At 40.5% G+C, this 61,129-nt stretch overlaps 2 protein-coding genes across 3 annotated transcripts; both read left to right on the forward strand.

Moving 5' to 3' along the window:
* The first annotated feature begins 8,952 nt into the window (after positions 1-8,952).
* On the forward strand, positions 8,953-17,673 carry ehf (ets homologous factor). 2 transcript variants are annotated; one of them, XM_070830615.1, is made up of 9 exons: positions 8,953-9,089; positions 11,915-12,053; positions 12,489-12,746; positions 13,930-13,974; positions 14,111-14,155; positions 14,266-14,325; positions 14,872-14,916; positions 15,012-15,207; positions 16,914-17,673. In XM_070830615.1, the coding sequence occupies exons 2-9, from the start codon at positions 11,978-11,980 to the stop codon at positions 17,011-17,013; spliced, it is 825 nt and encodes a 274-aa protein (XP_070686716.1). In that variant the 5' UTR covers positions 8,953-9,089; positions 11,915-11,977; the 3' UTR covers positions 17,014-17,673. The 2 variants fall into 2 exon arrangements, with proteins under 2 accessions (XP_070686716.1, XP_070686717.1); XM_070830616.1 differs by having other exon boundaries at positions 14,114-14,155.
* Positions 17,674-21,857: 4,184 nt separating this feature from the next.
* On the forward strand, positions 21,858-52,977 carry pdhx (pyruvate dehydrogenase complex component X). The gene is made up of 11 exons (XM_070830669.1): positions 21,858-21,997; positions 25,172-25,255; positions 27,383-27,483; positions 32,701-32,909; positions 33,704-33,802; positions 39,326-39,491; positions 40,178-40,325; positions 42,446-42,504; positions 43,541-43,699; positions 50,943-51,007; positions 52,060-52,977. Exons 1-11 carry the CDS (start codon positions 21,862-21,864, stop codon positions 52,313-52,315), a joined length of 1,482 nt encoding a protein of 493 aa, XP_070686770.1. The 5' UTR covers positions 21,858-21,861; the 3' UTR covers positions 52,316-52,977.
* Positions 52,978-61,129: the final 8,152 nt, after the last annotated feature.

The raw sequence follows: 61,129 nt of genomic DNA on the forward strand, positions 1-61,129 counted from the left end.
ATTGTATATTACTACATTGTGTTTGCTAATTGCATTTGCTGACAAATGTAATTGCTACCTGGATTATGTTCACAGACAATGTTTCATTTTGAATGGAGCGCTACATTAATGCACTGTGGAGTCACAGTGGATGGCAGGCAAACAAAGCCAGTTCTAAAAAAAAAACTTTCCATTGATAAACCTACTTACATAGAAAATTGTACACAAAAAAAAAACGGTGGTCAAAGTTATAAGCATTGAATACTCGTGATAACAAGGGTGATGAGTCTGAAATGATACAGAGAGTAGTTTAGACAGTTTAAGGAGCACTGGACCACTGGATGTTCCCTCTAACATGAGCCAGGAAAAGCTTCCATAAAGTTTGTTCATGGAAGCCCTCAAAGAAAATGATATGTTTAACAAAAGCACTTTACTTTGGGAAAGACTTTCATTTCGGTTATTTTGGCAGAAAACGATTAAAACCAAATTGTTGTGAGTAAACATTTTACTGATATATTCAGTATTAACATTTTTCCAGCTTGCCAACTATTTTAGTTCAACATTTCCTCAGTATGTTAAAAATGTTTTAATTTGGTCAACATTACGTTTCTCACAAACTATATTTGCTGTTTCAAATTATTTGTATATAAATGTAATTTCTAGGAGACATGGCTACACTGCATATGTCACCAGACTGTCTGTAATTGCTGAAAGACGAAATAAAAACAGCTCAGGTATGTTTTTACGACTGTCCATCTAACGAGAGACTCACATTCTGGTTGCATTGTTAACATGAGCAGAGTACCAATATAAACTTATACAAACAAAACCGTGTCAATTTTAAGAATATTCCATCCAACTGTCCAACTGGCCCTGTAATTATCTGCTCCTATTTGATCAGACTGGTGAAGAGATCCCTTCCCAGCATGGCTGAAGTGAGAGATGGTGAGCAAAATCTACCGTTCTATATAAAAAGAGACCGCATGTGAAAGCTCAACTGAAGCTAATAAGAGGCTGTAGCTGTGTAGCTGAGCTCAAACTCAACTGGGTATCGTCTATAGTCATTATCTTTGTGTGTGCCCAGACAGTGTTTCATTGATGAACAGTGGAGGGATAGTAACACAAAAAGACAATTTTGTACTATAAAGACTCTGGAAGATATTTGATTTGGCTAACTGTAACAACTGAAGCCACACATTAACTTTCAGCTGAACTTCACAATGCATTATTGCACAAGGATTGTGGACTTGAATAATAACTCAATAACTCAATGTAGATATAGGCATATGATTATCATATTATAGACTTGAAAAAAAATCTGACCCAAACTTGTTTAGTTTAATTTTGTGAAGGTTTCCCACTATATGATAAATACCAGTACTATTCATGCAGCAACCAAAAATAATGCTCCCCATTTTCTCTTCCTCAAATATGACAAACTACAAATATTAAACCTCATTATCATAGGAGCCTGTTGTTTTCTGATTTCTATTATTCCCCAGTATGCATATTTGCCTGTAAAGTGTGTGAATAATACTCTCCTAAAGTATGACAGGAGATTTTTTTTCAGCAGGGGAGGTTCAAAGTTGATTAATCTGCCCTCCAACATGGTGGTCTCACTGAATTATCATTCTACCAGAATCATATGCACGCAGTAAGGGGTATCTAGTAATTTCAGGAAAAGGCTGAGAGCTCTGATGGCACTACAGCTAATCCAGTAAAACCAGAATATCAGCCCCCTGCTTCCAGAGGTGGTTCAACCTTCAGAGCTGGTAGACATGTGAGATCCAGATATCCAAATTTAGCCACTCATCACATTTCAGTCAGTTCTTGATTACCAACAACCAAGTATCAAATAGGGGTGTTCCTTTATGAGGGGTGGACCAAGATGAGATGCATACAGTTGTTTCCATGGCAACTACTATGCCCAAAAGCCTTGCCAACATCCCACTAATTACACAATCAGACAGCTCGTGCACTCTGTGTCTGTTCCACTGTCACTCTCTATTCAACACTGATTTCATCTAAATGGTGGCTTGTCGTGTGCACTATAACATCACCAGTGTCCTTGCATTGCAGACACTCTTGCGGGGATACAGACATGGTAGTTGTTCGAGATACAATTACAATTTAATTAGTTTCCTTGCAGATTGTCTTTGGAGATTGAGCCCAGCCGTGTGTTCTTGAATTCGTTCGGTCTTTTACAGATTTCAAAAAGCAAATCCTGTTCAGTTTTATATTATTTTCCATAAAGTCTTTGTGAGTGTGAAAAAATGATGATCTGAAAAAAATGATTCATGTATTTCTATTACAGGGTATAGTATGACCATAAAACTGGAAGTAGATGGTGTGATGACATCACTTAATAAATCTAGTGTTCATCAAACAGGCAAACTATATTGTTAGTATAATTTTGGGGCACTTGAGATAACTGCAGGCCACATCTGTGCTTTTACTTTGGAACAGAGGTCCAGGAGACAGTGTATTGCCATGAGTATTGTTGACTGTCGCAGCTGTCGTTCACCTCACCAGCAAACGTTATTTCTGGGCGCTCATTTATGGCCTCTTGGCTCCGGCAGCCATCGGCGGACAGAATTCACCTCTCCGAGATGTCACTCACTTGTATTTCAGTGCAACCACATGCTGACAATTCTGAAGTCATTAATATGTTGATAGTCTTCTCCCTGGCAATTGTGTTCAACCAGCATTACAGCCCCTCAAGGTGAAAGCTTCAGCTCTGTGTACTGCCTCCTTTTATCCCAAGGTAAAACAAGCAAGGTAAAACACAAGGTATGAATCACAACACACATAAATGGCTAGTATACTCGTCTGGCAGCAAACTGTGCTGTTAATTTCGTCTTCCATGTTTTGAAGCAAGTAAAATGAAAACAAGCAGGTCTCAAATTGTTCTCTGCAGTTACAAAGTAAGTTAGATATATATGCAGTGGTAGTTCTCCTCTTGTTATACTTAGTCACTGGGTAACTACTGGGTATGTGTAATCTAAAGCGCTTTAGGTTCCTCCTTTTGGGAGAAATTTGGGAGAAACTATATTATTGATAGAGTATACGCAGACATTTAAAGGTGCAATGTGTAAGCTCTAGCCAGAATTCTAATGGCCAAATCAGCAGTATCACCAGAATGTGTAGAAATAACAGTGTTGACATGAAGAATTTCACACACAGGCCAGGGCTAATACCACTTTGCACCATGGGGGCGATACTGAATCACTGCAGCGTCCAATCTGCCCCCAGTCCAACAGGAGCGCTGCCCCAGCTAACAGCTACTGTTGGATCTCTAGGAACAATATAAACCATCCTGAAAAACATTCCAGACACAGCGGTCGTTGCTCCTTCACATTTCTGTTATTTTCTTTGGTTTGCATCAAGAGTGGTGGACTTCTCTGACCCCAGCATTGACCCAGACAGAACGCAGCAGCAGGTAGTGTGTCAGAAATACTCTCATAGGCACTGGAAATGAACCTTGAATGAGATGGCTATACATTTTTGAAGACACTGCAAGGTTTATCAGGAGGAGGAGTTGAAATGCTGCCCCCTATTTGTTTGGAGCAGGTGGTATGCCTTTACACATTACTCCTTTAAAGTGAACACAAAACTCTCTTCTTAAATTGTGAGAAACAAAAATCCATTATTTTGATGTTGTTACTAAGCTGCACACCATTTTGATTGTGTCAGGGTCAATTTCGACACACCATTACAATTGCCCCCAGCCAAACCACCCACAACACAAGTAAAAATAGGTACCCAGTAGTTAAATAATAGCTACAGTATAAATTCTCTCCAAGTTCTTCCCAAATATTTAGGTTATAGCTCAATATGTCATACATACCTTGTAGTAACAGAATAAGTACCCAGTAAAAATAAGATCCACGGTATGAGATCTTTGTGAGACCCAGAATTGTTACCCCCTTGTTACATAACTTCACACCCTGTTCCCCAATAGATGCATTCATGTATTGTCACATACTTTACAGTGTACTGGTACCCCCTTAGTACAAAAGATTACACCATAGCTCTGGAATAATTACGTTATACATTTAGGGCTGTTATCCGAACTGTTGGCCAGTTTTGCGCTCTGTGCTCAGACAGTAAGTTCCTATTGCAAGAAAGATTCCAGTGATGCTCTTTTCCTTAGAGAGAGGGAAGCAAGTTCAGCTATTTAAAAAGACACTTTCATTTGCTGTGTCACATTGTACCTTGTTATTCCCCTGGTGTGGGTCTCATGGCTAATGGACTGCTTTGTCTATTTTGTGTATATGTGTGTGACTACTTCTTCAGTTCTTCAGGTCTTCAGTCGTCATGTTAAAATTTCAGTTCTGCGCTGCAAAAGCATTTTTTGTTGGGTTCATTCTGAGGTTTTAATGCGCTACCAATAATAACATTTTCATTCCACATATCTAAACCGATGCATTAACCACTTCTTTGGCCACTTGAAGGCAGCGGAAACAAAGATTACAAGCACAGCACTGACATATAATCATCTTTTAAAGTTGATATAATGAACTTGCCAGCAAACATTTACTTATTTACACATCCAGCAGATCAACATTAACATTACACTGAAGTCTGGCCGCCTGACAAATAGTCCAATATTCACTCTCCTTTTTGCCCTTTTTCACTCTCTACCAACATCTGGCTCTTAAACTGCTAAATGCTCCACTGAGGTCACAAGCCACCTTTGTCTGCTGTTTGGTAGCATACAGGGAGTTTTTAAAGCATTTTTTTTTGCTGAAAACGGTCTCCTGCTGTGCCTGGATACACTGATGAGAGAGAAATAAAGTTTGGGGATGTAAAACCAAAACAACCAGTTAATGTTGAACTGCAAAGCTGAGTGATAATTATCCGTGGGTTTGCTCACTTAGTTTGATCCATTGGTAGTAAAGAAATATTGATTATAGCAGTAAACACAAAACATAAGTGCAAATATCACAAAGTTCTTCCCAAATAACAATAAGACATTTTTAGCAAATACATGATTGCAGTTATGATCAAGGTCAAATAGATAATAATAGGTACATAGTGGAGGTTACAGCATCACTGTAGGTTTCAGTGTGTTGATGTATCTTAACTGCAGTAGTCAGGACACTGAAGGGCACTGATGCCCTCAAAGGCACCCGTGTTGGTGGTCCATCTTTGATATGTGTTAATTGAAATACAAGGGGCTGCCTCTTTCTGTGGCAAAATCATAGTGCGGTCTAGCCAAGCCACAATAAACTGCACTCGTTGGAGTCTGGTCCGACCCTCCTTCTCATCTTCCATTTATCTTTCTCACTCCTGTATCCTTCTAACACCTCCCTGATGTTTCCCTCAGTAGGGAAAGTGTATGTAGGTTATTGTAACCTATGTGGGTAGCACCATCCATAGGCATCGTAGTCAGTAACTGTCACGTTTCATCGCCTACACATTCTCATATCACATCTGTGTTGTTCACTCATCACATAACCTTGCTGGCAGAGATGCCCAGCAGTATATGAGACAACAGTGTCACCTACGGGTGGAGGAGAGATCCACACTCTGCAATCAGGCCTGTGGACACCGTGCAGGTGAAAAGGTATTTCTACATTATTCATGCCAAGCTCTAGCACTCCTGCACTTGAACATATTGCTTGTGAGACGTGCAGAACATGTGTTCTACATGCAGAAGGTTTAATACAGCCAGTCAGTTGTCAAGCAAATAGACGACGGTGGTGTTCAAAAGAACAAGAAAGGAAAGGAGATTGTGAATAATTCATTTTTCTGTTGCACTTCTCATTACTGTAATTACACAGCCATTGTTCTTTGACAGGGAGGAAACGTAAAATTACAATTTAGGCAGTGAAATTGTCATTTGTAGCAGTAATTGACACTAATAAAATGATTTTTTCTTCTTCCCCCTTGGATCATATGCTAATCAAAATGTGAAGTATTAAAGAAGACACTAACAGGCGTGATAAGCAGCTAATGAAAGAGAGGAGGCAAGTGGGACAGTAATAGACATACTCCCGCTAATAAGTTCCCGTCCATTAGAGCATGCAAACTGTACTCCCCTCCTGTCTTGTCTGTTTCTTCTGACTGACAGCTTTGACAGCCTTTCCTGTCAAAGGAAAACTTTTGACCGCATCCCCAAATAAAGCATTAATATTCCACAGTACCACTAAGCAAGTTATAAGCCTCTTTATAAATGGATCAGTAGTGTACTATTATTGGAGGGTGACATAAGCCTCTACTTGACTCTCTAGTTAAAAATAGATGACACTGTCTGTAACGCCAGCATCTTGATGACATTTCCTTGTGTCTGGGAGGATGTCTTCACTGCCTCTCACGATGCTGGTAAGCTGACTCACACAGAGTGGAGTTGATATGACAGACTTTGATCTCTCCCACTCTGTCTCTCCTTTTTGCTATTCCCCCAGTGGACTTCTGCATATGTCGACCCACATCCACCCTGAAAAAGCAGAACGAAGATCCATGAAATGAGATGCCAAATACTGCTCTCCTTGTGACATGGCCAGAAAAAAAGTGCGATAGAGAAAGAACAAAAAAAAAAAAAAAAAGAAGTTGAGAAGCAGGACAAACCACTGGCCGTAATGAGAAGTGTGTGACTTCAGTTCACTGCTGATGGGCGTATTAATCTTACTGCAATAAAATCTGGTCAGGCATTCACAGTGGGACGGCACCAAGCGCGGCTTAGGTCCCAAATTACACCCTGGAGGCACTTTACCCTTTAAAAAGGGGATGGGAAAATGCTGCAAAAAGTCCAGAAAATAGCACCTGTGTTACAAACACGCAGCAGACGGGCTGCGGGGAGGGCTAGAGGTGACTTATTCATAACCTGTGCAGGTAGAATGGTGTCGTGGAGTCACGGGGAGATCAGGAGCGGTGAGTTTCACTATTAGGACTGTAGTGCTCTGGCGTGAACGGGGAGATGAGGGGAACTCTCAGAGATAATCATACTAACACTGAATTCCCTCATTACCTCTGAGGCTGAGCTGTGGGCAGGAGTCCAAGTCACACACACACACACACACACACACACACACACATAATCAGAGAGAGTGAGAGAGTGTCCAAAGTGAGCTCAGTGTGAACTGTGAAAAGCACAGAGCTAAGCCAGTATGTGTATAACCATAGGATGAGAGAGGGCCATTAATGCCAGCCCCTGGACATGATTAAATGTTGAGACCTGGGAGTGATTTTATGTGATTACATAGCTTGATGCATCCATGTTATATCAAAACAAATTAATTGGGTTTATTTGTTCAGCTTCACCTCTGGTTTCCCTTCGCACGACCCTGCTGAAGAAGCTCTGAGAGAAGCCTGACATACTTTCTGACAGACTTCTCGCTGCTTCAGCCTATTATACAGTTCAACCGTGCTCAAAGTCACTTCAATTATCAACATGATACTGTTAGTGCCTCTAGTCCCAAGAGGTATTGTAGTGGTACAAGGCTACAGATCAGATTTAGATCTCAGATCAAAGATGTTACATTTTGCCCAAACGCTAATTGGCGTCAAGCAAAAAATAGAATGCTTGAACTCCCTCTGATAGCTGTCAGTATAGGGCAACAGCGGATATAGAGGGTGACTAAGTTCAGTAAAAAACATTTTTTTTTTGTTACTTCTGCATGTGTATTGTTTGTTTAATCTATCTGGGTTTTGATTGAGGAAGACGTGCTCTGCGTTTGGATGATGCGAGCTGGAAAAGGCAACCAAACAGGACAAACATGTTTTGAGGAATTTGAAAAAAAAAAAAAATATCACTTTCATATTCACAGCCCTTCTTTAATAGTACAGGTTTGGGATGCACAATGGCTGAGTTGAGCAGAGACCTGATTTTGTCTTCTGGATAAGAATTGAATTAGCTTAATACAACATGTAAATGACAGTATAATTTGAAATCCTCTTCAAAGACGGCACATCTTGTGAATGTCACAGAGGGACTTAAATGATACCTGACAGAAAAATAATGCAGGATACATAAAACACTCACACATAATAAAGCCGCTCTTGATTCTCCACTGCTGTCATTGTTGTGTGATACTCACTGGGATTCGTGAGACGCCAGTTAATTGTCATCTGCCAGTCTCCACTCAGACACCTGTGGATCATTGAATGCCTGTAGGAGCTCATTTGAGACTTGATCAAAGTTTGATGTGATCGCGGTGAGTGTGAGGTCATCCATAGCTCTAGGTGAGACTAAAATAAGCTCGACCTAAATAGTGATCATCCCTCAAACAGACGGCAAGTGTGAATTTTATTCGCCTATTCAAAGCTAGGAGACACAAAATTAGAGACAGTTGTTGATGTGTAACCTTCATGAAAGCATTTTTTTTTCAGTCTTTTTCAAGTCTTTTCAGGCACACGGTCACTAATGTTGTTCTTACCATGTAGCTCCAGCGACTTTCAAAAGGTAAAAGGAACAAATTCTCTCGGGGCCTCTTACCTAAACTGTCAAGCACCTCATTCATCATGATGAAATAAGGAAAACAAATGTTGTGCAACATAATAACACAGGGGAAAATTTCTCTAAAGGTTAAACACTATTTTAGGCAACTATATGAACAATGACTTTTAGCAATTTAACGTTCCCTCTATGGACTTTTGAGTGTGTTTGGATCCATGCCTGTGAATGTGACTCCTCACGAGTGTGCACTTTTCTGCTTGAGTGAACGTTTGTTTGTGTATTTGAGAGAGCAAGTGAGAGGGAGCAGAGCCAATAGGGAATATAAAAGTTATGTGAGGTATGTGTGTGGTTTGGATGTGTTTTCATGTGTGTGTGTACAGGGAGGGTTGGTGGTGGTGTGTGTGTGGGTGTGCATTATGCAAATACCTGCCTAGTATGAGCCTGGACAGGTAGCCAATTGGAGCAGGATAAGGAAGTTAAGAGGATAAAACACCCATTGTGGTGGGGCAGCACCTAGTGTGTCTGCATGCTTTCATCTGTTAATTCAAAGATTTGAGGAGCAAAAGGACTCACCTCATCTAACTGTAAACACTAGTCCTCTTGAGTATCGGAATCTCCAGACACTGTATTGATCCTTATTCAGCCGTATTGAGAGTGGATCTATATGAGACATCTATCAGGACTGGTTGGACCCCATTCTGCTGCTCCGGTAGGCTGCCATAATTGTATGGGCTTGTCAAAATAACTGAATGCAGGATGATCAACCTGAAAACCGAACTAAAATAGGCTCAGCGTGTTTAAAAACCATTGCATTCTAAAATTATTATGATTTCTGAAACAGACAGCAAAGAATGTAGAATGTCACTGACCTGTTGACTCTTGAAGTGAATATTTGTTTTGCTCACATTTACTGAAAGAATATCAAATTCCTAAAAAAGTGTTTTGTGAAACGCAATGCATAATAATACATTCACTTTAACATGTTCCCTTGTACACTTTCACTCTGTCAACACTGCACTTCCTCACTCTGTTTCTGCTGTTGATGTCACAGAAAGGTTGCACAACTAATGCCATGGAATCAACCTCAGTTTTAATTATAGGTTGGTTTCAAAATACAATATTTGCAGTAGGTAGATAAGATAAAGGAACAATTGAGAGAATTACAAGGGAAAAACTACCAACCGAACCGAGTTAAGTTCAATGCCACCATAGGACCACTATGACTGAAATTAAACCAGCAGTCTTGACGAACAGACACAATGTTCACGTGAACTTGTCCAGATAAGCGTTGCTTATCTCCTCGTGTCACGTCAGAGGCATATACAGTGGAGTAATTTTTCACCATGACTCAGCTTGATCCTCTACTGTGACAATGTCTTTGTTTCGTTTCTGTAGCACTGCTGCCTGACTGCTGTATCGACAGACAGTGTTGGGTCAGATTACTTTGAAACATAGTCATTTACTTGAATATATGGCATTTTTGTAATTAGTGATATAATCCATTGGATTGCTAAAAAAAATCTATCTGAATGCTTATGGATTACTTTTAGGTTGGTTCAAAATGTTGAAAACATTGTGTTAAACACTTATGTTAAAAAATTTGCGCAGCCACAAAGATTTATGTATTCTACAAAAAAGTGGGACGCTGTTTTTGGGTAAGCTTTTGTTGCTGCTGTTTTATTAATCAAAAGCCACATGGAGCTCTTTGCTCTTGTAACTCCCATAACTCCACAGATCATCATCATAAAAAAAAGTATTTGTTAAGTCACCGATAACAAAACTGGCAACATGAGAGGAGTAAAAAAAGTTTCAAAATGTAATATTGTCATATCAATAAAGCATAATCAAGTAATCCATGACAATGTGACTATAATCTGATTGCATTTATTTCTCAAATGTAATCTGGGTTGATTATGGTTACTTATTTTTGTAATCTGCATAATATAAATTTCATGTGACCCATTACTACTCAACCCTACTGACAGAAATCACTTGAGCCTTATTGGTAAGATACCTGCTTGGCAGTAGCAGACAGTGGGGAGGGTTAACACACAGCATAAGACGTTTGAACAGATTGTCAAGTGGGGAGCTGATCTCCCTTGGAATGACGGCATGTGTCACATGTCTTCTAGGGGGAATCTCATTCAGGGCTCATGACTTTAGGTTGTTATAGGTTGACGTGCCAGATTTGGTTTCCTGTCTGTATGACACAGGCTGGGAGCACAACATTTACTGTTGAAATGTGTAACAGGGCTTGGCATAATTTGGTTTATAACCTACCATAAAGGTGCGGCCAGGATCTTCCAGGAAACAGTTGAAGTACTGTGTAAATAAATAGATCCATTGTGTAGCCATCTGTAATAGGTGCCGCTCCTCATATTAAAGATACTTTGATACTATGATTAACATATACTCTCAATAACATTATGACACCATCATACAATCACCCTTTTTTCACATTGGTGATCGTCGACGCGAGTCCAGTTCAAAGCCCATTTTAAAACTATCTGAGCCTTGAAGCTTTGTTTAAATGTTGGAAAATGTTACCACTCAAAAGCGCCATGGATCGTGCGAACAACGTGATTATATGACATATGGAAACAAACCCCACAGAATACAGAATGTAGAGCAGCCATCTAGTTTGGCAGTAAGTACTAGTAAGTAGTAAGTAACAGTCTGGTATGTTCCAAAAACTCTGAATCCATTTTCATGAAACTCAACAGACTAACATGAAACCAGATATTGGCAGTGAATGGTGTCAGACATGACTCAGGCTATTGTGCCTGTGCAACACTTCTTCACCCGCTGCAAACAGAAAACAGTGGAGCTGCTGAAATTCTGACAGCTTTATTTACATGGAATGCAAATATACTTTTGGATATGTCTGAAACATGCCTCTATTTAACTCTACAAGTACACAGCACTGCAAACCTTTAAATACTAACTGCAAATGTGTAGCATGAGAGGGAGAGCAGCTTATACTGAACACTGAATCATCTCACAATGAACTAAGCACTCTAACTAACAGATTAAATGGAAGTTTTGCACCATGTCACAAACAAATATGCCTCCATTAAAACATAAAACCCAACTGACCCATTCATTTGTAAATGCATATGTCCAATGAACAGCATACACAGCCCAGAAATTGCGCTGACATACAGTTCTTTTGTGTTACAATTTTTTCAGTGGCCTTAGGGGGCTTATTAAGTGTGTCTAGTTAAATACATTAGTTTTACTAAATCAATTCATTTATGTAGTTTAAAATTGTAATCCTTGAGACACCCGTCCCTGTTATGAAACAGAAAACACAGGAAACAACCGTGAATAGTATCAGAAATGTCGATTATAACATCAATGTACATAAACATACAGCTGAATCAAACAAACTGTGCAGTACATTGTTTTATGTATCATCAGAATATGTCTGTCAAAATTTGAAGTCACTATTTAACCATTAGAGTATTGCAAGAGTGTCATTAGATGCTTTACAGCCCTGAAGATTATTGTTTCATTTTCAATCTGCCCCCACAGTAAATCACTCCGCTCCTGCCTCAGCCCCTGGGCCATGGTACATCAGAGTGTACCATCTACAATATGAGCGTTACTCCATCCACCACCCTGGACAGCCAGCTGACCACTACCTGGGGCCCCACTAATTCCTACCCTGATGGTGAGGCTTATAAACAACACTAACACACTCTTAATGAAGCCTTTAGCATGTCTTCCTGGCTAAGCTAATTGAACTGTCTGCATAACAGCCTAAAATGTGATGAGAAATGCATTTATTCTGATTGCTCTCTATTCAACAATCCAGTTCTCTCACTGGAAACTTCAGTGCAAAATTAACAATTAGAACTGATGTATTGCTCACCTGGTGAGCCCAGAGCACTGAAACACAAGTCATGAATTAGGGATTCCCAACTGAGAAATGGCTCAACAGCTCTTTCAGTAAAGTGCTCTGCAGATTAATCATTGGCAAACACCTTCAGTAGAGGACTTTGTGTTTCCTTTGTCGGATTCTTGTTTTACATTCAAACAAAATTAATTCACAGGAAGACAATGTTTCAGACTGTTTTCACACACAAACATTGGTGTCTGTTCCCAGTTTCGATGGTGATGTCTGGGTATACAAGTCGCCTGTGGGCTCGTGACGCCCAGCCACAGTTCTGGACTAAATACCAGGTGTGGGAGTGGCTGCAACAGATCATGGACATGCACCAGATCGATGCCTCCAACATTCCCTTCCAAAATTTTGATATGGACGGCCATCAGCTCTGCAGCCTGAGCTACCAGGACTTCATCCGTGCTGCCGGCAGCGCTGGACCCATTCTCTTCCACAGCATCACAGAGCTCAAGTGGGGCGGTGCGTCTGACTGTCTGAAAAGGGGGGCTGAAGGGGGAAAGAGGAAGATGATTAATCCCAATAAAAGAGGAGCTGGGTGTTGAGTTGGGCCTGGAACAAAGTCTTGCTGAAGCGTTGCTGAGAGGGGATCACAGAGCCGGTCAGGGGTCGCACTGCAGGGTGCTGTAGAGGGCCAAGGACTGCTTAAAGCGAGGGAGATGATGGATTTGTTGTTTGCCCTTGCTGGAATAGGTCTTCTAACAAAGCACAGAGGGGATGTGGAGCTGTGAAACAAGCAGAGAATTGGCTCATCCACTGTTTTTTAATTAGAGTCTGAAGGCTATTGTAAAGAAACTGGAGTTCATAGGTCTGACGCTTCACCTTTGGGATCTCTATTACAGTATGTAGAATGCAGCTTTGAGGAGATTAAATCAATAAAATCATGCAAATTGTCAAAACTTGGGTTTAATTATGTGGTGAAAGACATCGGCACATCCTATTTTCTTTCCTAACATCTGAAGCTAATGGTATTTCCAAACAAAAGTTATGACAGTAGAACAGGCACAACAGCTTTAACCTCCAGGATACGCTGAAATTGAAGATAAAGCAAACTAGAGCACAATGCTGCTATTGTTCTTGTTGGCTTTAAGAGGGCAGCTCAGTGTCTTGGGATTGAGGTGTTACATTTTTATACATCTAATATTGTTGTCAAACTGTTTGTGAAACTGGGTATAATTACCAAAAAAGCTTGAGGCCTTAATATTGGGTAAGACTGTGGGAATTACCAGCGCTGCCAGTGTTTCAAAAGTGCCGTGGTTATCAAATTTTGATTTGATTTTTCATGTTGCTTCCTGTTTGATGCTACATCTCTGTTTATCTACTCGTTTTATTCTGAAAAACAGAGCATGTAGGCAGCTTTTCAATCAATTTTTCACTCCTTTTATCATCTGATATTATGAAAATTGTAAATGTTTTGGATCTGTTTGCTCTGAAAATACAGCACTATCCTATTTTGGGCTGTCAGACAGTATCTGCATATAAATCTGTTGAAAATCTCAGACTGCCTCACGGTGTAACATGCAATGTAAGGCCCTAAACCCCATCCCATAAATGCGAAAGTGAATAATCATTCAACACTGAGAAATTTAATCCACTGAATTGTGCTAACAATTAACTTCATTTTACCTTTTTTTTCACTGTGCAGGGCAGTACCACATGGAAATAGGACAACTGGATCTCAAACCAGAATGTAAGAGTCTCTCAAAAAGGTTATGATTCAAGAAAATAAGAGCAATCTCAACACAGACTTGCCCACAGTTGTTCAGATAAATGAATGATTATATCCCTACAAACTCTGCTTCTACTTACCTTTTTTCCCTTTACAGTAGACTTCTCCTGTCCATTTCCAGATGTCGGCTATCCACCTGGAGGTACTGTAAATATGTCAATCTGCTGCGTTCATGCTTTGACTAATGCTTTATGTGAAACAATTCTTGCAACAAATAACTGCCATGTTGACTTTTTTCCTCTGTTAACGTAGAAATCTACGATCCCTCGATTCATCCCGCACCTGTTGCCTCCCCCACCTCTTCTAGCCCTGGTGAGGAATTCGCAACACAAACAGACAAATAAATCATAAGATCACAAATGGATAAAAAGGATTTAACCCTCCTGTCGTGTTCGTTTCTTCCCCCTTACTTTAGTGTTCCCGATCAAATTTGACCGGTCTGTTTTAACTGCTCTTACTTTAACACAAAAACCATCACCAAATTTTATTTAACACATTTTTTCCACGAATAACTGCTGTGAATATACAAAGAATAGACAATGAAAATATTTAACATTTATTGTAAAAAATCGTGCTGGGGGGTTGTGGTTGTGGATGTGTGGGTGTCTTCATCAATCTGATGAATGGACATAATCTAGTGTTTCCCATTAATTTCCTATGGACCAGGAACACCATGGGTGTTGACTAAACCACTCAAAATTCAATGAAAGTGGTGATCAGCACTTTTATATGTGCAAATTCCTAGTGTGGAGGATATCATAAGGCCTTGAGGCAATCAGATGTAAAACACAATATTTATGATTGATTAAAGTTTTATTTGACCGGAGGGTTAAGAAACACCTGCTGTCTTTCCCTCAGATATCAAAAGGTCTTTCAGCCGTCCTCATCAGGTCAAAAAACACAGTAAGTAAATACCAACACATCTTTAGCTATTATTTAAATGTATTTTCCCACTGTGTTTTGAAATGTTTATTCTAACCTACTTTCTTTCCCCACAGGCCCAAGAGGGACCCACTTGTGGGAGTTCATCAGGGACATTCTGCTGAACCCAGAACGAAACCCTGGGCTCATCAAGTGGGAGGATCGGACAGAGGGGGTTTTCCGCTTCCTTAAGTCAGAGGCAGTGGCACAGTTATGGGGCAAGAAGAAGAATAACAGCAGCATGACCTACGAGAAACTAAGTCGGGCGATGAGGTACGTTTGTAGCTATCTTGTTTTACCTGAATCTGTCTTACCTGTAGTTACAATGCAAAACCAGTCACAAGTTATCAATCACTAGAGAAATTGCTTCAGATACCCAGTTTGCATCTTCTCTTGTTCAATGTATTCAGTAGGGACTGCGGCTGCTAATTGTTATACCATATAAGTTGTTGCTTTTTACTTTTTAGCTTCTTCTCTGGGTAACTTTTCCCTCAGAGGGAGTGAAGCTTGTCCGCAGAAATAAAGCTCCTCCACTTTCTATACAGTCATCATCCTACATGTACACAGGGGTGTTCTTTAGTCTGGCAATAGCTTGTAAAATCTGTGATGAGGAGGACATTTCACACTGCATTGTTCCTAATCCAATTTACTTAAGCAGCTTATAATGCACTTGCTACTGAAAAGAACATACCGCACTGCTACAACTAAGGAATTTACTTTGAAACAGCTTCAGTAGCTTATAGGTGACATCATTAAGAGGTAAACAACCAGTTAAGTCGACCCTTTTAAAACACATATTTGCTGATCACCTAGAAGGAGCCTGCTCCATGTTTTCACTTTCCTTCCAAATGAACTGAAATGGCCTTCTCCTCAGAATATCTTCCTGGCTCCTGCAATAGTCACAGCTTTACATTCAAATGAGCTAATCTAATGAGCTTAATTTCATTGTAGTGCAAACCACTGGGAACTCTGAAATATGCCCACAGGTATTGTCACTGTGAACACAAAGCTGATTTCCTTTTAACTGTGGTGCAGCGGGGGGATTTGCAGCGTGATGGCATCACCAAACAGATTGGTACTCTGTGTTATGAATGACAAAAGCAAAAGAATAACAATCAAACTAACTTAGTCTACTTTCTATTTGGATTCATGTGATTAAGAATTTGAAAGCGTACTCTGAAAGAAAAGACACTGAGACACTGAGGCAACTTGAAACTCTACTGAAGTTATCTTATCCATTTGATGATGACAGGGAATGAATAAAAAGCAGTAATTGATAGTTTCATCCTTATACTTTACTTCCATCACATATTGGATTACGTGGACACACAACGCTGTTAAAGTAATTTGATAAAAGCAGTACCTATAATCCAATGCGCTTGCTTTAAAAAAAGATAATAGTAGATTAATTCAGTTTATTGTACTGAATAGGGGGGGGGGGTGGGGCTACAAAATATGCATGTTGTTTTATTGGTAGTTTACATATGATGATGACAAGTGTGAAAGGTTAAGGTCAACAGCTGACCCTTAACCCCAAGTCCAGAGGACATAAACCCTTAAAAGCAGGTCACAAATATATACTTCAAATTTCCTTAAAGGCTAATAAACTGACCAAAACAGCTGGCTATTGTAGTTTTAAACAAACATTACTAAAAACGGAGGAAATACTGTATTTGTTGGGGACTAGTTTTGGTGGTGGATTTGGAGTGCTAGTTAGAGTCCATGTTGGTTGCGTAGATGGACAGTTGTCAGTTAGTGGGATCGTTTCACCAGACGAATCATTTAAAAGTGTAGTTCATCTGATTCAGAGCGCGTTTTTTCGATGTCGCGCGAGTCTTTGAATTAATCAGACTACATTACAAAATATATCACACTGAATTTTTAGATGACATTTGCAATTTGACAAGTGTTTTTGGTGATCTATAATGAAGTCCTTTTGAATTTAATTTACTAGTCAGTTCATCTGTCCTCTGTTACAGATATTACTACAAAAGAGAAATCCTAGAACGCGTAGACGGACGCAGGCTGGTTTACAAGTTTGGAAGGAATGCAAGAGGATGGAGGGAGTCAGAGAAGTGACAATTTCATTAATTTATGTTTTCTTTGATGTTGTATGCAAATGTGATGTTTTATTGTAGTTTTTGATAAGAGTATGTTTGAACTGTTTACACATTGTTGATAATTGTGTGTTTGCCTCATTATTCCTCTTTTGTATTCATCCCTTTGTTGTGACACTGCACTGAGATGTTCTTTACTGTGCCTTATTAAAAAGAAAAACTTGTTTGTTATGCCAGCATGACAGCAGTCAAGCTTCACACTCGTGTGTTTACGTAAGATCTCAGTGAAGGAGAGGATATCAAAAACTGCCAAATGCTAACATAAAACATTGTGAGCCTTGTTTTTTTCTTACGTTTTTTTCAGATACTATCTACTATCTACAAGTCCCAAATGAGCACATGTTGATGCAATCAAAACATACATGTTTTGGCACTTATACTGTGAAGTGTCCTTTGGGAAGCATGTCTGAGCACTATAGAAAAACACAATTAAACGATAAGAATAAAAAAAATTTAAAAAATCATTCCATAAGTACAACAATGCATAAACTAGTGATACATCGACATAATAGTGTGGTTTGCCTTATTTGGTTCATTTCATACTTTGCATTCACTGAACTGTAAAGAAAGTGTGTAAATGTTTGTTGATGTTTAATACAAATAAAGGTTGTATTTGTTTTTATTTCATGGAAGTCATTTTTCAGAATTTGTACAGTTTGGGTGTCGTTAAAAATATATATATGTCCTAGATGCAAATCAAAAAGAGGTCAAATTCTGGGACTTTAGATTACTATGAGACAAAGAAAAATTATTCTGATAGATCAGCCGGCATGTTGAGTTCAATCTGCCACCCAAATTACAGCTTTTCTTGCCCAGACATGATCAACATTGTCTGTCCAGAGTGTGCGAATTATTCCCTCTGAATCTGTCCCGAGCTTGACTTTGAAAAGCCATGCACTTAGAGATAGTGAGATAGTGCGGGTCATGTCTGTTTTATCATGACAGTGTGAAATGCCAAACGGTTAAACGTTTGCCAGTGCGTGCCTTAGTTGCCATGCTGCTTCCTGCAGGCAGCAGACGAATGGCCGGGGCCTCGATGGCCAACAAGATAAAAGCAGCATCAATAAAAGGCTCCTTTCTTTGGCCTGTGTTCACAAGCAAATCCATGTCTAATCTTTGCTCTGATTTATCTGCCATTTGTAACCCTTCTTTACATAGCGTTGCTCTGATTGACACAATGTTCTCTCATTATCTTTCCTGATGGCCTCAAAATTTGCCCACTGCGCTGCTGCATCCCTTTCAGTTTCTTGGCTCTCACACACATCAGTGTCACTAACCAACGCCATCATGGTGCGAGCTGAAGGAAATGACACCACATGTCATTATAAAGAAATTAAACGAGAACAATCATCTAGTATCGGACCTGATGCAGTTTCTAAAAGGATTAACAGAGCATTTCTTCCTGGTGGCAGGAAACCGTCTCTGATTAGAGGAGTTTACCATAATTTTGTTGTCCATTGATGACTCGATGAAATAAAGTAAATTGCGCACAAAGAGACGATATAACCAGTGACTGGTCCTGATTGGATTGAGATAATAGCTTCTGATTGCCATATTGTTATGTTACATGAAGCAAATACGCAATGCAATTCAAACTGAAGTGCGTATTCATCATATTCCATTGTTGAGATTCGATGTCGTTACATTATTGACATGGAGCAATCACATTTTGTAGTTTCTCAAGACAAGTAGTTGGCATGACCCTTTAAATTTGAAAAGTGTAAAAAGAAAATCAAACTGTGGTTAATGCTTCGCTAAAATAAAAAGTTATGATTCTAAGTTGTACACGTTTTTAATCCTTAAAGAATGGCAGGAAATATGATGTCTGTTGTGTGTAGCTGGTAAGCAGCCACAAATACATGAGGTAAAGTATTATGAACAGGATTTGTGTATTATTTAAGATTTACCAGTACTGCTTCATTGCACTGTACATGAACTTTGAATCACACAGAGATGAACCAGGAAATGAATGATAGTTCCCATCTGATGATTAGTAGTAGTAGTAAAAACATGAAGATCTGAAATGTGGCCTCAATTTCACTTTTAAATAATAATGTGGATGCTGCTGTGAGCTGTGATATGGAGACATGTTTGATGTAAAGATAACTGAGCAGTTAGGCAAATTGTCTTGACAGATCTAGCGTCTGACATCCCAAAGAGACAGGAGCTTGATTTTCCTACCAGACTACTGTCCTGTGAATGCAAACCCAGGCTTTACATACCCTCAGTGTGGGTGGATCCACCACCACCTGATTCAAATCAGATATCAGCTGCCTTTAATGTGCATTATGCTGTACGTGAGGAGTAGTGTGTGTGTTTTAGATTCACTATGACTTCACTGGTTCTTGAGAATCAACTGTGAGTGAGAGAAGAGTGTGTTGTTCTGAGTTATTTGGAAGCGCACCATCGAACCAGCATAACAAGTACTTGCAACACTTGGTTGTAGGACACTAATGCCAGGTGCTAGTGGCACATAAGCAAACATGTACCCAAACCGGTTGAAATAGATCTGGGAAGGAAGAAAAACACACAAATGCAGCTGCGAAGAGATATTTTATCCAGGTGTCTCACTTTAGTTGTGAGTGGTTCTGTTGCACATCAGCTGTTACGAGAAGTGTACTGCAATGTGAACTGTCTAGGAAGGTGACAACAACATGTAGGTACATATGAAATATTTTGTAAAATATTTCTGCCATCTGTGCCATGTGACACACTAGGCTGCACAGGTGCAACAATGTGCAACAATGGCTGCCTTAGTTTTGCCAAAAAAAACCGACATGCAATATCTGCCGATAGTGCCTTTATCTCTTGTTGTCTGAAAATGATTTTCACATTTGAATGAGCCACACAAGGGCTATTTTATTATTTAAAAGAGAGCACATCAATTCAATCAGATAGATACTGGGGGAAGAACAGGGAAGTGATGAAAGATAGCCTAAGCATGTGCATACAGACAGCTAGCTGGGATTTGGTGTCTGTGTCCCATGCTTGCTCAGTGGGGCTATTGTGTTGTCTCTGCAGATGCACAGCAGCAGCTTATCAGACCTCCTTATCATTTTCTCTTCACACTCAAATGGACCTGTGAGGCATTCAGCCCAAAGTGTGAGATAGACAACTGCGTCACTAATGCAGCCTTTTTTTGGGGAGGGGGGGTGTCACTTCCCAGAAATAACACACCCCTTTATAATCTTATGTAAGAAAAATTAACATATGACCCAGGCTGAAATGCACTGGTGATGACTCTGAAACAGTTAAAAATGTAAGTACTCTGAAGCCACTGTGCCCACATAAACAATTGATGATAAAACTTGATTTACAAGCAGTTTGGCAGTTTGTGTTTCATTTTTGTTGAGACAAGGAAGCATTCATTGCAATGCAATGATATCTTGCCATGCCGGTTTGTCATGAAGCCAATTTCCTGCTCAGATTTTTGGACTTTCCATTAATGTTTGTTTCCCCATGTATTTTTGACCATTAGCTCACCCAATCATTTCCTTGTTTGCACACACATGTGGTTCTCTAAATTAAAATATTCAGTATAAGTCAAATCAATCCAATTTAGAGAAATGGCATTTATTTGTAATCAGAAATAAGATAATTAGATCCGAGTGGATCAGATATAAATACACAGTATTTAACATTTACTTAACATAATATAATATTTTCTCTTGTGTTGATGATTTCCCTTTTTTTTTAAAGACATGACATTCATGTATGTATTCATGACATTCATTCAAGACATTCATGTAAAGGCATGAATAAACCTTTGTCCATGCACAAGTACTCATTACTTTTCATTGAAGTGGAATTTTACGTTAATGAAACCAGCACAAACCTTGAGTTTATGCCACAACTTTAATTAGAGTCTAGAAAATGGGGCCTGTCTTATTAATGCTGAAAAAATCAACAAAATGACATCAGTGCCTTATAGCCTACTGAAACTACAAATAAGAGCTAGAATTATATGTTATAGAGACTTCAATCTCTATATTTTCACTTCAAGTTTTGTTGTCATCTGCATCGTCAGGAGACTAAACAATAAAATCATATAATAGGATATAACTTAAGAGATGTTACTGACATCCAACAATATAAGGATTCAATTGTTTTATTGTCATATGTACAGATAAAAACAATGAAATTCTTGCTTTACCCTTTCACCTTCAATGCAAAAAATAGATCAATATAAATTGATCAATAAAAAGAACAAGAAAGGAGATAAATAAACAGTAGCTATATAGTATACACACACAATATTAAGAAAATATGTTCAAGTAGAAAAATTATACACAACTTCAAGTAATATATAGACTGCAATGCACTCCAAACAAGCTCAATAGAATATTAAGCAGAGAGAAAATAGGCTACAGTGTCTAATAGTAGTCTAAGTGTGAGGATTAGCCCCTTTTCCATAGACAATACAATGAAACTGATTTAATTCACACTTTTTAAACACAGAACTACTTTGTGAAGGATCCTGAAACACTCTCCCGGCAGAGGGCGGTAGATCACTGAGCACTGCGGATTCCGTCCATTTGAACGCAACAGAACAACAGTATAAAGGACGTCGAAGGACCCAAAGGAGTTACTTCATTTGAGCCTGCTCGTTTATCTCTAGTTAAATCAATAATACATGTTCTGTGCAACTCAAATATATGACAAGTCACCGGATGTTTGTAAATGTTTTCTGGCATCGATAAACTTCACAAGATTCATTTTAATTTCAAAACGACATCAACCCTTACCCCACCGCGCCGTTTTACCGTCAGGCATATGTGTGGACACGCCTCACCGACGGGAGGACGACAACATGGCGGCCTCCTTGCGTCTGGGTCGTCAAGGGATTTTATTTAGCCTGAGAATAACGAACTTCAATAAATGTTTATGGGCCACACAACCATGGCAGGAGCATGTCAGACACTTCTTCCACTCGCCGTGGTTACTCGGTGAGTGTTGACAGTCTAATATAAGGATAGTTTGCGTCCGTGTCTGTGCAGGCAGCCGCTGACATCTGCTGTCATTATTTTATACCTCTGGCAAATGTAATGTGGCGAAGATGTATAGAAAACAACTGAAACTGCTCACAGGCACATTTTGTTTTTTCACTAATAGAAAGCCTGATAGAAAGCTAGTACACTGCAACCAGTGTCATTTAGCAATGCATGGCTCCTCCTTTATGGCATCTGTCATATGTCCCTCACTTGCAAAGAGTGGACCCACCTCCTTTATGGTTAACACAATTTCTTTATTTATAAAAATATATTGTATGTATATATATATATATATAGCAGTAAGATATGTAGGCATGTCCAAAACTGAAAAGCTTTTTTTTACAGCAGGTATTTCAAAATCACAGGTGTTACTAATACAATTAATGTGTGTGCGAGCATCTAAGAAACTAATGCAACTAAATAGAAGTCAGCCAATATTCATTCTAGTGTTAACACCAATGGTTTTCCTACTGTGTCTCAAGTAATGTCCTCCGTGAAGACCTATTGAATCCAGTGGTGGGATTACTATAATGTAACATACATACACACATATTCTAACATAGCCAGTAATGTGTGGAACACAGTTGGGATAGATGATGTTGATGGGGCTCAAGGTGGATTTGTGTACTTACCCCAGGCTGCATTTCACTACTGTATAACAAAGTCTGTGAAGGATGTGGGTAAATGGGCAAAATCATGTTTGGGAAGTAAAAGACAGCTTCATTTAAAAAAAGAAAAGAAAAAAAAAAAAGAGGGCTGACAAAACAAAATGTTTGCGTACCAACTGGTACACAGAGAGAAATGATGGTGGAATTGCCATTTAGCAGTTTATTACTTCAGACCAGTCAGGAACAGCTTAGTGCTCAGCAGGTAGCTAGTAATAGACACGGGGAAAGCTTTCCAAGGCAGACATAAGCGGTCGCTGGGAGGAACTAAAGGATAATGTGAGGGGAATGTCGTGAATCAAGAGCTATGTGAATCTTTAATGGTTTTCTTTAAAATGTGGCATCTCAAAAAGCATATTGGACCGGTAATGTGCTGCTCATGAGTCAAGAGATCATTTTTCACTGTGTTTTTTCTGCTCCGCAGAAATAAACAGTGGTGTAATCAATCACATTAATGATGGCTCCATTCCAAACCATGTGGAAGCGAAGTAAATGAAATCAAATCACGTAGGTGCAAGGCTAGCAGTAGACAGTCATATGAAAAAGAGGTAACGCCTGCACACTCACTCCTACTAATTAATACTTGGAATTAATTCTGTTGTTAAGATATAGTCTCGTTGTTTTGAAGCATTACTTTTTTGTCTTTCTTCATGTATTTTATTTTATTTTATGAATGAATGAATGAATTGTTGTTTTGGAAGATTGACTGGGTGTTGACAATGATTAAACGCACTCATGATCATGTTGTGTTCCAGCCCATTGCAGGGCGTAATGTATAAATATGAGAGTATCGTTTCCGTTTTTAAACATGTTGACCAGATGAAGATCCAGGCAGGATCGAGACGTTGTCTTTAATAAAACCTTTTCTTATATCTTGGAGTGAGCGTGCAAGCGTTACCTCTTTTTCATATCTTTTTTAAGCATGCACAATAGCAGGTGTCTGAAACTGCACACCTGAATGGAATGCAGCCGTCATTCATGTTATTAATCGTAACTGTACGATGTGTCTGCTGGGCAAATTGTCTATTATGTTTAGATGATATACATTTTAGCTGCTGTTTGAGTCAGTATTGGTATTTTGTTCGTGGGAAAAGAGTAAGACTGATGGTCCTTTATACACACACACACACACACACACACACACACACACACACACAAATGAACAGACAAATATAGTCCATGGTATTCTTGATTTTTAGATACTCAAGAAAAACGTTAAGAGTGAAGTTCTAAACACTTGATACTACTATTGGAAAGCCGGTCTTTAGTGTCTTAGAGTGTTGTGCCAGTGCCAATCGTCCAGCAGATGGCAGCAGCACACAACATGGTCAGAGATCGCTGAGGATCTGCACAAGACAGCAAACCCTGTGTTGCCTCTAAAACACTTAATCTGAAACAAAACAGAAAAATAAGTGTTGATTTTTTTCTTCTTGACTTTAACTTTGATGCCAAAGCATTTGAGTGAATTTATTTTACTTTCTTTGATTTTAAATCATGGGGACAAACTGTTAGGTTGACATGTCAGTGTTTTGTTTGATTCATTCAACTTTGAAAAAAAATGGGAGACTATTGCTTTTGGTGTTATGTCTCTTCCTGTAATTTTATGCAGTTCCTGGGGTGAATATTTAAGAAATCTACACCCAAGTAGCATCTTATCTCAAGGACATGGTTTTATGGGGTCAGTTTGAACTGTGTTGGTCACATCTAGTAAATAAAAAGCTCAAAGATATTGACAAAGCCCTTTCACATTTCCCTTTTCTTCCGCCCTATTCATTTACTTTTTCTGTCTCTTATCTGTTGTGTCTATATCACTTTCTTTTTCTACTCATCATAAATGTCTGCAGTACGTGAACAGTTCAATGAACATATAGAAAACATTAAACAAAGGGCCGTTCCTTTCTAGTTCTGCCGTGTCTAAGCAATAAGCTTGACTGTTCTTTTATCTACAGCACTGCAGGCTAGTTTTAGTAAAGCAATGATGCCCCAGCAGCTTGGGGTTTGTGGAGACCCAGTGTCCAAAACAGTGCTGTGAGCCAGTTGAACCCTGGCCTTCTGAGTGACTGCAGCTGGTGACAACGGGGGGCTTTAATGGCAGCTCAAAGGCCTGCGTGAGTACAAGTGCCTCTACAGCCTCTGATGCGGTGTCAGCCAGGATCACAATTACATAAGTGACCTGTCAGCCCTCCTCTGTCATAGTGGCGCTGTCTCTTCCTGCAATCGGCTGCCGAGTTGAACGTGTTGCGCCCCCTGCGGCCTTGTTGCTGCCAAGCACTGCTACTGCTACTTCTGGGTGTGTTAATTGATTTATTTTGACATTCAGACAGCCTAGTTGATGTTGAAAGACCCATCTGTAGGAAGGCTGCGAATATGTCTTGTATGAAAATTATAATTTTTTTTCTTTTCCTTTAAGCCTGATTACTCCTGTCCCCAATGTGAATTATGTTATTCTCTTTCTGTCCTGTAGGTGTCAGCCCAGTAAAAGTGCAAATGCCTGCGCTCTCCCCCACCATGGAGGAGGGAAGCATAGTCAAATGGCTGAAGAAGGAAGGTAAAAGAAACATATGAAGCAAGACTCCATTTGCCAGCTCTCATTAACACTCTTTTCTGCATGGCCTCTTCCAATTAACCTGCTGAAACCACTGTTTCACTAGTTAGAGGAGTTGTAGCAGGGTAGTCCAAATGTATGTGATTCTTACAGTAACACATTCTGCATCTGTGCTCATCCGAAAATCTCAGCATTTAGTTGTTTTTTTTTTCCACAATGATGGACAAATGGCAGCACTAATCATTTACCCGATGACATCACATTGCTCTGTCAGGCAGAGGCCTGAGCACTGTAGCACCTGAGGGCCTCTGGTGGCTAATTGGCTCAAGGAAACAGTGCAGTCACTATTCATCACTGCTTAGCAACTCTGCTCAGCCAGGCGCCTCAGCCACACACTCATTTATCAGGAGGCAGCATACTGAATTCTGATTGGCTGCTCTGCTGTGTTGCCATGTGCTTCTGTGACTCGGGGTGAGATATGTACATGTGTGTGTAAGTGAGAAAGGGAAAGCGGGGCAACAGATTCTCAGTGACAAGAAAAGCACATCCAGTGTACATTACATTACACATTATAGCCCTAAATTCTTTATAGGGAGAGCGTACGAAATCACTTATTTATTATTTTGTGTCTTTGTAATGTAGAAAATCACCCATTTCCTAGCAAAAATAGAATAAATTCAAATATATTCAAAGCATCAAAACTACCAGCAGTTTGTTGTGGTGGATTCATATGTGCAGGTTATGTATGTTTACATAGATCTGACTGTATACATGGGTTTTTTTGTTGATCTGCCCATTGCCTTTCTTGTTGCTCAGAGGTGAAAAAGGCTTGGGGTCGTCTGCTTAATCTTTAATATTGCACATCACAGCTAACCCCTAGGGTCATACGATGTTAAAGCCTCATACAAATCCAATCTTGACTCCACTACTGCTTGCTCTCAGGGGATAACAATGTCAATACTCCCTCTGCTCTTTCAACCTTCCCCTCACCCATTCCTCATCTGTTCCTCCCTTGACCCACCCTCTTACTCCTTTTTCCTTCCCACGCATCTCTCCGCCTTAAATACAGCCTACAGTCTCGTATCTTTCAATGCAGGTATTAGTTTGAGGTTTTACAAGATACCTCTCTCATAGCACTGTCCTTGCACTGTCCGCTCTTTGCTACTCGGCCAAGTGACGCACCCGTCCACAGCTTTTATTTCTGCCAGAAGATAGAGATGCGACCAGGTGTCAGATCTGGATGACCCTTGACCTTTATGTCATATACCTTACTCCCTCCTTCCTGCCCTCCTGTCCATCTTAATGCATGGACATATGTTACAAAGACGATTCATCTTTCTCTCAATCTCTCAATCTCTAAATCTATGAAATATACATTTACTGATGGGAGCTGTAATGTAACCATGTCACTTTTTAACTTCAACATTAAACTGTTGACTTATAACATTTTTTGTACAAATGAGCTGTACTGCTGACAACAGTAGTCTTTATTTTACTCTTCTTTTTGTCAAAGGAGACGTTAAGGTCCATTTATCCACGCATTTTTCCACCAGAAGCCCATTTGAGTTTGAAACAGGTGTAGCTTAAAATGGATACATGAGCATGGAAGAACTGAACCAGTGGCTCTTAATTGCCATCCTCTTTCACTGTTAAGCAGATGCTAATATATTCCAGCTCTCTTATGTGGTGGACCACTGGGAATCTACTGGGATTCTAAGGATAGGCAGAGATCTCTCCTTCTATGAGACATGCTGCGTTTCCATATCTGGCATGTCTTTCCCATGAAACATTGATTAGGCTCCTATGTATATGCAGGCCAAAGTCGGAGCAGATATTTTCTTGCGCAACCTTTTTGTCTCTTCATTCATTCCTTCTTTCATTTCCACGGCAACTAATTTGTTTTCCGTGTGTGCAAAGTCCCGGTGAAAGAGCAGGTGCTATGCAGGTGCTATAATATACTGCCGATGATCATGATTCACATGATCACAACTAAAATCAATCACTTGCACATTAATGTCAGAAACACCCTTTTAATAATGGAAAAAAATGTGGTGAATTGAGTGTTTAAAATGGCAAACAATGATTTATATCATATTGAAAGTTCTTGGATGTGTTCCTTTACTTTTACAGGTGAGGAAGTGGCGGCAGGTGATGCCCTTTGTGAGATTGAGACCGACAAGGCTGTTGTTACCATGGAGTCAAATGACGACGGTGTTTTGGCAAAGATATTGGTGAGTGAGCAAAAGCACATACGCACCTGTTTTGCAGGAGATGATGAGATAAGGGAATGTACTGTAAATAACAAGTATCCTAAGCCTTAAGTATGGCTTTGGTGTGTTGCCTATGGAAGTGGTTGGTGGAGAGGTTATTAAAATGCTGTGTATTTAAGTGTGTGCCAGTGCCAGTATTTTATGTAAAGTCAGCAATTGTCAGAAATGAGTTTATATTCGCGTAGAGTATAGTTTGTTGATATTGATGTTTGCTTCAGGGTTCCTTCGTTACCTGTGCTAATTGGCTACACTTGTCAAATCTGCTCTGCCTATACAGTTGCAGCAAAGCTTTGACAAGTTGTCTTCAATGACAAATATTTCTCTCCTCCCACCCCCCTGTTGTGCTGTTTGTCGTTTGAATTTTTAATAGGCTGCCAAAGACAGAGCGATCAGTCGTCTTTCATCAGTACTCCACCACATGTTAGTCCCTCTGAACAGAAAAATGAAGATGTTTTGCCTTCTTTTGCTTTGTGACTGATGAGAAGATCAGATGAAAAGATGTGAACACAGCATGTGCATTGGGAGGGATTGTGGGTCATTGTTTCTCAGTAGTTTAAGCGAGATTCAAGTTCACTTTTTTAGCTGTCGTATTTTAAAAACTGATGCATGACAGCGAAGTGTTGCTGTGTTTGTTCCCATGCATGCACAAAAGCACAAACCTTTGCTCTGTGTCACAGAGAGCGCCTAATCTAATAATAAATGTTCCCTGGCCATGTAATTTTGGACATGCTCACATTCTGGTGAAGCCCGAGGGGAGCAGGGTTTAATTAGCCAACATGTCTATTTATGCAAGCTTAACAAAATGAATTCACGGCCAGTCTGCACCAGCAAATGCACATCACAAACAAGCTGACAGATATATTGGTCATGAACAATACAGACTCTTTTCTTTTTCTGCACGGGAACATAAAAATGGCTAAATTAATCAAATAATTATGTCATTAAGTGAGTGTCAATTATAAACCGGAGCTTTCTTTTTTTTTCCTGCCTTTCATTCCACATGCTTCCATTCTTTTCACATTCCCTTACTCCATCCTTGTCTTTGCTCACTGTGGGGATGAGGTAGTTTCCATAGCAACCGCCTAAGAATTGGGGGTAGGGGCTTTAGAGCTGAGGCTGGCAGAGAAAGATGGTCTGCATTAGATAAGTCCCCTGGCTCTCTGTCTCTCTCTGTGATAGAGTATGTGTATAGTTAATAAGAAAGCGAGCAGCTAGTGGCAATATTTCAGAGATTTGTACACTCCCCCTTCATGGCATGGCCAATGTTGCATCCACTTTGTCTGGGTCAGAGTGCGTTAGCCCGTAGTGGTGTAATAGTGGCTCCCCAAGCACCCAGTGGGTTTCTAATTTAGAGGCTCCCGTAATTACCTGCCCGTGGCCAAATGCCTGGACACGCTGCAGTAGACGCGGAACTTCCTGGGCTCCACAGGGGTTATTTATGGAGGTCAAGTACTGCTGTGGCCCTCTACCAATTTCCACCCATGGCTCTTGGGGGTGAGAGAACAGGGGATAGATCCTGCTAATGTCGGCATGTGGATGTTGGGGGTAGAAGCAGCAGCACCATGAACACAGATTACTGTATCTCATCATACTCTAACTGCGTTGCTCTACCCTGACCCGAGGGCTTCAATCTGAAAATCTGCCCTGGGTGCAATCAATCATACCCTGTAGGAAATGACACATGTGTTACATACTGTATATGCACATCTGGCCTCTGTGTTCAAATGTATGTCAAGATGAAAGCGACTAAGATAGAAACAGAGAATATTGCTCTAGAAATGGATTGATAAGTACATCAGAACGTAGTTGAATATTGATGAGCTGGTGATTGATACAATGAATTACGTGGCAGAATGGCTTGATAGATGGACAAATACATTGATAAATTGATAAAGATGTCATTCTTCAGTGCTAACCGGTCAGTTTTCCATTCATTACCCCTTTGCCCTCCTCTCTTTATCTCCAAGCACAGTCATCCAAGGGATCGATTTACAGTTGTTGGTATAAATCACTCTCTAACCTTGCAGCATTCTTGGGTCAAAATGGGTGAGAAGCATGTCTTTTTTCTAACTTTCTTTCTATAATTTCAAAATGAGCTTTGAGGTAGTAAGCAAAAATGCTGAATTGAATTATTATTTTCCTCTTAAGAAAGACCAGCAGTTCATTGGGGGGGAAAAGCAGTTGGGATTGAGGTGACACATCCTTTCCCTTAGCCATGCCATGGCTAAGGGGAAGGATGTGGCTGCAATCCTCTTTGTGCAACATCTGTCATGTGCTATTGATCAAAGACAAACCGTATCTTTCTAGGCCTCTCTCTTTCTTCTCTTTTTATATGCATTTCTTTGCAAACTCTGTCTTCCTTTCACAAATTAACCTACTCACGCACAATACAATCAGGAGTTGATCTGTGCTTAACTCAACTGGTACCTGTGTTTGACGACGATCTGACGCAACTGGCAGACAAACCTGAATAATCGAGTTTTATGGAATCCACACTGAACTACCATCATGTTAGAAGGAATGCTGATAACTGTCAAGGCTAACCCTTTTCTAACTGAGTTGTTTAGACTCTCATGGGGCTTTTATGGTGGCATGTTAATAGTTTGGCAATAAGTAGGTTAAACCGCATAAATGGTCTAGTCTGACTTGTAATATCATTAGCCTAGCTGAAGGCTCTCGAGAGGTCCCTTAAGAGCCTTATCTGTGACCTGTTAGACTTTTCACAGTGAGAAAGTTGCCATAGAAAATGAGTCTGGCGCAGGCTCGCATACTCACTTTCTTCACAGTCATAGGCCCGTTTTCATTCAACATCAGAGAAAGAATGGCTGCGATGACGCGACGTGAAAAGCAGCGATCACACATTACTAATTTTGTTTGTTGGAAAATTGTACAGAATGAACATCTACAATTTTATGGTGCCATGCCATTTTAGAAGATTTTTATAGTTTTAAGTTTATATGGCGTATCACTCCAGACATGAGTACAGAAAGGCTCTGAAGATTAAACGTTTCTTCTAATTTGACATGCTCGCAGTGAAGATGGGATTTTGCTGCTGGCTTTTTCAGCAGAACCCCTTTGAGCATAAGTAAAACCAACTTTGACGAACACAGAGGATGTTTGAAACATTGCAAAGGCTGAAGTCTGACTGTTATTTATACTTCCCATAGGTTTCAGTGTGTTCCATAACCATTTGATGGCAGTGTTGAGCCCCATACCACTGCTGTGTCCTAAGCATCTATTTATGCAACTGCACATGCACACTATATACAGTGCATGTGGTTTTTTAGATCGAGAGTCCACCCGATTGCTATGGCAGCAGTATTGTGCTGTTATGTGTAACTACCTCTCAAGTGCAGGACGCTGAAGATGACACTACTTTTGGTCATACTGTATGTTGTCATGGTTTTCAAAACTTAAAAATTTCGTGAGAAATGCACTTGCCTTGTACCCGCAAGGTGGATGGGTCCCTGGGAGGTAGGGGGTTGGGGCGGCTGCCAACAGGACCATGGACCATGGAGAGTGAGGAGGTAATATAGTGTGTCCATAAACTGGCCCTACAGAATAAATACAGTAAATTATGGATCCCATCTTTTAGTCATTTGGTCTCTTTAGGGACATGTTTTCCTCTTCAGTTACACACGGACACCTTGATGGCTGTCTAACAACATATCACATGCCATAATGTTGCTTGTGTCATGATACCACAGTCAATGTGGAAAACATATTGCATCTCTAGTGTCTACCATGTGGAGAAATCCCTTTGGGGCTACAGAGAGAGATCTCTGGAAATTTACAAAAGTCCGGATTTCCACTCACCCCCAACAATCACCTCCCATAGCAGTTCAATGTTAATCACACGTTAGACCTATTGTTCAAGGTTTATATTTTATTTAAAGGTTTTGTCATTAACATATTTGACAATCTGGGGCTTTGTCTTGTTGTGTTTGCCAGTATATTGTACCTATAGGTTAGTATAGCATTGTGCCCAGTGCCATCATGTAGTTTAAAAGGAGCTCTCCACAGGAGTTACCCTAAAGCCTAAAGTCTAATGGGGCAGAGGCCTCAAATGACTATCAAAAGTAGTCACTTATATATTTATAGAATTGATTAACTAAATATTAAACATTAGTACCTTGATACAAGAGTACTTTTGCATGGCAGTGCCACTTACCGGCTCAACCAGGAGCTGATTTACAGCTTCATCTTTGTGTCTTCATAACCTTGCTGCAGGACAACTTTGTCTACACTGAACTAAATTCGCCCAGAATTAGCATAGATGTGCAGCGCTTTCTACCAGTGAGCGCAGGTGTTCATGTATTCTGCTGTTCTTTCCAGTTAGGTGAATATGATTATTGGAGTGCTGCTTTTGATTTTGCAAGCCTGCTAGAGGGGGAGGGGGTGGGGTTTGAGTATGTTGATAACTGTTGGTTTACCAATGGTGCTTTCAATTTGCACCATTTCATTGTGAATTTATTGTTAGAAATTGCAGGTTATCATCTCTTGTCTATGTGATGTGATTGAATATATCAGCACAACCAGGTTCTGATATCTTTCTGCCATTACCGGCCATTCCTCATTTCTTCTTCTTCCTTCGTTGTATCGGGCAACACCTTTTTAAGCAAAAGAGCACTAAGTGAATACCTTTTTGCAAAGAGATAAAGTGCAGTAGCCCAGCCCTGTGAATTGTGCCTGGCCTTTCATTTAGGCTAATCAATATTGACTGAAGAACAACACCTTGCACAGCTTGGGGAGAGTGGCAAAAGGCTTGCAATGGATTTGGATTACTCCGTAACAAGATAGTGAATCAATAGCTGACAGCTATGAACAGCATGAAAACACATCCATTGCACTCCAAGAACCTGTTCCAGCACAGTCAGGTTTTGCATTTTTTTTTTTTCAAGGTAACAGTGGGAGAACATGAAATGATTATGAGATGTCATTTATCCTGAGTTCCCCTGATAATTTCAAAATGTTCCTCTGTTCAATGGCCACTGGTTAAATGATTAACTCCACTATCATTTTCCCTTCATCTTTTGTTTTATTCGTTACTTCAAAATCATGCAACAAGAGACCTTCACCTTTATTCCAACAATCTCAGTTGCACGTATGAAAGGACTGAACCACTTTTGCTAATGTTCTCCCCTTACTGTATAAGTGCCTCTCTCACCCTCTTTACAGATGGAGGAGGGCAGTCGCAACGTGCGCCTGGGAACTCTGATTGCCCTCATGGTGGAGGAAGGGCAGGACTGGAAGCAGGTTGAGATTCCGCCTCCAGACGCTCCAGCTTCATCTCCAGCTCCACCTGCTACACATGCAGGCGCTGCCCCAGTCGTACCCCCCGCCGCTCCCCCTCAACCCCCTCCACCAAACCCAGCCACATCAGGACCGTGAGTGTCGTCCGTCTTCTTTTTCAACAGTTGAATTCATATCTGTCTACTGTATAGATTAATCAAATGATGCGAATTTTCAAAAGCCTTTTAGAGTGATTACGGGTTTATACACTTTCCTCATTGCCTAATGTGGCGAAAATAGAGGGTCTGGGCAGCAGTGGTTGTAGAAATCTAAAATTACAATCTTAATTTTCTTAGTGAGGTTCAGTAGCATAAAGCTACATGAAGCATAAACTAAAGCTCATCCCCTATTGTGCAACCATGCTGGTTTCGGGTTTTACATTATCTACCGCCATCCAACATGCTGAATAAGAGGGTCTCTCTGTGTTCACATTCCAAAATGTGTGAAATCCTACCTACCCCTGTTTACATAATAACTTCTCTTGTGGAAAGCAAAAGAGCTGCCACAGAACAAACAGGGCCTATTTGTTATGCAAACATTTTTACGTTGAGCCCATCCGCACATTCAGATTTGCACATTGGCTGCATCGACTTGACGGGTGAATGACCAAAGGTGGATGTGTACTGCAGCAAGCATGATTATTAGGCGATAAGCATGGACTATTATAAGACAGACGGCTCAAGTAAAGCTGAAACTGAAAAAAAAAGATGGTATCTGAGCAAAGCAATAGGTCTTTTATCATGTATTTGAATGCTATGATATCTATATAAGCTAGACTGAAGGATTTGACATTTTCTACAATTTAAGGCATCAGGGTTAATATTAGGCCTTTTAGAAATTGAACTGTAACTACTATAGAATTGTAACTTATTCTCACTTCCTTGTTCAGGCTACGTCTGAGTCCAGCTGCAAGACATATCCTTGACACCCATGGTATTGACCCAAAATTGGCCACACCCACTGGCCCAAGAGGACTTATCACCAAGGAGTGAGTACGGTTGAATGCGTTGGCTCTAAAGCCTGTTATATACGCTATGTGAGGTATACCCTCCTTAATGCAAGCATGTATAATACTAACATCATAAACATACAGACTTTAAGCAAAACTAGTTTAAGCAGATCATTTAAACTGGTCAAGGTAAAAAAAAAAAAAAAACTGTCTCACATTTTGCCAGTTTACTTCATTTGTTTTACACAGGAAATGATGTGTCAACAGTAGGTGTTTGTTTAGCACTGTGATAGGCCTAAGGGCACAAACTGGAAGGGTCCCCTGGTGGCTGCCATAACACACCAGTGTCTCTTAAGGGAAGAGATGTCAGTCAGACCAAGGCAGGTTATGACCAAGTGTAGGCAGCATGAATGAAAATGAAGCTGGATAAGTGAAAAAATGGTGGTTAAGATATCAGCTGCTTTAATCCTGTTGTGTGGTGAATGCTCATATGGAAACCTGTGAACACACACACACTCACACACACACACACACACACACACACACACACACTTACAGTTATAATGGTCACCTGCTGTCAGTAGGGATCTGATTGAATGCTCTCGTTAGCCACCTAACACCCTGCTGGGGAATCTCATTAGGCAACTTCAGTCACCATAGCAACCCACTCTCCAGGACCCACTGGTGACCATAGAAACGCAGACCATATGTTTTCTGGGATGTGTGTGTGAGAAGAGAAATGTATATAAACAAAACACTGTGAAGAATGATAAATCAGAAAGCCTTTTCTCTTAATTCATACATCTTTGTAGCAAATGTAGCAAAAAAGGCAAATTTAAATAAATTTTTTTCCTCTCTTGCTGCCAACAGAAAATAATAAATCAAAACTCAAGACAAAAAATTTCCTAAATAGCAACAAGGGAGCACTGTTGAGAAAAGGCAGTTTCAGATTTTCTTGTCTCTTGTTCCTTTGGGATAAAGCTGTAATTATTTGCCTAGGTTGATAAACACAAGCATCCTCTGCGGTGCTAGGGTGTTAACATGCTTTCTAGACGTTGAAGTTTAGATTATTAAATTAGCAATGCAGTTTTTAATTACATCTCGATGGTTTGATTTGGCATGGTTGCTCTGTCACCTCTCTTGAAACCACGTGCTGGACTTGAGATTTGCATGAATGGCTCACCAATTCACTTACTGACACCAAGGTTAGCTAGTCAGCTCAGAGAGTCTTCAGAAAGGAAGGTTAATGCTGAAGGAAAGCAGGGGATGGTTCGGCAGGAGATGAAAGACTCTGGTCCTGAAGAGGTTTAAGAAAAACAAATGTGTATCTGTGCTAAGAGGCCTTTCTGAATTGAATGATGTGCTGTTCCAAGTTTGCTGGCCAGGCCACACACACAAAAAGAACCACACAAAAGTGTCACTTTTAAGGCTCTACCTTGCTCGGGAATGAAAGGTGTACTTTTCTCTCTTTTTTTATGCGGCCTTTCTGTTTGGAAAAACAGTGCGTTTGAGGGTGTTGAATACAGAACTTCAGGAATGGACGCAGATGAATACAAATGTTTGTTAGTTTGGAAAACCTGCTAATGAATCAGTAATCTGTAGGGTGTCCAAAACAACTTAAAAAAAAGAAATCTCAGCAAGTTATCTGTGATCTGGTGTGATGTTTTTGCCAAAGCTCTAAATGTCACAAACTGTGTAATTCACAGATGCTAAGAGCACTAATCTTTGCTAGAATAGTCTCATGGCTGCTTACTCAAAAATTCAAGTTGGTTTTGAAATTTAATGGCCAGAGTTTAGCTTTATGCTGTCTGATTGACAACTATAGTAAAGTTTTGGCAAGTGGTCTATTTAAGCATCATTTAAGGCAAAAGTGTCTATATTTGGGACACCCTGAGCAGCCAGTTGATGCCAACGTTTTAAGACTGATGTGTTTTAGCCCTGAATGTTTAGATGTTCATTCTGACGTCACAGAGTAACTGAACCTAAGCATATAGGCTATAGCTTAGGAAATTAATTGAATTCTGAGGCTGAACAGTTCTGTTCTTGTTGGAAACCAAATCTCCTTGAAGAGACTAGTTTCATATAGGCTTAGCTCCTTCAGGAGAGCAGAATACACCCGATTTCCCCTCCTTTGTCCTTTGGCACATCAGATAAGACTGAAACCAGGGAAACGTTCCCCTCCCATTCCACCTTCTGCTCCAGTGAGGCCCCTCTATAGTGGGCATGAATAACAGAGGTCACGCAACCAGGGATGAGATCACAGCCTGTCACGTAATCCATAGCAAGGTTTAAATACAGATTGGGTACAAAGACACACATTTGTATTTTTTATTTTTTTTTCCTATTAGTTTTCAGCATTGTCAAAATATATTTCAGCCTTGCCTCTTGGCAAACATTGCTGACAGGTACAAGTTTCATTTAGTTTTACTTCACCATGAGCCATTTCCACTAGTGTTGTCTTGTGTTTGTATTTTTCTACAGATAGAATGACTGTACATGACTGTATTACTGTACATGCAGAGTAAACACCATTTATGTGGAGGGGATGGCACTTAAAAAATCCTTGATGTGTATAAAGGATATCATTTCTAATTAAACGTTCAGTATATCAATTTATTCTTTGATTTGTGTATAAAGCCATTACTTTATGAACAGCACTCACCGTAACCCTTCTGATTTCACTCATTAAACATGCACTATTACATTAGTTAAAGTTGGACACACATTTTAAAAACTGAAACAAGGAAGCCCATTTAAGCTGTAACTCTGCTTTAGCCAGCTTGGAGTCAATAGTTAGTGTTGCAATTGGCTACAAGCAGACTACAAAGTCTAGCTTTAATGTAAATATTCAGTAGTTACATATCAAAGTGCTGTATGAATTGTGGCATCGCTATTTATTTCAGTTTTTATTTCCACCTGCGTAGACGTTTAATACTGTAAATGGCAGAATTCACCAAAAGGGGTTAAATAGCAATGTGGGCTGGCCCGCAAGAGTAGTTTAATGACATGTTTGACCTTGACCAACACAGGTATTCATTAATAAGAGAGGCTTTCTTGATCCCTGGCTCTCAGATATGTACTGAACCAGAGCTGCACTTCAGCTCAAGTTAAAACTTCCTTTGAATGATTCACTTAATCAGAACTTGCATACAAACTATACATACATTTATGGTGAGAGAGAACACAATGTAACATTACTAGACTTATACCTAAAGCTGTGAAAGAAAGAACTGTTAGAAAATAATGCTACTGCATTGTAGTTATGTGTCAAAGTCAGTCTGTATATTGTCTCCCTACAAAAGTGTTACTTTTGCTGCAACACTGATTGCAAAACTATACCAGTGTTTGAATTTCTTGCATTATTATTTAAGACTGTTCATACATTGCATTGGTTAATGTGGATGAAAAAGGCGCCCACTATGGTGGTTTCTCCCATCTTAGCCAGTCCTAGGTGGCAGCAGAAGACAAAGTTTATCCATGTGTGTAGTTTTGGTGCTCATTTTGTGTCCTTGCGCATGTGTGTCGATGTGCATATGTGAGAGCTGCCTCCCTTCCCTTTTTAATATTCTGCTCACCTACTCCCAGTCTTTCAGAGGCTCCTTTGCCTTGGCTGTTGGTCGAGGTGTAAATGGTCAGTGTGAATAGCACATGCCATCCATACACATAATGTATCTATGGTGTCATCGTCAAATAGTCACCACGGGCTGCTGTCTTTACTTCCTCTTGAATTTATATGGGATATCCCTAACACATTCTCACTAAAGAATAAGGCAGGTTTTGTACAACTCATCTGTATTATCCTTTTGTTAATCTGCCTGCTCTGCTCTGTTTTTACAAGCATTCAAATGATGTTTTTTTTCCTTTCCTTTTTTGAATGTGGCAGTGTGTAATCATTAAACCCTATGTGGTCCTCTCAGGTTAGCTGAGGGGGATTTCCACGTTGCCTCCACCCATCAACAAACAAACACTCTTATAGGTGAGGGAAAGGGAGGAGCTAGAGTGCTAGAGGAAGTAAAAAGATGAAGCTACCAGAGAGACATGGAGAAAATAGCTGTGGGGCCCAGACTGTTCAAGGCTACATGGTGAGGTCAGAGGCAGCTGCTGCACACAAAAGACTGGATGCGTGTGGGTAGGTGGACCCCGGTGCACTGAACTGGAACCAGAGAGCCTCACACAGCCACACCTGATACCTGCCCCCCCCCTCCCCTCCAACTCTTTTGCTGCTAAGACCAAAATTAATGGGTGAAAAAAAAATCCAGGGCAGATATGTTAGTGAAGCCTGATTCCCTTCTTCTTTACCGTTCTTTTTACACAGTATAGCAGTCTGCTGTATCCTGACCCAAATCATATCATCCTTCCCTCACTCCCTATTACCTTTCATGAAACAGCAGAAATTTGATGTATGAGAAGTATACTGAATGTGAACAAAGTAGCCGTAGAGGAGACCTTAAACAGAGAAACGTTCCTCATCATATAATTCCAATTAAAGAGTAATGACCCTGGCTTTTCTTGTCTGTAAGCTTGAGGTAGAAAGAAGAATAATAATGAAGCGTATCACCAGGTGTCTGCACCAAAAATTAAGGGATGCCCATGCCAAGTGGGAAGGATAATGAAGCCAAGGTTTTGGACAAGCTTGTCCCTTGCTGCAGCTGACACCCGATCCTGCCTGACCTTACCCTGATGTGGTTTGTTTGTGACTAGCAAATGATTCTCATGACACCCATCCTCCAGAGGATAACCAAAGGTTACCTCTCTCTACAAGCCTGACACAAATACAAACCAGATACAACAAGCAGAGTGCTCCTCATAAGCTTGTCGAGTGGGTGCATATGGGTAAATAATGCACTGTTGTACTGTCATAGCCTTCGCCAATGTTGTTTCATAGATTTATAATGGTCAAAGCTAAATGAAGAATTGACAGTGCTTTTCATGCAGAGTGAAAGATGTTTGATTTAGTTTTTCACAGTAAAAATTAGGCCACCATTGATACATTTCAGAAATGAATGATCTGTTCATCAAGGACATACAGGAGAATCAGCCAGTTTACTTTAATAGTTCGACAAAGATGAACCCGAATAAACTTGGCACAGAAGCATTATTACAGTCTGCAAAATATTTTGGAAGAAGCTGGGAAACATTTTTTCCCATGTTCTCAATGTTGAAGCATGTCTGTCCATGCAATGTTGAAGCATGTCTGTCCAAGCATGTCTGTCCATAAGTCCATAATGGTTCAGATATATTTACAGTTTGTTGCCCCTTTGATTTCACCCACATCACTCCTCCTCTTCCTTCATCTATCTCCATAATGGAAAGTATCATGTGGCCTGTTCACAAGTTTAAAACCAGTGTTGCTGCTCTTTACTTTGGGATAAAACAGCTTATACTATAAAGCATGCCAGCCTAGATGTATTAGTGAAGCAGGAAAACATCAGAAAGTGAGCATTTATATTTGGTATATATTGTGATAAATATTAAATTAGTGTGTATGTTTTATTGTTATTAAAGCTACTATAGCAAATGATGCACCCATACATAATTTTTGGTTTGTTTTTACTTTAACAGAGATGCGTTGAATCTCTTGAAGATGACTCCTGCCCCCAAAGCAACCCCAGCAATGGCTGCCCCGGCTACTCCGAGTCCAGCCCCCACACCGGCAGCTACCCCTCCACCCCCGGGCAGCCGACCCAACGTACCACCTCTCTCTGTACCAGGGAAACCAGGAGCCCCGGTAGGAACTCCTCGTACCATTTCTGTTGCTCACAAACACACTTCCACACCACAGTGTCCGCTTTAGTGCTTAGAAAGTAAAGATATCAACGGCCACAAACACTTGACCACGACCCATCTTCAAGCTTTTTGTTTATGGCAAAGCCCTAATGGGACTGATGGGATTGATGTAATCATCTTGACATATTGACTCTTGTCTGTATTAATTTGTTTGCCTGTGAGCACATAGAGTACAGTTACTGATAGTTGTCTTTGTCACCCACATATCAGATAACTGTTAATTGCTCAATTTCTTTTGGTGCAGCTGTGGGACACCACAAACACCGCAACCAACAAACAGGATTTTGTTTATTGCTGAATTCCAGACTTGTTGATAGCCCTTTTTTCCTTTAATTACATCATATTTAATTGTAGTCTCAGTCTTTGACATTAATAGGTCATATTTTCCAGCATACACACTGAGTCAATAAGTAATAATATGCACACATTTTTTATCAGTCAGTCTGTCCCAACCAATCCTTCACTCATTGTAATAAGCTTGTCAATAGCATCTTTACATGTTTAACCCCATGCATTTTTTAGTGATTGGTGACAGCTAAGATACATCTATCATTTGTCCTTTCTTTCCCTGCCCTTTTGTCCTCATTCAATTATTTACTTTGCCTTCTTTCTCCTTGTCCTCCTCAGGGCACTTTCACAGAGATCCCAGCCACAAACGTCCGCCGTGTGATCGCTCAAAGACTAACGCAATCGAAGACCACCATCCCCCACGCGTATGCCTCGGTTGACTGTGACATGGCGGCCGTCATGCTCCTCCGCAAAGACCTGGCCAAAGGTAACAGCACAAAACCTTGAAGGAGTAAATCGAATAGCTTATGTGATTATCATCGTGTTTCAAAAATATATACACCCTTGTTTTTACCAGCTCCTGGTGGTACGCCCGTGAGTAGCTTGATCTGGGGCCCTGAGATGAAGTCAGGTCTCTGTAGAGATGTGGGCGCAAACACTCTCCAATTTTTTGTTGCTTTAATTAGCTTGAGGCAGCAATATTCAACAAATCCTCAAATAGTTCACAGTGACTATCGAATAGTATGTTTGCTTTAAATGCTCAGCCCTAATTAGACTATTCTTTACATGCATGTTAGTATCGTGTCCTCCACTGAATGGCTGATAGTAACATTTAAAAGGAAACTTTTCCATGAAGATGTGGATTTCAGGGTTTTCACATGACAGTCTTTTTTTCTGCTACATGTCCTCTCTGTCAGGGTAGTCGTGTACCGCTGGTTCAAACCAACATACACACACCTTTACCATTTGGAAAAGATGAAGACTGTGTCTAAGAAGGTGGTGTGGGTGGGTGAGCGTTCGCACGTATGGGTTATGAAATGAATCAGATTTAGTTGCCAGACACCTCCTGAGGGCTTAATGGTGCATTGTGGGATCTTGAAAATATCCATATCTGACACTGATCTGATCTGCTCTTTCTTCACACCACACATTAAAACATCAGACCAGTCATATCTCAATAAGGCACCCACAGTTAGTCACACACATAGCATGTAACTCTAATCTATAATTTCTCAAGTTTACAAAATGGGTGGCTACCTTTTCAAGCTTGAAATTTCTTACTCCTGCAAACTGTATCAGCAAACAAGTTCAGTAGCAAAGTATCACAGAAATGGAAGCTGTTTTCTTAACAGTGAGGTTTCATTTTGTACTTGCAAGACCGTAAAGTACTCTACCAGAGTAATCATTTTTTTCTGGTCCAAAGTGTTTCAAATTGATTCTTTAGTGTGTTGGCTCTCTGGTGAACCTTTTGCAACAAATAACATTATTCAAGATAAAGAAAAGGATTAAAAGCCCATAAAAAAAGAATTAAAGGCCTCTGGATAAAATGATATGTGTGAGGGCGATGTAAGCCAGAGGAAAGGAGCTCAGTCCATCTGTAAGCTTTTGGTAAGGATGTATACTGTTCTGATGATACTGTATGTATGGACTGAGCCTGGCAGAGCTTGAATCATTAATGAAATACTAGCAGTGTCTTGCCCGTGTTTTGGCAAGCTGTTCTTTTACTTTCTCGGCCTCACAGCCCTCACTAGCAACTGTTATTGAGCTAATCACATCGTTGTGCAACTCCCATCAGGATGTGCGTGTCGAAGATGAGGGCAGAGTTACACCACAACCAGAAAGAGGGCGCATTGTTCATGTGTCTCAGCAGTCATTTGTCAGAAATTCTGCTTCATTCAGCCGAGAAAATATTTATCCTCACAAGCTGCTTTTCATGGATTCCTGAACTGTAACCTATGCTTACTTTGGGCCATTTTTCATGTTGATATAGCAAGATTGCCTTGTCAATTTCCTATTTTTAAACATTTAGTTCAGCATGCTATCACGGAATTGGCTTTATTTAGCTCAACTTTGCCTAGCTGTCAAACAAACAGTAAATCTCTCTGGGTCCTGTGTCTGTCATGGAGGAAATGGAACGGCCATTCCAGACCTATTAGCGAGGTTGTGTGTGTACTGAGGGATTCTCTCTCCCCGGTTGTTTTTGTGGACCGTCATTGTTCAGGAGCAGCGCGATTTCACGGTTAGCTCGTTAATCATCCCGCTCACAGCATTCATAACTGTCTGGTACTGCACTAATGGACACTAGTAAAAGTTGGCAGCAATGCCAGGCCAAGCCTGAGTGGGGAGTGGAGCAAATGCTAGTCACTGAGTCATACAGAGAGGGACAGATTCTGATCAGCTGGAGATATACAGGTCTTGTACAGAAAACATGCACACGTGTCAAATTGTTGTCACCCCATATCTGTCGACCTGCTCTGCCTAGGCAGTTAGGACCACCTCGTATTAGCTGTCCAACCATCTCACAGCCTTAATCGTGGTAATAAGCAGAATTTACTTTTGTTGAGTATCATCAGAACTTGAATTCCACTCTCTTTTTTGTCTTTTCAGAACAAATCAAAGTGTCCGTTAATGATTTCATTATCAAGGCAGCTGCTGTTACACTTAAAGTAAGTATTGTTCCAGCTCACTTCATTGTTGTAATTTAAGCACGTGCATTATAAATGCACGTGGTTATTCACATAAAAGTATCTTGTCCTTTATGTCTTTAAATCTGAGATAAAATCTGCATGTTTATGGCATAAAAGATACATGCTAATGCTGGTGATTTGAGGAATGTGTTGATGTGGTCATCTGATAATTTAGCAACAACAATTCAACACCATTGGCTATCATCTACACACATTTAACACAATCATGAGGTATTTCATCTCAATATGTGTTGACAATTACATTGAAATGACAACATGGTTTAGAACTCTTTTATTTCAAGTACACCCTGCTTCATTCACCAAACATTTATCTTCAGCTATCTTATCTGGGTGGTTAACATCAACACATGCCAGCTATCATGGGAGCTCAACATTGCAGAGCGCTAACTATTGGAAGATATGTATGAAACACTGCTATACAAGTAACAGCTGAGAAACCTGGCTGTTTGGTGCATGTGTTACAGCAAATGTGAGGAATGTGGAACAAAAATGTGTACATTTCCAAGTTAATGTGAGTGTAAAATGCCAAAGCACCACATGGCTTTCTCAAAGACCAGACACTAAGTTTTAGTGTTAGAACAATGTCTCACATGGCCAAAATACCTCTTTGGATAGGCTTCTGCACTAAACTGGTGTATTATTCACTTGTGTAACACCAGAAAATTGGCAAAAGCAGCTGTACTTTACCTTGAGTTGACCTAAGTACATCAGGAAATGGCTTCTGAGGCCAGTTTGTAAAAAAGCTGAAACCAAATCAGCCACAGAAGCTACTTACACTTAGGTCAACTCACGGTAAAGTACAGCTGCTTTTTAGATTTACCTGCCTGATATTAAGTGTGTAAATTAACCACCATATTGATAAATGATTTGCCAATTTTTTTTGTAATATAATGTTTTTTAATGTTTAGTGTTAGGGATATGATAATCATTTCTCGTAGTTGAGTTCTTTTATATCTGCCAGAACTTGGGCTGACATTTGACATTTCTATCCTAGGAGATGCCAGAAGTGAATGTAACCTGGTCTGGTGATGGACCGCGTGCACTTGACTCAATCCACATTTCAATCGCAGTGGCGACTGACAAGGGCCTCATTACCCCCATCATCAAGGATGCTGCAAACAAAGGCGTCCAGGAGATCTCAGCTAATGCTAAGGTAAAAAAAAAACAAGCTTGTTGTTGGAGTTGGCACATTTTGCTGTTGATTTGTACGTGGGAATAGATAAAGGAGTCGAGACTTGGCTGCAGTCCGACCGTATGGGAAAGCAAGCTCTGTGGGCATCTGTAGAGTTGTGCTGGCCTTTTCGCTAGAACTGTATTGCGCACAAAGTAGTCTTTTTTTTTGTTTCTTTTTTTTCTCCTGTTGTCCAACAGATCTTTTGTATAGATAGCAGGTTCAGATCAACTGGATAGATCTGTAGCTAAGTGATTATGTTTTGGATAGTTAGATTTTTGGTTTGCTGGTCTCAGCTGTCCCTGGCCTCAGATGGAGTACAAGGCAACAATGGTCAGTTCTTTCTCCTGCTCGCAGTAAGCAGCTGGGGACAGGCATTTATTCATAAACACATGAGTATACTCTCAAAGTCTGATAGGCGTGTACTGACACACACCCGATGATTAATCTCAAACACATACTCACAGATCAGATCAGAACAGATCCTTTTCGCAGGATGAGGGTAATATGAATGTAATGTCTCAGACCAGCAGTGACCGGCTGTAATATAGCTAGATGTTCAAGGTCCATACTTATGCCTGTTATGTCTCAGTGAAGATTTGGTGTCTAATCCAACAGCTACTGGCAACAAATATGGAAAACTCATCACTGTTCATCCCTAACGCATAAAATGGTGTTGTCAACAGTGCTGGAAGACTGATTATCAAAATAATGACACAGTATTAGCCTGAACAGTGTTCATCACATTTCAGTCTCAGCAGCAGTATTTGTAGCAGTGATAGTGGCAGTAGCAGATGTAATAGTAGTTGCAGTGGCAGTGGCTGAAGTAGTATTAGTATGGTAATATTTGTAGTGACAGTACCAATTTCACCCTAGCAGGAGTGAGAACATGGGTGGTATTTTAGGGAGTACACACAGTATGTCTGCGAGAGTTGTTGAGGGAGGGAGTGATTGGGTGTGTAATTAGGTTTCAGACTCAGATTCCAGCATGTACAGTTGTGTTCAAAATAATAGCAGTGTGTTTAAAAAAGTGAGTAAAGCTCAAAATCCTTATAATAGCTTTTATTTCCATACACGCAAATGCATTGGGAACACTGCACATTCTATTCCAAATTAAAACATAAGGAAAAATGCATCAAATTTGTTTATTACTTTACAGAAAGTGAAGAAAAAGGAATATTAGGCTGTTCACAAAAACAGCAGTGTCTGCATTTCTCTTCACAAACTCAAACATTTACTGTAAAAACTGAAAAATGCTTGAAGGTTTAGCTTTCCTGTGAATCACTGAACTAATATTTAGTTGTATAACCACTGTTTCTGAGAACTGCTTCACATCTGTGTTGCATGGAGTCAACCAACTTCTGACACCTGTGAACAGGTATTCCAGCCCAGGACGATTGGACTACATTCCACAATTCCACTGCATTTCTTCAGAAACAGCATTTTTGATGTCACCCCACAAGTTTTCTATTGGATTAAGGTCCGGGGATTGGGCTGGCCACACCATAACGTTAATCTTGTTGGTCTGGAACCAAGATGCTGCTCGCTTACTGGTGTGTTTGGAGTCGTTATCTTGTTGAAACACCTATTTCAAGGGCATTTCCTCTTCGGCATAAGGCACCATGACCTCTTCAAGTATTTTGATGTATTCAAACTGATCCATGATCCCTGGTATGCAATAAATAGGCCCGACACCATAGTATGAGAAACATCCCCTTATCATGATGCTTGCGCCACCATGCTTCACTGTCTTCACAGTGTACTGTGGCTTGAATTCAGTGTTTGGGGGTCGCCTGACAAACTGTCTGCGGCCCCTAAACCACAAAATGTCGTGCCATTTCTCTTTAGGCCAGTCAATGTGTTCTTTGGCAAATTGTAACCTCTTCAGCACATGTCGTTTTTACAACAATGGGACTTTGCGGGGGCTTCTTGCCGATAGCTTGGCTTCACATAGGCGTCTTCTAATTGTTACAGTACTCACAGGTAACTTTGGACCTTCTTTGATCTCCCTGGAGCTGATCATTGGCTGAGTCTTTGCCATTTTGGCTATTCTTCCATCCATTCGAATGGTAGTTTCTATTTTCTTCCACGTCTTTCTGGTTTTGGTTGCCATTTCAAAGCATTTGAGATCATTTTAGCTGAGCAGAAAATCATTTTCTGCACTTCTTTATATGTTTTCCCCTCTCCAATCAACTTTTTAATTAAAAAGTTGAGTACGCTGTTCTTCTGAACAATGTCTGGAACGATCCATTTTACTCAGATTTTCAGAGATAAATGCCCTATAACCAGCATGTACAACATTTGCTGCATTTGTTCTTAAAAGGGCCACCTGTTTGACACCTGTTTTTTCACAGAATAAATGACCTCATAAAAGACCTCACTAATTGAAATCCATACTGCTATTATTTTGAACACGCCCCTTTTAATTAATGATTCAATAACACATAATCAACAGCATGCATGACATGACTGTTGGATCTGTTGGTTTTCTACATGTTTATCTACAGGTATTTTCCATGTAGAAATATAATTTCTACCAAAAACAGTGATTGCTCTGGTTAGTGATGTTGGACTGCTATTATTTTGAACACAACTGTATGACTATGCTGTAATGGCGTAAATCCATTCAAACAGATATTGCGATAGATGTGATGGTTTCAGCCTTGTGAGGTGTTGCCTGTTTGTCTGGAAAGACATCCTGACACACTAATGCTGTACTCTAAGTGTTTGCAAAACTAGCAGTGAAATTATGTGTTGCCTCCTCAGCATGTGGTTGTATAGATTACTTGTGTTCACAAATTAGTTCAGCACAATTTGACACACCTTTCTCTCTCCTTTTTGAGTGCCTCATTTTGTTTTATTTGTATACATTGTTTATTCTACAGTAAATGAAATAAGTGTATGTTTAAATCAAATAATGCATAAATTTTTTTCAACATACCAAAATATATGTTGAAAAAAAAAAATTGAAATCCTTCTGTTCACATCTTTGTTGTGAACAGCATTTTTTTATATATGCTGTCTTTATTGAACAATTTTGATTACTTCAGTCAAATCATTTAATGTTTGTTGCTGCTCAGCAATCAAATCACTCCATGAAAACATTACATAACTGGCGCACATACGCACACAACAGCTGCACTAAAATATCAGCACTAACACAGCGGACATTGCGGTCCAATTAAGCCCTCAAAACGTGCTTTGCCACCCACTGCTTTTCCTGTAAGAGATTAAAAAGCTGATATTTGATCTGTGTATGTTAAGAGAATCTCAGGAATGCTTCGTCGCGAAGGTCTAGTCGATAGTGTGCATGTGTACATTCTTACACTAGAGAAAATACCATCAACATGCTTTCCAGACAGATGCATTGTATTTTTTCCAAGGTTGTCACTCTCACTCTAGCTCTGGTAGAACTAGAATTCAGGGACTCAGACCAGTAATGAGCTAGTTTTCCTCACCAGGTGTCTCATCTGCCTTCTGGGTGTTGACAATTTCCTTTCTTCATTTTAGCCATGCACAGTCTGATAGTTTGCATTTATCTCTGTGCTTGCTATTGGACATTTAATCATTTCTTTAACATGATATCGGAATATTGCCCCCCATGGCCCGTCACCAAAAGGTGAAAATGTGACTGAAAGGATTTCACTTTGGGAGAATTTCACTGGATAAGAAGTGCATCTAAAGTAGAAGTCTGTTGTGGTTACTTGGCTAGTTAGGATAGACGAGATTTGGCTGCCTGTCAGTACAGCAGAATGTAATGAATAACATGGCATTGTCTGGCCCACCAGAAATGGTGAGGACTACATGTTTTTGTTTTTTTTCTTTTGAACAGAGGGCTCCCTCTCTAAACTCAGTTTCCCAGAGTCCTTTAGTTCCCCAGATATGTGCTAAACCCACCTCGGGACCACTTCCCCCACTGCTCTCTCCCTCACACTTGTCATCTAGACCCCTGAGGGTCCAGCTCTCTTTTTTTGCCAGGCTCTCTTTTGGTCTGGACCCTGCAGGGTCCAGTCCCACCTTAGCTCTCTTCCCCCTGGGCTCTGCTGGAGCCCAGCTTCAGCCTTGCACCTGGTGCATGGCAGCGTGACATGAAGCCCTGCCTGAACCAAGTTTCTCAGCACCAGCAGGTATGACTCAAAGTCTGCTAGCTGATCTTCTAAAATAACAGGAGCACACCAGAAAGACAACATTATTTGGTGCCCCATGTGAGGTGGTGTACTGTTGGCAATTATTCATAATTGTGCAATATTCATTTTCAGCAAAACACCTACATTTTTGATAAACTTTAAAAATCATCAAGGGTCCTCAAATTTAACTACTAGTCTGCCACAATAATACACATCCAGCTATACTTACAAACATGTGCATTGTTGTGAAAATTGATCTAACTAAATCTAGCTAAAGCAATTTGAGAGTTGGTTGTAAAAGTGTGTTACAGTGAATTAATGCTAAAGCTAATGCTAACACTGATTATTATGTTTGATCACACATATTTGAATATCGCATATTCAGTGCAATCTTGTCAAGTTGTCAGTATTTGCTGTAAGTGCTTCCCTGATAGCTGTGAACATTGAGAGCTTTTACTTGCTGTGTATTTCAGCCTGACTAAGAAATAGAGCCTGAGAGAGCCACAGTGTGCCACCAGCCTTGTGATACAAAGTTTAGTACCCAGCTGTTACTGCTGCGTGTTGTAGTCAACTTTAACAGACAACCCTGACTGTCACTGCCCTGCATAGTGTATGTTAACATTTTGGTGAGCAAACATATTTCGTGTTAACCTGTGTTAACCTTTGTTGGCGCCAATTTGCTATTCCCACCAGATCCATTAGAAGGTGCCGTAGCTACCCATCGTCCACAGGAAGTGCACAAGTGTAGGCCACCACATTGTTTAGTTAGGCTAGTGTGCTGTCCAAGCTACACTACAAGGTGTCTGCCAACACAACACTACAGCCAATCACTCTGCTTTGTCGTATTGACAACTTCACCCCTTTCTAAGCATAACAATGGAGAACCCCAGTTTAGAGCAGTTTATTTCTTCCACAACACAAAGCCTAAAGCTTGGCTACTTTGAATTCATCAACAGATTGAATTTCAGTGAGTGCACAGAAGAGATAAACTCACTACTAAATGACAGGTTTGATGCACAGATTGCATCCAATGGCTCATTGTTAAAATGCTTGCTCTTGACCTCGGCCTTCAGAGCAAGGCAGTCGTAGAAAAGGAGATAGAAGTTCTTGGAGCGCAAAATGCTCACCTCCCCCATGAGGTTCACACGGCTAATAAGAAAGACCTGCACACAGCAGAATTAGACCTCTGCACACACAAAGAGGAACTGTTCAGGCTCGAATCAGAGCGGTCGGCCCCACCACAGTCATTCATCCATTGTGATTCTGGTTACTCTGATTCACACCCTTCCTGAACTGACAGGTTAACTCCTCTCAGAGGATATGAAATTTTCCCACGTGACCCTGAGTTCTTGGGAATGAAGACAGCTTCTCAGCCTCCACTGAGAGACAGTGCTCACAGCCACCTGGCTTCCATATCTCTGAAACAGACATAGAGGGACGCTAGCTGCCCGGGGATAGAAATGACCAAAATAGAAGCAGAAGGCTGCCATATGCAGAAATTCTGGCCCAGAAATATGACCTGATAAGGGACAGGTCAGATGATGACTACAGCACCTCATAGTCATAATCCATCGGACATTGACAGCACATCTGAATGCTTTTCTGCATCTGGTTACCAGGAGCGTTACAGCCATGAGCCGCAAGAACTCAGAGTTCCAGAGATCACTTTTTGTTTTTTTGTAGTTTGTTGTGTAGCGATAAAGTTAAGTTGATAGTAGTTTGCTCAGACAGACACAGGTCTTGCATGCAACTAACCATCCTTTCCTCAGCTACCACCTTTATCATACACATGCTTTACAAATAGGGCTCGACCTAGAGACAAAGCTAACAGCAACAGTTTAGGTCAGTTTTGTCTTTCGCTGACCCACATGCCAGGGGGTCTGGCAGCCATTTTGTACGGCGTTCATTTGGTTCTCCCACCTTTTTGTAGTCCCACATCTTACCTTCTTTTGCATATTCACATGAACAGATAGATTAGGTTAGTTAGATTGCTTGTATTTTTGACTTTATGTTTTAATAAAATGTTTTAAATCACATCCTGTCTTCTTTAATGTTGTACAAGAGCAAATACTGCCAACCTCTACTCTGTCAAGAACTCAAAAATCCTTCAACTAGTTATCAATATGGTAACTTTGTTTTTAGATATTAAGTTAATTATTAACCATAATACCAAATTGATAGCTTAGTTAATTTTTCCTCTGTGGATGAATTCTAATGAATTTGGTGATCCCCTGACTATTCCTGTAACGCCACGAGCAAGCCAAAGTTTTCACCCATCTGTGAAATATCTCAACATGTTCTTGATGGGCAGGCACAAAATGTTGGACATGCATTCATGCTACCAAAAGGATGAATCCCACTGACTGTGGTGATCCCCTGACCTTCTCTCCAGCACCACCATGAGGTTTGACATTTGAAGATTATGAGTGGAATATCTTGAAGAATTGCCATGAAATCTAAGGGTGCCCCACCTCAAGATGAATTAAAGGGTGATCCCCTGACATCTACCATCACATTTTCATTTTGTCAACAAATATAACGTTAGCCTAAGCAATGTTTTGTGTTTAGTGCTAATTAGCAAATGTTACATGCTAACACCCTAAATCAAGATGAACATGGTAAACATTACACCTGCTCAATATCAGCATGTTAGCACTGTCATTTGAAGAATGCTGTCTTCAGCGTTTAGCTCAAAGCAATGTGTGCTTTTACTGATATGCCTGAAAGCTGCTATCATGACTGTAGACCCATTGTTGTGAATCCAATGCCAGTTGTAGTTTTTCATTGTAAAATACTGTTTGCACTATTTTACACCTTTAGTTGGTTTGATTAACTGCTGTAAGGCCAATGAAAAAAGACAGAGCTTTCGTGATAAAGTTTTGTGTGCTGCATATATCCAATACTGTGTGTGTTTGTTTGCATAGATAAATCAGGAGCTTTGGTAATATCAACACACGTATTTGTAAATATTTGGATAGTGGTTTTGTCTTGTATGTCACATAGGATGTGTGCATTTATTCATCATTAACAAGCTGCTTGGGATTTTTCTTCTCTGACAGTAAGCTTAAGAGTTTGAATGGCGTGTAATGTTTCCACAGGCACTGGCTCAGAAGGCTCGAGATGGGAAACTTCTGCCTGAAGAGTACCAGGGAGGCTCATTCAGGTAGGCCTAAGACACACATCAATCAATGGCTCTATCAGTATTTATTTATATAGCGCGCAATTCATAACCAATGTTATCTCAAGGCACTTTCCATAAAGAGCAGGTTTAAACTAAACTCTTGCATTAAGAGAGAGACCCAACGATTCAAGAATTCAAAATTGACGATCCATCTTTTGGGTAAAGAAGAGGCGTATGGAAAGACATTTTAAAACTGAATGTTATTTTCCAGTCTTCCCTCTTCAGTCTTTAGTATAACTGTCAGTTTTGTCAGTTGAATAAACAAATGTTTTTGTGTGGGAAGAGTGGCCCTTTAATCTCTAACACCTAATTCTATTTCACAATTTCCTTTGTAGCTCAGTGATAAGATAACCATCATTTATTTCTGCTAGTATGACTTAAATCCGGTTTCACAGATAGTCAATACATTATGCATATACTACATTTCATGCTGGCCTTATCCGAATGTGGTCTTGGGCGACAAGTACCATCAGTTACAGTGCCATCAATTGCAGAAAAGTGGAAGGGAGGCTTTTCAACTCATTAGAATTAATGGTGTCATTTAGACATAAATGGGGTTTCTGTGTCAGGCAGGAGCGATGAATTCCTACAGAGATGCAGCCCGCTTTGTCCTCCTGAGGATATATGTGCACACCCTTCCTCTATTCGTTTTTCCATCCCCCTGAGCTATAATTCTCATTAAGGCAAACAGCAAACTGCCCCCGGGTCAGTCTTGCTCACCAGACACAACATTTAAAGAGAGATTTGGAGGCTGGTGCTGTTGTATTAATGTTGACTGATCGGTGTTCTATTTTGTAAAAGAAGATGTTCGCAGCCAATTATATTTACACACTTAATTTGCCTTTTTATTTTTTATTCACTCACTCTGAGAAGTAATGTTCCTTTTTGCATCAAGGGGCTGGTTTTAGAACCACCATTATGTCTGCTTAGTTAATCTTTATGCGTTTTCTCCCCTGACTAAAGATGTAATATGAACTGTCTCTCCTCTCGCCCCGTTCCTCCCTCCCTCCTTTCTCCATTTCTCTCGGTGGCAGTATATCTAACCTGGGCATGTTCGGCATCAGTGGCTTCAGCGCCGTGATCAACCCTCCTCAGGCGTGTATCCTTGCCGTCGGGACCTCCAGGACCGAACTGCGACTGTGTGAGGAAGACCAGAGCCTGCGCACCCAGCAGATGATGACAGTCACGCTGTCCAGTGACGGACGACTGGTGGATGACGAATTAGCTTCGCGGTTTCTAGATACATTTCGCGTCAACCTAGAACAACCGCAGCGCATGGCCCTAGCCTGACAAACTAAGCGAGATAGCTGTATGAAAGCGATTTGAAAAGACAAAGCAAGAAAATACCTGCATGACACAGCCTGTCTCGTGCTTTCACAAGCACAAGTTGACTTCTGTTCATGCTTGGCTTACAGAATAGTTTTGTACATAGTATAAACTTCTGTTTGTGGCTTGCTTCTGACAGATAATCACCTGGCTTTGTGATGGAGGAGTTAAAGTGAGCTTCTGCTAGGGTGGGAAAAGATTCTAGCAGTGGTGCCAAATATTACCAAGACAGAAGTTTCATAGCAGGGTGCATCCCACATACTATAGTCAGGATGGCTGTCCTATCACACCAATGTTGTGTATATATAATGTGTTTTTTCCAGTTCGAGTTCTATTGTCACTATTAATACATGTGCAAATGGTACTGTAAAAACATCCCATGTTCATTTGTCAAATATATTTATTACTGAACATCAGCGGCAATGCCGTTTCTAATCTCCTGTTGTTATAAAACTCAACAGAAGTTATGAACTCAGTTAATAATTAATGTGAATATGTTTTAACTTATTTAAAACATATGCTTTTCCCTTAAAAACTAATCTTGCAATTCAGTGTGTATATATATATAATAGATCCAATCATTTAGGTTTTGGTTTCAATAGATGCCAATAAAAAACTGTTCAGCCTCGAAATATCTGTATGCCTCATTAAAATGTGTTTGTCCCTACCTTCATGATGTTTCACAGCTACCAGGGAAACCACAGATGTGTGTGTGTGTGTGTGTGTCTGTTTCTATTTAATTAGCATCTAAAGAGATTATGTAACCATTATTTCATAGAAGCCAATTAGGATAATTTGCTGGGCTGAGTATACAGGTCAGTGTCTGCTGGCAGATGTTTATCTTTGCTGTAAGCGTGGGGAGAACAGCTGTTTACATTGGTATCGGCACCAGTCAGGCAGAGCTTATCCTAGATATGCATGAGCAGGGTTTGGTATTGTGTTTTTTTTCTCTTTTTTTTTTTGAGATGAAGGAAGCTACTGAAATGCGGAAAGCTGTGATCACAGACTTTGTCTTGTCTCCAGCTTAGATTTCCATTTTACACACCACATACTGCTGCATGAGCAGCACCTACGCTGACAATACGGGTGCTCTTAAGACACATCTGAATTCATTACTCTTATTCATGTGCTACATTAGCTGATTTACAAGATGGGGTTCCTGCAATTTTAATTCACAATGTAAATTACCAAAGGTGAGCTGTGTATTACACAGACAGTGGAATAGAGGAGATGGAACTTTATTTCCATCTTTCCATCTTCATTAATATGCAATGCTATTAAGGCCAGAGCTGTGGTGAAAATGACTGTCTGATAGTAACTCCAATAACTGCCCTTTGCCCTACTATTCTGCTTTTACTGCAACACACTGAACCACTTTTAAATGACTGTTGAGCGAGCACATTTTGTACTGTGGTTGCTGTGGCGTCAGATCGAGATGTGTGCATTCTGCGCTGAGGAGGGAGACATACAGGCAGGATACATGGGGACAGACGGGGTGGGTGTGGGTGATTGGCACAACCCAGCTGTTTTCTACAGTGTGCCCACTGTTCTTGCTGGCCATTTGCACACACGCAGACACCTTCCACAGTGCTAGTTGCCACGGTGATGGAAGGTACACTCAAAAAGTGAACAGAGGACAAAAACGGTGCCCTTTAACATTTAAGCTCGAGTGGCAATCATTATACAGCAATGCAGAGAAGAGTCGGTGATGTGCACTCGCATCATGCTTTGCCATGCCTTTTTCACTGTTTGTGTTTCAGTTAAAATGACATGTCACTCTAAACTTTTTCATCATTCATACATCTTGCTGACAGTCAAGTTTTTTTTGTAAGATTTCCAAATCACTCTTAAGTCGTACCTGGCTTATTGAATCACATTTGAGGCCTTATTCCATCATCTGACATCATCTCCTCCCAGCCACAGCCAGACTAATCCTTTTCTTCCAGTTATCTCCTCCTCATTGAATATAAAAGTGTTTACTTGGTGAACCGTGGTCATAATCCCAATGCTGTATTGCGGCGAGCATTTATCTGTGTGCACAACTTTACCAGCTGCTGGGAGGAGATACAGCAGGTCTGCAGATCCAGCTGAGATCAAGCAAAATGCAGAAATTGACACAACTGCTCGAGAAGCCGAAACCGGTGTGTAAGCTGCCATCAAAGCACATAAAAAAAGTGCACGGGTAAATGGCAGGAAGTGAACAGAAATGTGTGTACGCTCTATGCGAGGGTATTATGCGTTTGTTGGCACCCATAAATTAGGTGGCATGTTACCCCAGCAGCACACTGACAGGAAGACAGTGTTAAATGCTCTGAGCAAGTGTGCATATTCTTGCAAATGTCAATTATTGTCTTATGTACTACCACACCTCCCAGCCTAGTGAGGTGTTTGTGTTAGTACGAAGCTTCCTTGTGCCATTGATGCGCATTATCGTCCAGGCTTAATATTTTTAATGTAGTAGACTGTCCTGCTGTTGCTATATGCTTTTTCTGTTGTAATGCGCCTTTAGTTGGTAATGCCAAGATGGTGAAGGCGTTCCTTTAATGGATACCTTCCTGCTACACCACATTTTGCTATCAGCTGTTAAGCAGAGCAGTTGAACAATGCCCTTCCAAATATCAACTCTGCAAATGCAGCAATATAGATTCTGACATTTCCTTGGCTTTCCTGCCACAGTGTGACATTTACTCCTCTGACTGCCGACCGCCAATCTCTGCCCTGCAATCTTGTTATGTGTAACAGCTGGATAAGAGAGCCGGCAGACAGAAAGAATCAGATTTGTTCCCACAGAGGTTTTGATGAACTGTGAGCAGGGTCTTGAAGATAGAGCGGGGGCTCGAGCTCGCGTGTAGGTCAGACTCATGGACACGCAGCGTGGTGCAGAGTGATGGAGGCAGTTGCTATGGTGACCAAAGTGGGCGAGTGTGCACTTCTGTTGTGCTGATATTTGGATGTCCTTCAGATACATCGCCTGATGAATGTGTTTGTCCAAATAACAGAAGTAGTGGCTGGATTCCGTGTCTGAGAGGGTTTCAACTACCCATCCAATGAAGAGCTGGAAGTACCTCTTGATTGAAATAAAAAAATAAAACAGGGTGGGGGTGTGGTGCAGTCCCCCAATGTGCACCCCACCCTATTCCAAAGCCTCCAACCAGCCCCTCCCAGTCCTCCTGGGCTGTATCAAAGCTCTGAACCATTTATGTCCCTTGGCTTTTGAATGGAATCAAATGGATTTGGAATGGAATGGATTTCTCTGTCTTCTGAAGGAATATAGTGTTTTGGAGGGGAAAATAAAGATCAATAATGAATAATTTGCCCAGTTATAAAAGGAAAATCATCCAATAATGAACCATTTCAGTTTGTTTTGCCTCTCAGGAGTCCCTCCCTGTCTCAGTCCCTAGTCTCACACACACACACACACACACAGACACATATTTCCCTGTGTGAATAGGCTTTGCGAATAATCACCAGGGTTGGTGAGAGGCTTGCTCTCATCCACATTATCTCACGCTCAAGTTTGTTCAACCATTGTTGACAGGATTTCCTCTGGTCTCCCCATTTTCCCTTACTACCAGCACTTCTCTATTCATTCGTCTTTTAACTGGGATGCGAAGCCTGCCGTTAAATTACCACCTCGTAGATTCACTTCCTTCTTCTGTCTAAGTTATCCTATATTTAAACTCATATGTCAGCTTCCTTTACCGTTCCATTTGCGGCATCCTGTTTTAGCATTCTGAATAGAAGCACATTAACCAGAAATTAACCAGAAATCGAGTGGCATCCGCACCCATTTCAGCTGTGAACTTACAGTGGTTTATCATCACCATGCTCACACCATGAGAGTACGACCCAGATTGGGGATGACACAGGACATTCCAAATGGCTATACAGTACTCTGTGACACTCACTGTCCAAACACGCCCGCTCTGCTGTCCCAGCACCCAAACACAAGCGAGGCCCTACTTTGTTGTCGTTGCACAAAGCCCTGGCCTTTTGAAGCACTCCAGTCATGCTCCCATGACGCCCCGATAGCTCATTCATCCTGAGACACTGCTGGGTGAGGCAGAGCTCATCTATTGGCCAAAAATGCACAACAAGAACACACTCCTGACGACCTCCCTCACCTCCTCAGGGAAGCGCAGGCAGCAGTATGGTTAGACTTCCAGCTGCCTCTCAGTAGTTTTGGTTGGAAGTACTAACAGGAAGTTTAACTGGCAAATAAAGGCATAAACATCAGTCTAATAAATACAAAGAACTGGTGTTCTTACTTGGATCAGATTAAAGTGTGTGGCTGTCTTTGTCACCAGCAGGCATTTCATGCAACTGTTCTGCACCGATAACCGTACACCACTTCGTTCTCATTATTACACCAGATCTGTGCAAACACTCATATTCACTGGATGTTTATGTGAATGGTGGATTTCATCTCACTGCTCTGTACGTATATGGACATCTTGCAATCTCCTCTAGTCGCATTCCAGTGACGGCGCTGGTCTGAGGGAAAAAGGCACGTTGCCGGACAGGAATGCTGAGGCGGTGCCATTACCACAAGGATTCCCAACCACAGGGACGTCTGGTGCAACTGCATGTGTGTTTTCTCACTGAGTAACCATCATTGACGTTTCTTTTCCTTTGCTGGATGCGTATCGGCTGAGTCAGCAGTCTGATGTTTAATTCAGGGTTCAGTCATACCCCGTAAACAGCTGTTTAGCTCAGCTGCTGTGACGTCATCCGGCAAGGCTAGCTAGATAATAACCCTGGAGCCTTTTGGTTATTTCTCAAGCCATCATTCAGGGGGGTCTGGCTTCACATAAGCTTTATCCCTCTTTCTTTTTCACATTCCCTTTCAAAGCCACTTTACACTCAAATATGACCCACTTAGTCAGAAGGTCGTGTTCATGTTCTCACAAGCTCTCAAACACGATGAGTTCAACTAAGGTGAACATGTTTATTCTACTTCTATCGACTGGCAGTGATTACGTTTTTTGTGCATTCCATTGTGCTCAAGTGTTTTTTTTTTTTCAATTCAGTCTAACCTACACAGGGCAGCGTGTATGTTCAGTTGTTTGGGAAGACATTTGTCATTCACGGCAAATGTTACACATTGACCCAACTACTCAATAAAGGAGTGTATCGGCTTTGCAGTTTTTGTTAATGTTGCTTCTCCGAAGAGAGAAACTAGTACAGACAGTTCTGAGAGGGAAATAAATTCAGGCAGGATAATCATTTGTCTTCAAAGTCTCTCAGTCACTCTCTCTTTCTGTTTCTTGCTCTGTCTCTTAGACTCTATTTTTCATTAGCCAGCAATCTTTTACTGTTACTCTTTCACTGTCAGTGTTTAAATGTTTTATTTCCAGTTGCGCCTTATTAAATTGGACTATAAATCACTTTTAATTTAGACATATTTACATTAGTCTTTATGTCACGTAAAGATAAAATAATCAAGGCAAACTTTATTTATGTGGCACAGGTGGTTTACATGAGAAAAAAAAGAACAAATCCAACTGAGCCGATGAACCAAATACAAACCATGCATGGTTTTTCTTAGCCTCTTGACTTCCTTTAGCCTTTACTGACATCTGACTTGGGCAAACCACTGATTAGAACGATAGGTCAAGTGGTTTCCCATGAACAACAGAGAGACTGATGGCCTTCGGGTAAATGCAAAGATAATTAATTGGAGAATGTTTAGATTTAGTTTGAAGAACGTGTCACAAATGTGATTGATAAATCACACGCAGACACATGAGTGATCTTTTCAGACCCATAATCTTTTCAAATGAAGGAAGTCACACCCACGCACCCAGGATTTCACCTAAGAAATGAAAATTAAAAAAAGAGGTCAGAGTGCAGAGAATGATTCACACTTCTTACCCTGGAAATATATGCCACTTCCTGCTTTGGGTGTTGTCATAGTGACATTTGTTTATAGGGAGCAACAACAGCGAAAAACAAGCATGCTGGGAGTTCATTGTTCTCTGTGTCTTCAGTATTGTTCCATAATGATTTCCACTTATTCCTCTTCCTGGATGTTTATTTGTAGATCATTATTAGCTGTGTGAAGGGGATTATGTTTGGGGCTCTGGTGGTAGTCTTTGTGGTGTACTCTGGTATTTTAAGCAGTGCTAGCAGCATGGCTCTGGGGACGATCTGTTGGTTACTTGGCTGGTTCACCACTTTGGTCCATACTGCAATATCTCAACAACTGTTTTTTTTTGGATTTCCATGAAATGCAGTATTGTACAAACATTAATGGTCCCCAGATGATGGATCCCAACGATGCTGGTCATCGCTTCACTTCCCCCCTCTTGCCACCATGAGGCTGACATTTGTGGTAAACCTTAGATGGCATAGCAGCACACTTAGTCTTGTTAATTTACATTTCCTGTGTTTCACAGCTGAAACCTATATGTTTCCGGTTGAGAAGCATAACTAGCTTTAATGCTGCAGTAGGCAATTTGAACATTTACAGTACAAAAGGGAGCCTCTCTCATTGCATCTCATATCACTCTGCCAAGCCCCTCCCACCAAATAATGCACCAAACATACAGATGTGTTTTTCTGGACTTAACCCTTTATAGGGCACTCATTGAAATACTTAGAAATTCAATTTTTCAACCCTAGACCTTTACTGGTGGTCATTACAAGACTTTTTTTTTACTTTTGTGAGTTTTTCAAAAACAATTTTAATGTTATGGTGAAAATCAAGGTCAATGAAGTTACCATATATGGTTTCTTGCTGGTCTGTCATGTTGCCTGAATGTTGCTGATTGGCTTGGAGAAATCACTTAAGTTACCAAATATGGTTAAAGTCTGTTGCTGTTGCAAGGTATTTTGTGGCCTAGTGTGCCTAACAACTGGCTAGCCATTGAGCCACTGTTTTTGCTAAGTTAGCTTAATTTAGCAGGTTTGAGACGATATCAGCATTGCAAAGATTGCAAAGACTTCTAGTTAGAACTAGATCTGTCGAGAAAGAACAGGACAACCTCTGCATTGCTCTTCAGCTCTATGATGTTGACCCTTGTTTTACATTGTATGCCATTATAAGCAAAAGGGGTATTGAATATTTATCACAAGTTGCCACAGCTCTTGACACAACTTCTGTGTGCGTGGCCAGTGAGAGTAACCAAGTCACATGTAGCCCAGATGACCCTTGTCTGTACAGACTAGCCATGTGCTAGCCAGTCACAGTGGTTTAATTCAGACTGTGTCCAGTTTTTTTTTTTTTTTTTAACTAAATACAAAGGGGGGGATGCTCACACATACACATTTTTAGAGGAATCTGTCAGTTATATGTTAATTGCACCCATTACTCATTACAAACGCCCCTGTTTGTCCCATGCTTATGTAGACTATATGAGCTAAAATGCTGTAATGTGATGGCCATAAGCTGTGTGAAGCACCAGTTTATGATTGTGATGTCCCTGTGACTGTTCAAACAAAAGACCTGGCATGCTCAAACTGTCTTTTGAATATACTGGTTGCAACTCAAAAAGTAAAAGAAAATAGCAAGTCGTCAGCATGAGGCTGAGGAAGCCTAGGGTTGAGACTCATCATTTTTTGTGCTGCTGTGCATTATTAAAAGTATGAACAGACTTATTTGTGAGTGTTTTCAACTTAAATTGCTATTCTGTCTCCATGACTGCAAAGTTACTGGCCACGCTGAGCCATTAGACATTCTTTATGGTTGTTTGGTAAGGAAGTCACAGAATTACAGACCAGCAGTCACGCATTCTTATCATGGAGGAGATATTGCACAATCACATGCAAACAACACAAGATAATTCAGGGAGATTCTGGAAACCTGAGATGACTCCATCCATCACCTGGTGGAGTGAAATGATATGCCTGAGGAAGGAATGAAGTTTCTCATGATGGCAGTGGAAAATACTCTGAGATGCTGCAGATAGCATCAAGCATGGTTCTATATTAGGAGGCTCCTGGGCGAGAAACGTTACTGGAACAGATTTTCATGACCTTCGTTTTTGTCGTCCCGATGTACAGCAGACGGAGGTTTAATCAATCAATCAATCAATCTTTATTTATATAGCGCCAATTCACAACAGCGTTATCTCAAGACGCTTTACATGAAGAGCAGGTCAAGACCAAATTCTTTAATTAGAGAGAGACCCAACGATTCAGGAATTCAAAATTAAGGATTCAAGGATTCCCACATGAGCAGCATCAGATATGTTTAAATAAGCGGCTTTTTACTGATGCTTTTTCACCGTAAACATTTTTTCTTCGGGTGAACTTGTGTATTTTGGCCGATGCAATGAGATCAAGGCAGGTAAAAACAGATGTGAGGCCCAGAGAAATGTGTGCTACATTTCACAGTTTTCTATCAATGCTTGGATCTCTAAAAACTCGAAGATGAGGTGCGTCTCTGTGAAATGGATGTGACCTTTTTCAATTGGTGGCACAGGATCACACTGAGATATACAGCAAGAGAGAAAGACAGGGAGCGCAAGAGAGCGGAGACAAGAAAATCGGAATGAATTGAAAATGGAGTGCGGACTGAACAAAAGACCAGATGGGCTCTCAGAAACTGTTGCTGTCAGGAACATGAAAAGAGGAAGAGGGAGAGCAGGAGACGGGGACATAGGGGAGAGAGGGAGGTAGGGAAGGAGGGAGACGAGGGTGAGCAGTCAGACAGTAGGAGAGATCACATTCTTCTTATCCATAATAAACTGTAGAGGCAGGAAGAGGGAAGAGAAAGAGAAGAGAAAGAGAGGCTGTGCGAGGTGGGGCGGGAGGGGAGGTGGGGCAAGTGTGGGA

Source organism: Pempheris klunzingeri, chromosome 5, assembly GCF_042242105.1.
Source record: "Pempheris klunzingeri isolate RE-2024b chromosome 5, fPemKlu1.hap1, whole genome shotgun sequence".
NCBI classification, from domain to species: domain Eukaryota; kingdom Metazoa; phylum Chordata; class Actinopteri; order Acropomatiformes; family Pempheridae; genus Pempheris; species Pempheris klunzingeri.

What these genes read in the sequence shown, in the direction of transcription:
- ehf (XM_070830615.1), top strand. Translation starts at nt 11,978, where the DNA reads ATGAGCGTTACTCCATCCACCACCCTGGACAGCCAGCTGACCACTACC. An exon ending in TGTCGGCTATCCACCTGGAG is followed by an intron (nt 14,156 to 14,265) that starts GTACTGTAAATA and finishes CTGTTAACGTAG; the next exon opens with AAATCTACGATCCCTCGATT. An exon ending in CCCCACCTCTTCTAGCCCTG is followed by an intron (nt 14,326 to 14,871) that starts GTGAGGAATTCG and finishes TCTTTCCCTCAG; the next exon opens with ATATCAAAAGGTCTTTCAGC.
- pdhx (XM_070830669.1), top strand. Translation starts at nt 21,862, where the DNA reads ATGGCGGCCTCCTTGCGTCTGGGTCGTCAAGGGATTTTATTTAGCCTG. An exon ending in AACCCAGCCACATCAGGACC is followed by an intron (nt 32,910 to 33,703) that starts GTGAGTGTCGTC and finishes TTCCTTGTTCAG; the next exon opens with GCTACGTCTGAGTCCAGCTG. An exon ending in TACCAGGGAGGCTCATTCAG is followed by an intron (nt 51,008 to 52,059) that starts GTAGGCCTAAGA and finishes TCTCGGTGGCAG; the next exon opens with TATATCTAACCTGGGCATGT.